The sequence below is a fragment of the Elephas maximus genome, chromosome 8 (assembly GCF_024166365.1).
Source record: "Elephas maximus indicus isolate mEleMax1 chromosome 8, mEleMax1 primary haplotype, whole genome shotgun sequence".
Classification (NCBI taxonomy): Eukaryota; Metazoa; Chordata; class Mammalia; order Proboscidea; family Elephantidae; genus Elephas; species Elephas maximus.
The window spans coordinates 26,129,149-26,190,096 of NC_064826.1; the positions used below are offsets into that span (position 1 = coordinate 26,129,149).

Consider the following 60,948-nt stretch of genomic DNA (forward strand, 5'->3'; position numbering starts at 1 on the left):
ACAAGAAATTAGTATGTAAGCACTAGCCTGGACCCCACCCCCAGATACCCTGATGTAATTCCTGGGCATCAGGATTCTAAAAACTCTGCAGGAGCTTCTAATGTGTAGCCAAGCTTGGGAACCATTGTCATAGTGATCTAAAATAACATACACTCTGTCATGCAAAAAAAAAAAAACAAAAAAACTTTCTTTCCTACTTGTTAGGTTTGTTCTTTCATTTATCTAACTCCTGGTTTTAGAGAAAAATCTTGTTCTTACCTGTCCCCATTCTTACTTGGCCTCAAAAGCTTATTCATTCATTCAACAGATATTTGTTTAACAGTGTTCTAAGTACTCAGGGTATAGCAGTGAATAAAATATCACCACCGAATATGCATGGCCTTTTACCTGTTTGAAGGCAAAACTGACAGTATATGTCTCGGATTGAAAGTTAGGTTTGTGAGAGGCAGGTCTGGGTTTTTGGTTTGCCTCCACTCCTACACTTAACAATGCCAAAGGTGGTCAGATGGTAAAGTGGTGCTGTTATTTGGTAAGTCAGTTGTTGATGATGCTCTGGCTTTGAGTTCAAAGTGTAAGGAATTTCATGGCTCTCCATAGAGGCTGTCAGACCCCCTGTCATCTTCCACTGTCTGACCCCAAACCAAACCCACTGCCGTTGAGTCGATTCCGACTGATCCAATAGGACAGAGTAGAACTGCCCCATAGAGTTTCCAAGGAGCGCCTGGTGGATTCGAACTGCCGACCTCTTGGTTAGCAGCTGTAGTACTTAACAACTATACCACCAGGGTGTCCGCTGTCTAGTGAGGATCATTTCCTCTAAGCAGTGTTTTAAGTGCACTTGAAACACTCGTGCTGTGAGACATGTAACACCTCTTCCCTGCGAAGAGCCAAAGGAAGCCAGTGGGAGTCAAATACCGCCTGGCTATTTATTGAGTTATTTGTCAGTGAAAGTTAATTCTAAACTGATATATGTTCCATCACAAGCTGAAGCTGCCCATGCGTGAAAGCCACCACCATCTAGTGGGAGGAGCATCACAAAGAAATGGACGTCCACTGGTTTGCTTTCCAATCCAGTATTTTGAACTCTTTTCTAAGATTTCAGAATGCTTTGTGAATGCATTGGTCTCTTTTCATAACAGACTTAACCAGTTGGTCCCTTACTGAGTCCCAACAGTGAGTTTTGGAGAGGTTTGCTGCCTATAATCACCAGAATTATAATGATGGCTAATATTTGTTGAGTTCTTGGTATCTGGAGGTGCCTCAGAAGAAAGGCCTGGATATCTACTTCCAAAAGATCATAGCCATTGAAAACCCTATGGAGCGTAGTTCTAATCTGACACACGTGGGGTGGCCATGAGTCAGAATTGACTCAATGGCAACTGTTTGGGGGCAGAGGTTGTTATAACTAAGAACTATGCAAGCCCAAGAGTCCCTGGGTGGTGCAAAGAAGTTAAGTGCTTGACTACCAACTGAAGGTTTGGTGGTTTAAACCCACCCACAGATGCCTTGGAAGAAAGGCCTGGTGATGGGCTTCTAGAAGGTCACAACCCTATGAAGTGCAGCTCTACTCTGCACCATATGGGGTCGCCATAGTTGGAATTGAATGGAGGGCAACTTTTTTTTTTTTTTCTGGCCGTAGAAGTTCTTTTCTTCCTTTAAGACCCAACCTCCCTTCTCCATCTCTATGAAGTTTTTCTAATTCTGCCAGAGCCTCTCTTTTTCCTCCTTTATTTCCCTCTGGTATTTTGTTTGTTTGCCTTGTATTGTAATTATTTATGTACATGTCTTACACTGGGCTTTTATTGTAACCTCTCTGAGGAGAGGGAGTGTAAGACGTGGGCTTTGTACAATGTGGGTGTCAATAAAAGTGAATTGAATTGAAGGCCTGGGGACCTAAACAATGGCAAGAGAAACCTGCAGCTTCATCATTCATTCTGTGTTCTCACTTAAACTGAACGGCTAAATAGGGTTCTTACAAAAGACAAACTGGGACTCTTAAGCCAAATCCTCGATGCGTTCTATAGCACAATAGATTTGTTCTTAATAAAGACCTAGTGAATAATTTAATTTGTGTGATTCACCATAATTAACTCAGCTCCCAGGAGTTGAAGGAATTACAGATTTGCGATCCCTTCGTACCAGGCAGGTTGCAAACTAGCTCTGAGTTAATTTTTAACTTTCATTTGGCTACAATTATCTATCAAGCCCTGAAGCAAGACTCAAGTGAAGATTAAGCAGAAGAAAAAAAGTAGAAAACCTATTCAGGGTCTTTCTGAGACTATTTATAGAGAGTTTATTTTGCATAGAAGTGAATTGGTAATAAAGAATTCATAGAATAAACATATAACTATTGTAATCTCAATAGTGATTCAAGCAATAGAGAAATTTAACAATAGTTATACGCCTTAAAAATAAATTCACAATCCTTATTCTTAAATGATAATGAAGATATTTTTGTCCAAGTTGTTTCCAGTTAAACTTTGAAATTACCAAGGGAAAACATGCTGTTAGTATGGAATCAATGTGTTCAAATATAATTAGTAAAATAAACATGACTCACATTTTTATATATTGGATATCATTAACTGTTAATATTGTTACTTGACTCTGCATACAAAATAACTTAGTTATAAACTGTGTCATCAGAGATTTATATTAATGAAGAAGCACAAACCTGAGTGTTTCAGAAAAGTTGCTTAAAATAACAAATAGGACTTCATAAAGTTTAAAGGAAAGATAGCAACAATTCAGTAGACTGAACCTTTACGAGAAGGGTAGATTTTAGCACACAAGGTCTCACTGAGAAAGAAAGTGCGAAGCATTGAAGGACATCATGATGGTACACAGCAATCTCTCTTATGAGTTCCGATATTACAAGGGATATACAAAAGATGACGGAGGGCTTCATAATAAGGATAAGTATAAAGACACACAGTAATAGTGTTAGGAAAACTAAAGCCTCAGATTAATCGAGTGCAAAAATGAATGAATAGTTGTGATGGTTGCAACACAATGGATGCAATTAATGCCACTGAATTATACATGTTAAAATTGGTGAAATGTTTTATATATATATATTTGTTGTTGTGGTTGTTAGGTGCTGTCGAGTCGGTTCTGACTTATAGCAACCCTACGCACAACAGAATGTCACACTGCCCGGTCCTGAGCCATCCTCACAATCGTTGTCATGCTTGAGCTCATTGTTGCAGCCATTGTGTCAATCTACCTCGTTGAGGGTCTTTCCCTTTTCTGCTGACCCTGTACTCTGGCAAGCATGATGTCCTTCTCTAGGGACTGATCCCTCCTGACAACATGTCCAAAGCATATTAGATGCAGTCTCACCAACCTTACTTCCAAGGAGCACTCTGGCTGTACTTCTTCCAAGACAGATTTGTTTGTTCTTTTGGCAGTCCATGGTATATTCAATATTCTTTGCCAACACCACAATTCAAATATATATATACACCGTGGTGGCACAGTGGTTAACAGCTCGGCTGCTAACCAAATGGTTGGCAGTTCGAATCCACCAGCCACTCATTGGAAACCCTAAAGAGTAATTCTACTCTGTCCTATAGAGTCGCTATGAGTCAGAATTGACTGGGTGGCACCAGGTTTGGTTTTTATATACATATATATTACCACAATTGAAAAATGAATGAATGAATCAGCAAGTAACATTTATTTGTAAGGAGAACTTAAAGGCCGAGAAAGAGGAGAAGGATGAAACAGGCATTTGTAGTGGGCTCAACAGTGTCCTCCCCAAATTCATGTTCGTCGGGAACATCAGAATGTGACCTTATTTGGAAACAGGGTCTTTCCAGATGTAATTAGTCAAGGATTTTTAAAAATAATTTATTTTATTTCTGTTGTTGTTGAGAATATACACAAGACATATGCCCATTCAACAGCTTCTACATGTACAATTCAGTGACATTGATTACACCCTTTGAGTCCTGCAACCATTCTCACTCTCCTTTTCTGAGTTGTTCCTCCCCTGTTCACATAAATTCACTGCCCCCTAAGGGTCCTATCTAACCTTTTGAGTTGCTGTTGTCAATTGGATCCCATTTACCAAGAAACCAAACCCAGTGTCTTTGAGTAGATTCCTACTCATAGTGACCCTATAGGACAGAGTAGAACTGCCCATAGGGTTTCAAAGGCTTCAATCCTCATGGAAGCAGACTGCCACATTCTTTCTCCTGCCTAACAGCTGGTGGGTTCAAACCTCAGACCTTTCAGCTAGCAGCCTAGTGCTTTATTTACTGCACCACCAGGGCTCCTTTATAGATAGTTCTTAAAATAACATAACGCTTAAGGCAGACAGTCTTTACTAGTTAACCTATTGTTTGATTTTAAGAAGACTTCAGGGGATGTTTTTGATTTAAGGTCTGTGAGGAACTTTTAAATTTTGAGGTGCCGGTAGGTCTAATTGGGGAGATTTCAGAACTAAAATTAAGCACTCCATTCAGAAATAAAACTGAGGGTTTTACTTCTATACTCCTGATAACCATTCGACTTCTTTTACAGCTGCCGGTTTGAAAAACAAAGCTTGGTCCTGCTTGTTATGTTAAGAGTGTTCCCACAGCTGGCCTTAGAAAAAGTTTCATTGAGCTGTTAAAGTAAATTAGAGCCTATAGATAAAAACATATAGATTAAAAAAATATAGATAAAAAGTTTTAAAAAACTACCTTAGAAATTCCCCAGCTAGGGCCTAGGCATTATCTCTTTTCTCTCAGCGAAACCCTTCTCAGTCAAGTCAATTCTGACTCACAGCGACCCTGTAGGACAGAGTAGAACTGCCCTATAGGGTTTCCAAGGAGTGGCTGGTGGATTCTGACCGCCAACCTTTTGGTTAGCAGCCGTAACTCTTAACCACTGTGCCACCAGGGCTTCCTCAGCTAAATAAGCATAGTTTATTTACACTTTCCTGTCAGTTCTATGTCCAAGGATTCCAATTAAGTTGGCCCAGCTGCAAATATATCACTATCTTCATATCGCTAAACTTTCCTGTTAAAATCGTTTATACTTGACATTTTAGAAGTATCACCTTAGTTAAATTGTATCAAAATTTGAAAGATTTGTGTTAGACTAGAAATTGATGTAAAGAAAGTTTCACAGTTAATTGTAAATCTCACCTCCTTTCCTACTTTGGTGTGAAATTGTTATCTGAACTCACTCTACTTGTTAAATAGCTCTTGGTTTTTCCTGTAAAGCAGAGCACACCGTTACAGTTAAACTGAACACATGCTTTCCTGCGATTTATTCCTTCAATAAATTTTGTTTGTTCGAATATCCAATTAGAATATTGGTCCAGTGACTTCATGAGGACAAGGTTTAAAAATTGTCTCGGGCAATAGTTTCAGGGGTTCATCTAGTCTCCATGCTCCAGAAATCAGTTACGCACCTTGAGATGAAATCATTCTGGACCCTAAATCCAATGGTTAGTATCTTTATAAGAGAATGGAGAGGGACCTTTACACACAGAGAAGTAGGGAAGACGACCATGTGATGATGGAGGCAGAGATTGGAGTTACGTGGCCACAGAACAAGAAACTCCAGGAGCCACCAGAAGCTGGGAGAGGCAAAGTAGAATTCTGTTCTTCCCTGGAGCCATTAAAAGGAGTGTGGCCCGAACAACACCTGGATGTTGAACTTCTGGCCACCAGAACTGTGAGAAAACAAATTTCTGTTGTTTTAAGCTACCCAGCTTGTGGTGATTTGTTATGGCGGCCCTAGGACATGCGTGCTGATACATTCATAGCTTGGGAGAATGGCAAATGTCAGAATGACAGCTGTCTAAACCAAGGCAAGCGCTTCTTAGAGACTGAAAAACATGCAGCTCTGACCACAGAAACACTGTGCTAAGTTCTGAGCAACACAGAATGGAAGAGGCATCAGGAAGCTTGGGCTGAATAAATGTTGTTATGATTTTTCCAACTGATAGAGAACATAAGCATGTACTTTGTGAGCAATTAGGACAGGAATAGCTTACCCGGTATGAGTTATGAATAGCTTTTATCATTTCAGCAATATTCTACTGTTAAGTGATCTTTTTATTCATTCAACGTTTTTTAAGTATTTTCTATGTGCACAGTGTTATGCTTAGTATTTTCTTCCAAAAGGGATATCAGTAAACAAACAAGCAAAAATACTGATACACAAAGATCATGATCTCTACAATTCCTTCGACAAAAACTTCTAACAGCCCTTGGGAAAAGATACAAAAATATGAGATGGAGAACTGTCAGTGGGTAGCGGGCTTAAGACTGAGTAACGATACCCATGAGATCTTAAAAATCAGCTGATGTCCGTTTGACTTTCTATTGTTCTATTGTTCAGTGACTTTGAGCAGTGAATTCTGGGGTCTTCAAAAACTGGGGAGAGAATTTTCATATAAAGAATTATAGTTGACTTACAATGATACAATGACAAAATGTCATGCATTGAAATGAATCTGAATAAACAAGTGGAGCTAAAATAAAAGTGCATATCATCATGATGTGTTCATCTATCTTAAGTGAACCAAAAGTAAGACCCTAACTTTTCTAACAGCTGATGCTAGTTACAGAAGTATTTAATGCAAAAAATCGTCCTTGGCCCTCAAGAGTGACAGTTCTTAGTAACAAAATAAGAATAAACAACATCTTCCACAAATAATATGTAACATTATTGCTAGTATTTTTATTAACACTCAAAATCATCTCAATATATGGGAATAATGGGGAAAGTCCAACAATAGAATTTATCAATGATATATTAAGGCCTTCCATTTAAGTTCAAGATATCAGTCACATAAGTACATGAAGTGAAGACCTGATTTAATAGCCAATAATATGCCCAAAGAAAGTAAACTTTGTGTTTCCAGGTTAAAAAAAATCACTTCTAAGGGAAAAACACAATCTTATATTGTATTTCTCCAAAGCAAAATACTCAAGGAAAGAAAATATGAGCCAATAATTTTATATCTAGCCATGCTGTCATTCAAGTGTAAAGGCTACAAGCAAACACAAAAGTTTTGAAAGTATAAGACTCAGGTTATGTTTGTCCCATAAGACCTTCTTAAGGAAACTGCTAGAGGATTATTAGCAAACGAGAAACACTGGGGTAACTATGACAAATGGATTAGCAGTGAACATTGAAAATATTTACTGTAAAACTAATAATAAAAAATATAGAGATTAGGGTTACTGGACATAATGTTAATATTATATGCCCTGCCAATATAGAAATGATACAACTAACATAAATTTGGGAGACAAAAGAACAAGAATGTAAGAACGATATTATCCGGAGTGGAGGAGTAGCTGGGAGTAAAATACATGAATTAAATCTGACATATTAATTAAGGGAAGTATCAGAAAAGGTGTATGTCAGGGTGTGTCCTTTCATCATACTTATTCAATCTACATGCTGAGCAAATAACTCAAGAAGCTGGACTATATGAAGAACAGGGCATTAGGATTGGAGGAAGGCTCATTAACAACCTGCGTGCGATACGCAAATGACTCAACCTTGCTTGGTGAAAGCAAAAGAGGACTTGAAGCACTTACTGATGTAGATCCAGGATGACACCCTTCAGTATGTATTACACCTCAGCATAAAGAAAACAAAAATCCTCACAACTGGACCAATAAGCAACCTCATGATAAATGGAGAAAAGATTGAAGTTGTCAAGGACTTCATTTTACTTGGATCCACAACCAACACCCATTGAAACAGCAGTGAAGAAATCAAATGACATATTGCCTTGGGCAAATCTGCTGCAAAAGACCTCTTTAAAGCTTTAAAAAGCAAAGGTGTCACCTTGAGAACTGTGGTGCGCCTGATCCAAGCCATGATATTTTTTAATTGCCTCATATGCATTTGCAAGCTGGAAAATGAATAAGGAACACTGGAAAAAAATTGATGCATTTGAATTATGGTGTTGCCAAAGAATATTGAATACATCACAGACTGCCAGAAGTGTGAACAGATCTGTCTTGGAAGAAGTACAGCCAGAATGTTCCTTAGAAGCAGGGATGGCAAGATTTCATCTTAAGTACTTAGGACACGTTATCAGGAGGGACCAGTCCCTGGAGAAGGACATCATGTTTGGTAAAGCAGAGGGTCAACGAAAAAGAGGAAGACCTTCAACAGGATGGACTGACACAGTGACTGCAACGATGGGCTCAAACATAGCCATGAGTGTAAGAATAGCGCAGGACCAGGCAGCGTTTTGTTCTGTTGTACATAGGGTCGTTTTGGGTTGGAATCGACTCGTTGGCATCTAACAACAACAGCATAAGTGTACTTAACATACAAAGGTAAACCTAAGAAAGATAATTTCTTTTTTCCTTTTTTTTTTTTTCACTAAAATCAAGTTTGAGGAAGAGATGAAGGAGAGGGAGGAGGCAGAAGGAACATTATAACTTTATCAATTTTTTTCCAAGAAACAGTGTCTAGAAAAATTGAAAACCAAAGAATTACATAATATGAATATAAAGTTAATCACTTAATCAAAAATGCAAACCTTTCTAAATATCTGAAGAACTATATAAAATATAAAAACACTGTACAGAGAAAAAGTATTTTGTAAGCACTACAAAAAACAGTAAACTTACCTGTCATATCATTAAATGTGAATGCACTTAACTCACTGATGAAGGAAAAGACCAGTTCAACATATTCATGGTAGATTCTTACCTCTCTCTCTCCATACTCTTCTCCCTCGTGTGTCTTAAATAGAACCCATGGGAGCTGGGAGTTGACACAGTAGGATATAAACCCAATACAGTCTTCAAAACTGAAATAAGCAAAAAAAAAAAAAATTAATTCACTTTAAAAAGTACTGTGGAGGAAAGTAAGACTGGCACTACTTAAACATGTTATGAACGGCCTATTGTTGTTAGGTGAAGTTGGGTCAATTTCAACTCACAGCGACTCTGTGTGACAGAGTAGAGCTGCTCTGTAGGGTTCTCTGGGCTGTAATCTTTAGGGTACCACAGTAGCTGCAACAATGGGCTCAAGCATAGCAACCATCATGAGGATGGCGCAGGACCAGGCAGTGTTTCGTTCCATTGTACACAGGGTCGCTTGAGGGCACCTACCAACAATAAATCTTTAGGGTAGCAGATTGCCAGGTCTTTCTCCCATGGAGCCACTGGGTGGGTTCCAACCACCGGGTTTTTGATTATCAGCTGAGCACTTTACCCTTTGCATCACCAGCGCTCTTTGAACTGCCTATTTATTACTGTATAAGAAATGAATCCACCATTCTTCAGGAAAAAAAAAAAATAGTACTTTGTACAATTTGTTTTGAATAAAGTACCCTGAGTTAAGGAATTAACTGGCATACTTGCATGACTGAATTGCTAGAGTTACTAAAAAAGAAAAATCTTTAAATAGCACAGTACCAGGCCATTTAGGGCCTAAGGAGAAAAAATGCATTTGAAAAATAGAGAATAGCTTATGCGCAATCTCCTGAACACTCCCTCAGATCTGTCTTAAATCTTTTTCTCAAGTGGTCTTTAAGTCTGAAATACTGAAGGTAAAACTGAACATAGATTGTGAAAAAAAAAAAATTATACTACTCAAAATTCAAACTTCTTTCATCATGTGTAGTTTCTGATGGCTCCATCAACGCTTTGAAAATGCGTGAATTGATTTACATGTATCTTTAGATACATCTCCTGTATATCCAGTTCTCTAGAAAGTGCTGTTGGGAAGGACGAGAAGTAAAAAATTTGGTTTTATGCCCTGGGAATTAGCAAAGAGGAAACAGGAATCGAACTGTTTCTAAGCTGTGTGCTATTGATTTAGAGTGCAAAGAAAATCAGAGAAATCAAAATGGGTGAGGTCAAGTCAGGCCTGTGCTGGAAAATGTTTAAAAACCAGCACCATGGAAATCAGCGAATGTTACACATCAGGGCTCTTAAAAGTTTATAATTTTAATGCCCTGCTTTGATCCAAACACAAAGCAATGCTAGTTTTTTCTTTCTTTTTTAGGATTAATAAGACATAAAATTGCCATCTTAAAAAATAATATAAACATTTCTGTAGATCAAAAACAAAACTGAAACAAAGTGATGATTGAAGCTACATCTGTTGGGCTTTAGACTTAGATCAAAAACAGACTAGGAATTTGAGTCTTTCTGGGTAATGGGAACCAAAAGTGCTCCACAGGTGGAAGGAATATATGAGCCAGGCTTACCACATGGAATTGGAGGCTGAGGCAGGACTCTCTGCCCAAGAAAGGAGACTGAGAGAAACTATGACCATCTCTAGGGCCACAGCTCTTATAAACCTGAGTGTCTGGATGGCAGGAGGAAGTGGAGACAGCCCTCCACACTAGGACATGGGCCAAGCGGCCTCTTGGCTCGATGACTAGAACTGTGGTATCTCCAGCATCACAAAGGGATAAAAAACCTTAGCCAAAAACATAAGATTTAATGGACTGGGAACACCAGGCAAAAACACTAGCCAGGGAATAGAGGGGAACAGAGAATCAGAGAGAGAGAAAGAGAATCACACACTTAAGATGAGCCTTCAAACTAAAATTCCAAACATTAAGACCACACACACACACACACACACACACAGACACACAGACACACACACACACACACACACACACACACACCAGCAAATTCAGAGGGGAAGGAGAGGTACGGGGGGCGGGGGGCGGAGGGGGGGAAGCAATGAATTAAGTAAATATAATTAACCCTTGCCTATAAAAAAGAAGAACAACTAATTTCATATAAAACAGTGGAAATAAATTAGAGACAACAGAAAAGGACATGAGAGGAGTGATTTCAGTGGGAACTTAAAGCACACTAAATCTTTGCAGTTTTCAGTAAGAGGCTAAAAACTACTGAGTATGTTTTGTTGTTGCAGTGACCCCATGCACAACAGAATGAAACACTGCTCACTCCTCTGCCATCCTCAGAGTCGTTGCTATGTTTGAGCCATTGTTGCAGCCACTGTGTCAGTCCATCTTGTTGAGGGTCTTCCTTTTTTTCACTGATCCTCTATTTTACCCAGCGTGATGTCCTTCTTTAGCGACTGGTCCTTGCTGATAACATATCCAAAGTGAGCAACATGAAGTCTCGCCATCCTCGCTTCTGAGGAGCATTGTGGCTGTACTTCTTCTAAGACTGACCTATTCGTTCTTCTGGCAGCCCGTGGTATATTCAATATTCTTCACCAACACCATAATTCAAATGCATCAATTTTTCTTTGGTTTTCCTTATCCATGTATATAAGGCAATTGAAAATACCACGGCTTGGGTCAGGCACACCTTAGTCCTCCAGGTGACATCTTTGCTTTTTAACACTTTAAAGAGGTCTTTTGTAGCAGATGTGCCCAATGCAATATATCATTTGATTTCTTGACTGCCGCTTCCATGGGCATTGATTGTTGATCCAAGTAAAAGTAAATCCTTGACAACCTCAACCTTTTCTCTGTTTATCATGATGTTGCTATTACTCCAGTTGTGAGGATTTTTGTTTTCTTTATGTTAAGGTGTAATCCATACTGAGGGCTGTGGTCTTTGATCTTCATTAGTAAGTGTTTCAAATCCTGTTTCAGCAAGCAAGGTTGTATCATCGGCATAACGCAGGTTGTTAATAAGTCTTCCTTCAGTCCTGATGCTGCGTTCTTCTTTATAGAGTCCAGCTTCTCAGACTATTTGCTCATCGTAACAGTATAATGAAAGGATACAACCCTGATGTACACCTTTCCTAATTTTAAACCATGTAGTATCCCTTTGTTCTGTTTGAAGGACTGCCTCTTGGTCTGTGTACAGGTTCTGCATGAACACAATTAAATGTGCTGGAATTCCCATTCTTTGCGATATTCTCCATAATTTGTTATGATCCACACAGTCGAATGCCTTTGCATAGTCAATAAAACACAGGTAAACATCTTTCTGGTATTCTCTGCTTTCAGCCAAGATCCATCTGACATCAGCAATGGTATCCCTGGTTCCACAACCTCTTTTGAATCCAGCTTGACTATCCGGCAGTTCCCTGTTGAAGCAGTTTATCATACTGTACATAGAGAGCCTCCACAATTTTACTGTTATTCAGTACTAATGTGTTTTTAATTTTAGTCACATTGCCTTTGATTTTTAATTGTATTGGATCATTGTTTAAGACAAAATATAAGAAGAATACAAATGATAACTATGTAAAACTTACTAATATTTTCATAATTCATTACTGAGGTATTTATATTTTATCCTGTTTTGCTTTTTATTTACTGTGCTTCTCTTTGCTTTTATCTTTTTGTTTGTGTTCTTTATTGTTGTCTTAGTCATCTAGTGCTGCTCTAACAGAAATAGCACAAGTGGATGGCTTTAACAAAAAGAATTTTACTTTCTCAGTCTAGTAGGCAAGAAGTCCAAATTCAGGGCATCAGCTCCAGAGGAAGGCTTCCTCTCTCTATCCGCTCTGGAGGAAGATCCTTCTCATCAGTCTTCCCCTGGACTAGGAGCTTCTCCACACAGGAACCCCAGGTCCAAAGGACATGCACCGCCCCTGGCACTGCTTTCTTGGTGGTATGAGGTCCTCCATTCTCTGCTTGCTTCCCTTTCCTTCTATCTCTTGTAAGATAAAAGGTGGTGCAGGTCACACCCCAGGGAACCTCCCTTTATATTGGATCAGGGATGTGACCTGAGCAAGGGTGTTACATCCCACCCTAATCCTCTTTAACCACAGGCAGAAATTATGATTTATAACACGTAGGAAAATCACAAAATGGAGGACAACTACGCAATACTGGGAATCATGACCTAACCAAGCTGACACATATTTTGGGGGGACACAATTCAATCCATGACAATTGGATTGACAGAATTTTTCTCTTTTCTGACTATTTTGGTCCCTGCTGGTTTGAAAATGATTTACTCTTTTTCCTCTCTTAATGGTGACCCCTACAAATTTTTTTTTTATTAACTTTTATTAAGCTTCAAGTGAACGTTTACAAATCCAATCAGTCTGTCACATATAAGTTTACATACATCTCACTCCCTACTCCCACTTGCTCTCCCCTTCTTGAGTCAGCCCTTTCAGTCTCTCCTTTCGTGACAATTTTGCCGGCTTCCCTCTCGCTCTATCCTCCCATCCCCCCTCCAGACAGGAGATGCCAGCACAATCTCAAGTGTCCACCTGATATAATTAGCTCACTCTTCATCAGCATCTTTCTCCCACCCACTGACCAGTCCCTTTCATTTTTGATGAGTTGTCTTCGGGGATGGTTCCTGTCCTGTGCCAACAGAAGGTCTGGGGACCATGGCCACCGGGATTCCTCTAGTCTCAGTCAGACCATTAAGTATGGTCTTTTTATGAGAATTTGGGGTCTGCATCCCACTGATCTCCTGCTCCCTCAGGAGTTCTCTGTTGTGCTCCCTGTCAGGGCAGTCATCGATTGTGGCCGGGCACCAACTAGTTCTTCTGGTCTCAGGATGATGCAGGTCTCTGGTTCATGTGGCACTTTCTGTCTCTTGGGCTCTTAGTTGTCGTGTGACCTTGGTGTTCTTCATTTTCCTTTGCGCCAGGTGGGTTGACACCAATTGATGCATCTTAGATGGCCACTTGTTAGCATTTAAGACCCCAGACACGACATTTCAAAGTGGGATGCAGAATGTTTTCATAATAGAATTATTTTGCCAATTGACTTAGAAGTCCCCTCAAACCATGGTCCCCAGACCCCCACCCTTGCTCCGCTGACCTTTGAAGCATTCATTTTATCCCGGAAACTTCTTTGCTTTTGGTCCAGTCCAATTGAGCTGACCTTCCATGTATTGAGTGTTGTCTTTCCCTTCACCTAAAGCAGTTCTCATCTACTGATTAATCAATAAAAAACCCTCTCCCTCCCTCCCTCCCCCCTTCGTAACCACAAAAGTATGTGTTCTTCTCAGTTTTTACTATTTCTCAAGATCTTATAATAGTGGTCTTATACAATATTTGTCCTTTTGCCTCTGACTCATTTCGCTCAGCATAATGCCTTCCAGGTTCCTCCATGTTATGAAATGTTTCACAGATTCGTCACTGTTCTTTATCGATGCGTAGTATTCCATTGTGTGAATATACCACAATTTATTTACCTATTCATCCGTTGATGGACACCTTGGTTGCTTCCAGCTTTTTGCCAGAGCTGCAATAAACATGGGTGTGCATATATCTGTTTGTGTGAAGGCTCTTGTATCTCTAGGGTATATTCCGAGGAGTGGGATTTCTGGGTTGTATGGTAGTTCTATTTCTAACTGTTTAAGATAACGCCAGATAGATTTCCAAAGTGGTTGTACCATTTTACATTCCCACCAGCAGTGTATAAGAGTTCCAACCTCTCCGCAGCCTCTCCAACATTTATTATTTTGTGTTTTTTCGATTAATGCCAGCCTTGTTGGTGTGAGATGTAGTTTTAATTTGCATTTCTCTAATGGCTAATGATCGAGAGCATTTTCTCATGTATCTGTTGGCTGCCTGAATATCTTCTTTAGTGAAGTGCGTGTTCCTATCCTTTGCCCACTTCTTGATTGGGTTGTTTGTCTTTTTGTGGTTGAGTTTTGACAGAATCATGTAGATTTTAGAGATCAGGCGCTGGTCTGAGATGTCATAGCTGAATATTCTTTCCCAGTCTGTAGGTGGTCTTTTTACTCTCTTGGTGAAGTCTTTAGATGAGCATAGGTGTTTGATTTTTAGGAGCTCCCAGTTATCGGGTTTCTCTTCATCATTTTTGGTAATGTTTTGTATTCTGTTTATGCCTTGTATTAGGGCTCCTAGGGTTGTCCCAATTTTTTCTTCCATGATCTTTATCGTTTTAGTCTTTATGTTTAGGTCTTTGATCCACTTGTAGTTTTTGTGCATGGTGTGAGGTATGGGTCCTGTTTCATTTTTTTGCAAATGGATATCCAGTTATGCCAGCACCATTTGTTAAAAAGACTATCTTTTCCCCAATTAACTGACACTGGGCCTTTGTCAAATATCAGCTGCTCATACGTGGATGGATTTATATCTGGGTTCTCAATTCTGTTCCATTGGTCTATGTGCCTGTTATTGTACTAGTACCAGGCTGTTTTGACTACTGTGGCTGTATAATAGCTTCTGAAATCAGGTAGAGTGAGGCCTCCCACTTTCTTCTTCTTTTTCAGTAATGCTTTGCTTATCCGGGGCTTCTTTCCCTTCCATATGAAATTGGTGATTTGTTTCTCTATCCCCTTAAAATATGACATTGGAATTTGGATCGGAAGTGTGTTAAATGTATAGATGGCTTTTGGTAGAATAGACGGTTTTACTATGTTAAGTCTTCCTATCCATGAGCAAGGTATGTTTTTCCACTTAAGTATGTCCTTTTGAATTTCTTGTAGTAGAGCTTTGTAGTTTTCTTTGTATAGGTCTTTTACATCCTTGGTAAGATTTATTCCTAAGTATTTTATCTTCTTGGGGGCTACTGTGAATGGTATTGATTTGGTTATTTCCTCTTCGGTGTTCTTTTTGTTGATGTAGAGGAATCCAAGTGATTTTTGTATGTTTATTTTATAACCTGAGACTCTGCCAAACTCTTCTATTAGTTTCAGTAGTTTTCTGGAGGATTCCTTAGGGTTTTCTGTGTATATAATCATGTCATCTGCAAATAGTGATAACTTTACTTCTTCCTTGCCAATCCGGATACCTTTTATTTCTTTGTCTAGCCTAATTGCCCTGGCTAGGACTTCCAGCACGATGTTGAATAAGAGTGGTGATAAAGGGCATCCTTGTCTGCTTCCCATTCTCAAGGGAAATGCTTTCAGGTTCTCTCCATTTAGAGTGATATTGGCTGTTGGCTTTGCATAGATGCCCTTTATTATGTTGAGGAATTTTCCTTCAATTCCTATTTTGGTAAGAGTTTTTATCATAAATGGGTGTTGGACTTTGTCAAATGCCTTTCCTCCATCAATTGATAAGATCATGTGGGTTTTGTCTTTTGTTTTATTTATGTGATGGATTACATTAATGGTTTTTCTGATATTAAACCAGCCTTGCATACCTGGTATAAATCCCACTTGATCATGGTGAATTATTTTTTTGATGTGTTGTTGGATTCTATTGGCTAGAATTTTGTTGAGGATTTTTGCATCTATGTTCATGAGGGATATAGGTCTATAATTTTCTTTTTTTGTAATGTCTTTACCTGGTTTTGGTATCAGGGAGATGGTGGCTTCATAGAATGAGTTGGGTAGTATTCCGTCATTTTCTATGCTTTGAAATACCTTCAGTAGTAGTGGTGTTAAGTCTTCTCTGAAAGTTTGGTAGAACTCTGCAGTGAAGCCGTCTGGGCCAGGGCTTTTTTTTTTGGGAGTTTTTTGATTACCGTTTCAATCTCTTTTTTTGTTATGGGTCTATTTAGTTGTTCTACTTCTGAATGTCTTAGTTTAGGTAGGTAGTGTTTTTCCAGGAATTCATCCATTTCTTCTAGGTTTGCAAATTTGTTAGAGTACAATTTTTCGTAATAATCTGAAATGATTCTTTTAATTTCATTTGATTCTGTTGTGATGTGGTCCTTCTCGTTTCTTACTCGGGTTATTTGTTTCCTTTCCTGTATTTCTTTAGTCAGTCTAGCCAATGGTTTATCAATTTTGTTAATTTTTTCAAAGAACCAGCTTTTGGCTTTGTTAATTCTTTCAATTGTTTTTCTGTTCTCTAATTCATTTAGTTCAGCTCTAATTTTTATTATTTGTTTTCTTCTGGTGCCTGATGGATTCTTTTGTTGCTCACTTTCTATTTGTTCAAGTTGTAGGGACAGTTCTCTGATTTTGGCTCTTTCTTCTTTTTGTATGTGTGCATTTATCGATATAAATTGGCCTCTGAGCACTGCTTTTGCTGTGTCCCAGAGGTTTTGATAGGAAGTATTTTCATTCTCGTTGCATTCTATGAATTTCCTTATTCCCTCCTTGATGTCTTCTATAACCCAGTCTTTTTTCAGGAGGGTATTGTTCATTTTCCAAGTATTTGATTTCTTTTCCCTAGTTTTCCTGTTATTGATCTCTAGTTTTATTGCCTTGTGGTCTGAGAAGATGCTCTGTAATATTTCGATGTTTTGGACTCTGCAAAGGTTTGTTTTATGACCTAATATGTGGTCTATTCTAGAGAATGTTCCATGTGCGCTAGAAAAAAAAGTGTATTTTGCAGCAGTTGGGTGGAGAGTTCTGTATAAGTCAATGAGGTCAAGTTGGTTGATTGCTGTAAGTAGATCTTCCGTGTCTCTATTGAGCTTCTTACTGGATGTCCTGTCCTTCTCCGAAGGTGGTGTGTTGAAGTCTCCTACTATAATTGTGGAGGTGTCTATCTCACTTTTCAATTCTGTTAAAGTTTGTTTTATGTATCTTGCAGCCCTGTCATTGGGTGCATAAATATTTAATATGGTTATGTCTTCCTGATCAATTGTCCCTTTTATCATTATATAGTGTCCTTTTTTACCCTTTGTGGTGGATTTAAGTCTAAAGTCTATTTTGTCAGAAATTAATATTGCTACTCCTCTTCTTTTTTGCTTATTGTTTGCTTGATATATTTTTTTCCATCCTTTGAGTTTTAGTTTGTTTGTGTCTCTAAGTCTAAGGTGTGTCTCTTGTAGGCAGCATATAGATGGATCGTGTTTCTTTATCCAGTCCGTGACTCTCTGTCTCTTTATTGGTGCATTTAGTCCGTTTACATTCAGCGTAATTATAGATAAATAAGTTTTTAGTGCTGTCATTTTGATGCCTTTTTATGTGTGTTGTTGACAATTTCATTTTTCCACATACTTTTTTGTGCTGAGACGTTTTTCTTAGTAATTTGTGAGATCCTCATTTTCATAGTGTTTGACTTTATGTTAGTTGAGTCGTTACGTTTTTCTTGGCTTTTATCTTGAGTTATGGAGTTGTTATACCTTTTTGTGGTTACCTTATTATTTTTCCCTATTTTTCTAAGTAAAAACCTAACTTGTATCGTTCTATATCGCTTTGTATCACTCTCCATATGGCAGTTTAATGCCTCCTGTATTTAGTCCCTCTTTTTGATTATTGTGATCTTTTACCTATTGACTTCCATGATTCCCTGTTATGTGTATTTTTTTTTTTAATTAATCTTAATTTGTTTTTGTGATTTCCCTATTTGAGTTGATATCAGGACGTTCTGTTTTGTGACCTTGTGTTGTGCTGATATCTGATATTATTGGTTTTCTGACCAAAGAATATCCTTTAGTATTTCTTGTAGCTTTGGTTTGGTTTTTGCAAATTCTCTAAACTTGTGTTTATCTGTACATATCTTAATTTCGCCTTCATATTTCAGAGAGAGTTTTGCTGGATATATGATCCTTGGTTGGCAGTTTTTCTCCTTCAGTGCTCTGTATATGTCGTCCCATTCCCTTCTTGCCTGCATGGTTTCTGCTGAGTAGTCTGAACTTATTCTTATTGATTCTCCCTCAAAGGAAACCTTTCTTTTCTCCCTGGCTGCTTTTAAAATTTTCTCTTTATCTTTCGTTTTGGTGAGTTTGATGATAATATGTCTTGGTGTTTTTCTTTTTGGATCAATCTTAAATGGGGTTTGATGAGCATCTTGGATAGATATCCTTTTATCTTTCATGATGTCAGGGAAGTTTTGTGTCAGGAGTTCTTCAACTATTTTCTCTGTGTTTTCTGTCCCCCCTCCCTGTTCTGGAACTCCAATAACCTGCAAGTTATCCTTCTTGATAGAGTCCCACATGATTCTTAGGGTTTCTTCATTTTTTTTAATTCTTTTATCTGATTTTTTTCCAGCTATGTTGGTGTTGATTCCCTGGTCCTCCAGGTGTCCCAGTCTGCATTCTAATTGCTCGAGTCTGCTCCTCTGACTTCCTATTGCGTTGTCTAATTCTGTAATTTTATTGTTAATCTTTTGGATTTCTACATGCTGTCTCTCTATGGATTCTCACAACTTATTAATTTTTCCACTATGTTCTTGAATAATCTTTTTGAGTTCTTCAACAGTTTTATCAGGGTGTTCCTTGGCTTTTTCTGCAGTTTGCCTTATTTCGTTTGTGATGTCTTGAAGCATTCTGTAAATTAGTTTTTTATATTCTGTATCTGATAATTCCAGGATTGTATCTTCATTTGGGAAAGATTTTGATTCTTTTGTTTGGGGGGTTGGAAAAGCTGTCATGGTCTGCCCTCTTTATGTGGTTTGATATGGACTGCTGTCTCCGAGCCATCACTGGGAAACTAGTTTTTCCAGAAAATCCGCTAAAAAAAAATGCAGTCAGATCCCTATCAGAGTTCTCCCTCTGGCTCAGGCAATTCGGATGTTAATGAAGCCGCCTGGGGAGGGTGGGGGAGGGATCAGAGAGATAGGAGAGTAGCACCACAGAATATAGCCAGAGTTGCTTGTCTTGCTTGGAATGACTATTATATCTGAGATTCCCGTGGGGCACATCGCCTATGTCTGCTGGCTGTGTGGAGATTGCCCCCGGGGGGTCTGGCCCGCTGAAGTCACGGTCAGATCCTCCGCTGCCAGCCCCACGCCCAACGTCAAGGTTCCCCTGCTGGGACGGTGCGCTCTCAACTCCAAAATCAGTCGCTGCCTCCCGGGGACTTCTCGTCCCTCCAGCCGCGTCGCCGTGCCGCCCCCACGAACCGGCTCGACCCCCTCCGGGGTAAGTTCAGGTGAGTGGAGCAGCTCCCCATGCTTGTGCCATGACTGAGCGTCCCGGCTGGGACGCTGCTCTCCCCGCTCCAGGACCAGTCGCTGCCTCCCGGGGACTTCTCCCACCGGCTGCATCGCCACGCCGCCCGCGCGACCCGGCTGGGCCCCCTCCCGGGGTTAGTTCAGGGGAGTGGAGCAGCTCTCTGTGCTTATGCTGTGCCTGCGCCCAGTCAAAATCCCGGCGGGATGGTTCCCCGGCTGGGACGCTGCTCTCCCCGCTCCAAGATCAGTCACTGCCTCCCGGGGACTTCTCCCACCGGCTGCGTCGCCACCGCCCACACGAACCGGCTGGGCCCCCTCCCGGAATGAGTTCGGGGGCTAGGGCTGGGCCCCTTGTTTGTACCGTCTGCTCCCCTGGGCTCTGCCCTAAATCGGGTGCCAAAGGTTACCTGACTGGTACGCTGGCTCCAGGCTCTGAAAACAATCGCTGCTTCCCCGTATTTGTTCGTTCTCCGTCTCTAAATCTGTGTTTGTTGTTCAGGGTTCGTAGATTGTTATGTATGTGATCGATTCACTTGTTTTTCCGAGTCTTTGTTGCAAGAGGGATCCGAGGTAGCGTCTACCTAGTCCGCCATCTTGGCCCTGCCTCCGACCCCTACAAATTTAATAAAGATTTCAACTATGTGTTTTTTGTTAACAACACACATAAAGTTGTGGTGTATCTTTAGATGTTGTTAAAAATACATAGTTGAAAACAATGATCCAAAACACAAAAATCAAACACAAGGTGACTATAATTAAAAACCCCTTAGTATCGAATAACGGTAAAGCTGCTGAAGCTCTTCATGTACAGGTATGATAAATTGCATGCATACTCATTTGGACTCTACTGACCACAGCAAAGACTTATCTGCTCTGCAGTTGGAAGCTCTAAAATGGTTTTGTTTTAACGTGAATTTTATTTATTGCTTAAAATATTAATTGAAACAAAGATCATAACAACTTTTATTGACATGAATGCCCTGGAACACAATCTTGAAAACCCAAGGGGAACCATCAATTGGATGATGACCTAGCCCAACTACCACGTACTCTTACAGATGGAGATATTGACAGAGATCCAGAGATGCTGAAGGACTATCCCAAGCCATAAAGCTGGTAAGTGATGAAGCTATATTTCTGCTCAGAGTTCATTTTAGTTCATAATGATTTTGAGGGAAGGCCATATGAGCAGGTACGCTTGTTAGAAAAAAGAATATCTAAATTTCAGTGGGAATGGGAAATGGGTGGGACTGAAGACCTAAAGATATATGTAAGGCTACTTGACTCTTAAAGAGCCCTGATGGTACAATGGTTAAGTGCTCAGCTGCTAACTGAAAGGTGGTCAATCTGAACCCCTGCCTCAGTCGCTCTGCAGAAGAAAAATCTGGCAGTCTGCTTCCTTAAAGATTACAGCCTTGGAAACCCTACGGGCAGTTCTACTCTGCCTTATAGGGTTGCTATGAGTCGAAATCAACTCTATGGCAATGGGTTACTTGACTCTTCCAAATAAAGAATAGGAAATCAAGCAATTTCTCTCTGGCAGCATATTCCTTGCATACCTAATAACTGACTGATTCACCTACTTACCGAAGGGCCATTCTGCTCAGGTTTATTATCTGTCAAGGTGGGCTGGTTCCAGCCTGCAGGTAGGGGTGAGTAGAAATACCAGCAGATATACTTCCTGGAATAAGGGAGGATGTTGGAAGCCAAGCAGTTTCTTACTATGTCTGATTTTCATCCCAGAAATAAGAAGGCATATATTTGAGTGCTGGAACCCTGGCGGCACAGTGGTTAAGAGTTATGGCTGCTAACCAAAAGGTTGGCTGTTCAAATTCACCAGCTGCTCCCTGGAAACCCTATGGGGCAGTTCTGCTCTGTCCTATATGGTTACTATGAGTCGGAATCAACTCGAGGTCAAGAGGTTTGGGCTTTTTTGGGTATGTGAATGCTACATGAGTCTTGTACTAGCAGCAGTCCCTGCAGCCTTCTGTGGAAGGGGCAGTGAGGGTGGCAACTGTGAGGGCAGGTCAAGTGGTCTGAGAGAAAGCACTACCTTCCGCCACTTAAGAGCTATGGCATAGTTGTAAGCTTTCAATAGCTGACAAAGGTTTCATCACGTGCCATCATAATGAAGTTTTTCTTAGACAAAAACATAACAAGAGCAATCACTATTTACTTCAAATTTCTAATTGTCTAAGTTACCCATACTAGGGCATTTCCATTAGCATCCTCTTTTTCGCAATAGACCAATTAAATCAATTATATTTAGTATGCTTGCCTCTCAATTTCCTAAGCAATCTCCCCACCATGTCCCCTATAACCATTTTAAAATATTGTGTGAATTCCAATTAGCTTCCCTTTCCCACTCTGTCACTGGCCTTGAGCTATTGTGCTGGTTCCATTTCCTGCTCAGCCTGGTATTCTAATAACCGTACCCACTTCGGCCTGTTCCTTTTCCCTGCTGAGTCTCCTTCTTCCAGGTGCTGAGACAGTACTGTCTCCCCCTTTTCCTTCTTTTACTGCCCCTTTAGTCAGCCTTATACATCCTCCAATTACAAAAAATGCATGCAATAGCATTTTAATGTTATACAGGGCCACATAACCAACACTGCCTTATCCCATTATTTACTACTATTAGGTGCCATCAAGTCAATTCCTACTCAGAGTGACCTCATGTGACAGAGTAGAACTGCCCCATAGGGTTCTTTTGGCTGTAATCTTTACAGAGTAGCTGAGCGGGTTCCAGTCACCAACCTTTGGGTTAGTAGCCAAACAATGAATTGTCCTCCCACCAGGGACCCTGATTGCTGGATTAGCTTTTGTTGTGTGCGTGTGTCTAGATGCACCTGTGATCTTGTAGCACAGACTCCCATATGTTGTACTGTTTATTATCTTTCTCATCAAATGAATTTGCCAGAATATCTAAAAGAAAAAAGATTCTTCTATATCCCCTCAATGGTTTAAAGTTGCCAAGATTGCCATTAACATCTGTCTCTTTATCACCACCTCCTGGTGAAATGATTTCATGACTGAAGAAGCAGTTTTGGATATTTTATATTTTCTCCAAGAGTACATTATAAAGTAGAAACAGCCAGTTGCCTGAATGTATAATAATGAGACTTTTCTTTTACTACATTATATATTGCATATTGTATAGGTTTCAAATAAAGAAATTCTTGGGAATTAAAGCTATGCTGACTGTGAAATTTAGGAAAAATTTTCTGTTTTAAATATTTACCTATTACATTTAGCTATTCAGAGTATGTGGGTTTATATGCAGCATGGTAACAGAATATTCAAGGAAGGATTAAATTTATAAACTGAAAGACATTTTTTAAAATTCCACTGTGATACCTTTAAACTAGTAGGTGCCCAGGTGGCAGAGAATACGTGCTTGACTGCTGCTCAAGAGGTCTGCAGGCTCATAGGTCGGCGGTTCGAAGCCACAGCCCACTCAGTGGGCGAAAGATGTTGCAGTCTGCTTCCGTAAAGATTTACAGCCTTGGAAACCCTATAGAGCAGTTCTACTCTGTCCTATAGGATCAATATGAGTTGGAATTGACTTGATGGCAGTAAGTTTTTTTTTTTTTTTTTTTCTCCAGTAGTTTTGGTCAGAATTTTGAAGGTCCCCTGCTGATTTTCCTTTCTTTTCAGTCGTTACTTTAATTGTTCACGTTCATTTCCTCTTTGTCAGTCCCCAGTGCAGGCATCTCTTTAAATGTATTCCTTCATTATTCTCATTCCTTTATTGTCCTCTGAGAGTCTTGCCCAGTGCACACAGGAGAACATGCCTTTTTCGAGTTTGCTTTCATCTGGAGGAATCTTCCGGATAAGCAGATTTCGCTGAATTTGAGGGTGCGTCAAATGGAGCCATCTAAAAATTTTTGCTTTATAATTATAAAAAATGATTCCCCTAGTCAAATGTTTTTGGTCCTGAAGTTACCCAAAGACCTTAACTCCTTACATCTTAATATAATGAACCTCATCCTAGGGAGGATAACAAAATGGGATCCTATTGGGTAGTTTTGAATATGCCCTATATGGACAGGTGTGCAACAGGTAGATTAACATCCAAACTATTGGAATTTTAATATATTGGTCTGTTTCAGGAATTAACTTGAGCAAAATGATTTTTTTTTTCTTGTCAAGGCTGAGACAGAATACTCCCTGAGTGGGCATTATTTTTACCTCTGCTCCTTGACCATGGAAACTGAGGGGAAACATAGATGTTCAGGAATGAGCCCCTGTACCCTGAGAATTGCAATGCTTTCTCCCTTTTAAACAGTTTGGTCTCATGCCTTCCTTGGGTAATTGGCTGTGGAACAGAACTCCAGAGCCCTGGATTCCAGGGAAACATTTTGACTGCCTAACTTTGGTAAATCTAGCCCTTTACAGAATAACCTTGCATCACTGAGAAGCAATGTAGGCAGTTCTTACTCTTTCAAACCCTTAATTTTGGAGAAACAAGACCTCTGCCAGTGGATAGGCTAGAGGCAGCTCCAGGTTACCTGGCCTGCTAACTTTATTTACAGAAGAGCTTCTCAACATCCATCCCCTGAGGATCTGAACATTTGCCCCATCAGGAACTTTCTGGCAACTAAGCATGTAATGCATTTGCTGCTGCTGCTATTCCTATGAAGACACTCCCAAATACCCTGATATCACAGATGCCAAGGACCCCACTGTTTCTGGAGTACCTGGATGGTGATTTGCAATTTTAAATCTTTTGGTTTAGGCTAAAACTCTAAAAAACCAAACCAACCCAGTTTCCCTCAAGTTCGACTCATGGTGACCTCATGTATTGCAAGGTAGAACTGCACTTCACAGGGTTTTCAAGGCTGTGACCTTTTGGAAGCAGTGGTCAGGGCTTTCTTTCAAGATGCCTCTGGGTGGCTTTGAGTTGCCAATCTTTCGGTTAATATTTGAGCCCTTTAATGTGTGCACCACCCAGGGACTCATACCAATCTCCAGCCACCTCCATACATGGCCCCGCCCCTGTGCAAAAGGATTGGCTCAGAAAACCTATATGTTCCCCCACCACATGGAACTGGTCAGCTATGCATTACCTCAGCCAGGATCAGCTAGGTCTGTCTAACCTTGTCTTTAGCAAGTATAGTTAGGTAGAAGCCTGAATGCGAAGTTGCCAAAAATGAAAATACATGCATCTTTTATCCTTCCAAGATTCTACATTCTTAAACACATCCCACAATGACCAAAATTCTAGAATCTGCTGGACAGAAAACAAAGACTGTGACCTCATAAACTCCCACTCATCTCAGGTCCAGCAACTGTCTTGTTATCTGGCTTGAAAAATAAGGACATTTCCTCCCAATCCTAATGTATTTTTCTGAAAAGAGTGATCTATTGTGTTGAAATTTGCATGTTCTAGTAATCGTATGCCTCAGATGGTTAGTCTCAATTAATAGCTTCTTTATATTTAAGTTTGTATATACAATAGAGTCCCAGAGTGGTCCAAATAATTAAGCGCTGGACTTCTAGTGAAAAGGTTGGCACCCATCTTCAGAAACATAACCATGGTGATTCCTGCTTAAAACCCTTACAGGACTGTCTGGGGCTATATGTTGTTGTTGTTAGGTACCCTCGAGTTGGTTCTGACTCATAGCTACCCTAAGTACAACAGAAAAAAAGATTGCCTGGTTCTGTGCCATCCTTATAATCATTGCTATGTTTGAGCCCATTGTTGCTGCCACTGTGTTAATCCATCTTGTCGAGGGTCTTCCTCTTTTTTGCTGACCCTCTACTTTACCAAGCATGATGCCCTTCTCCAGGGACTGGTCCTTCCTGATAACATGTCCAAAGTACATGAGATGTAGTCTCACCATCCTTGCTTCTAAGGAACTTTCTGGCAGTCTGTGGAATATTCAATATTCTTTGCCAACACCATAATTCAAAGGTGTCAATTCTTCTTCGGTCTTCCTTATTCACTGTCCAACTTTTGCATGCATATGAGGCGACTGAAAACACCATGGCTTGGGTCAGGTGTACCTTAGTCTTCAAAGTGATATCTTTCCTTTTTAACACTTTAAAGAGGTCTTTTGCAGCTGATTTGCCCAATGCAACATGTCATTTGATTTCTTGACTGCTGCTTCCATGGGCGTTGATTATGGTTCCAAGGAAAATGAAGTCCTTGACAACTTCAATCTTTTCTCCCTTTATCATGATGTTGCTTATTGGTCCAGTTGTGAGGATTTTTGTTTTCTTTGTGTTGAGGTGTAATCCATACTGAAGGTTGTGGTCTTTGATCTTCATCAGTAAGTCCTTCAAATTCTTTTCACTTTCAGTAAGCAAGGTTATGTCATCTGCATATTGCAGGTGTTTAATGAGTCTTCCTCCAATCCTGATGCCCCATTCTTCTTCATATAGTCCAACTTCTCAGATTATGTGCTCAGCATACAGATTGAATAAGTATGGTGAAAGCATATAACCCTGACACACACCTTTCCTAACTTTAAATCATGCAGTATCTCCTTGTTTTGTTCAAACGACTGCCTCTTGATCTATGTACAGGTTCTGCATAAGGATAATTAAGTGCTCTAGAATTCCCACTCTTTGCAGTGTTATCTATAATTTGTTATGATCCACACAGTCAAATGCCTTTGCGTAGTCAATAAAACACAGGTAAACATCTTTCTGGTATTCTCTGCTTTCAGCCAAGATCCATCTGACATCTGACAACATTCCACATCCTCTTCTGAATCCGGCTTGAACTTCTGGCAGTTTCCTGTCAACTTACTGCTGTAAACATTTTTGAATGGTCTTCAGTAAAATTTTACTTTTTTATGATATTAATGATATTGTTTGAGGGCTATAAGATACTGTATTACCTAGTCTTGGGGCTTCTCGTTTCCTTTAGGTCCACTAGGTCCACTCTATGGAACCTAAATGTAGTAAAAGCCATATATAAATATATGTGTATATATACATAGATAAAATGTGCATACAATTTCTATTGTGGCTTATCTAAAGCCTGGAGGCCCCAGGGCTAAGAACTTCAGGTTAATCATCCTGACCCACCTCCAGACTACTCTAGGCTCCTCTTCTGGTACTTCTCCCACTCCTAATGCATAAAATCCCAGGAATATTGAACTACTATTCCAACACATACCACTGTTGGTACCACAGGGCCTTAATCCATGCTGTTCCCTTTGCTTGAAATCCCATTTCTTCCTGGCTTCTTCAACCTTTAAAACTCCGCTGAGGAATGTTGTTGTTGTTGGGTGCTATTGAGTTGATATCAACTCATAGCAACCAATGTGACACAGTAAAACTGATACATAGGGTTTTGTAGGCTGTAATCTTTAAAGAAACAGATCATCAGGTCTTTTTTTCTACAATGCCACTAGGTGAGTTTAAACCACCAACCTTTCAGCTAGCAGTCAAGTGCTTAACCACTGAGCCATCAGGGCTCCTTCAGCTAAGGGATACAAACAAACCAAACCAAATCTCTTGCCATCGAGTGGATTCTGACTCATAGTGATCCTACAGGACAGAGTAGAATTGCCCCACAGGGTTTCCAAGGCTGTAAATCTGTACAGAAGGGGACCGCCACATCTTTTTCTTGGGAGTGGCTGTTGGGTTTGAACCACTGATCTTTCAGTTAGCAGCTGATCACATAACTACTGTACCACCAGTGCTCCTTCAGCTAAGGAATACCTTCTCTAAAAAGCATCCTTGTTACCCCCTCCCTAAGCCTAGAAGTAATTGCTGACAGCATGTTATGCATACTTCTACCATAGCATTGATCCATATTACTAATAATGTCTATTTACTTTTCAGACTTTCCCCAGAAGTTTGTACACTTAAAAGTGGGGGGTGGGGGGGGGACCATGCTTTCTTCATCTCTGCATTCCCCCGTCTGCCACTTTGCTTTGAAATTAACTATCTGTCTGCTCTGCAGGCTCCTTCTCCCTTCTCTTGCTTTTCTTTTCCACCATGATCTCTTTCTTCTCCAGATTCAGAATTATTGGAAGAGGGTGGATACAAGCCACAAGAGTTCCATGATTGAGTTTCAAGGCCCTAAGTTCCTCCAGAATGTGTGGGGACAGCATAAGAGAAATACCAACTTACAGTGCTTATTAGTATCATTTTACCCCCTTCTTTTATGGCATGGGACGAGAGCAGAAAATTCAGTGACCCTTAACATCACCACTTAATTATATTCTTTATTTCACTTATTTCTGCTTTAATGTTTATGATTTCCTTCCTTCTGCTTGTTTTTGGTTTCATTTTCTCCTCTTTTTCTAGCTTCATGCCTTTAATCTTGCCCCAGCTTTTCTAACTCATCCACCTCAACTGTTGTCAAAATTATTGGTGTATCTGAAACGCAAATTTGATAGTGTCATTCAGATGCTTAAAATTTTCTAATTACACCCATCCCATTCCATAGACAATAATATTCAAATTCTGTAGAACGGCATACAAAACCATTTATGATCTTAACTAGTTTACCTGACCAGTAAGATTTCCTTTCCAAAAATCCTGGTTTCCCATTCATTTCAAAACACCTGCTAGTTAGCCATGATTTTTATTACCTTTGTTCCTCGGCATATGTGTTCTTAATTTGCTGTGCTTTTCTTACACTGGTTTTTCAGCAAATGCCTTCTTTAACTCCAGTCGCTCACAATTATTTTGTTAGTAATTTCCTCTTCCCCCTCTACCACCACACTTGGCACAATCATCTTTTAGAAAACTTACCAAATTATTAACGCATACCTTCATCATTGTTCTATGCATTCTGGCACGTGAGATCCTTGCTTACAAAGATTTATGTCTGTATAATGGCATAGTGGGTGCTCAATAAATGTTCGTGGAAGTAAATGGAAGAACATGGTGTGGCCTGGTATCCTTCAATCTGGAAAATGAGAAAATGGAACGATGTGCTTCAGCGAGTGAAGTGGGAGGGATAAGGGTTCTGACAGGACATGGCCTTACAAAGCATACTGCTTCAGTTTATCCAAACAAACAAACAAACTTGTTGCCATCAAGTTGGACTCACAGCAACACTAGGACAGAGTGCCTGGTAGGTTCAAACTGCCAACCTCCTGGTTAGCAGCCATAGCGCTTAACCCCTACACCACCAAGGTTTCCCTTTGGTTCATAAGACCCAGAATGCTGATAGCCTTGTGATACAAATAACCTTTGGCAGAAAGCACTGTGCGTAAGAGATTGCTTAGATGATGCTCAAGCTTCACAAGCACCCTGGTAGCATAGTGATTAGGAGACTGGCTGCTAACGAAAAGGTCAACAGTTCAAATCTACCAGGCACTCCTTGGGAAACCCTATGGAAGAATTCTACTCTGTCCCATAGAGTCACTATGAGCCAGAATTGACTCGACGGCAACAGGTTTGGTTTGGTTTTCTTTTTAAGCTGAGGGCCCCTGGTGGTGCAGTTGTTAAGAGCTGGCTGGAAAGGCTGGAGGGTCGAACCCACTAAGCCATCAGCCGCTCCAGAGGAGAGCGACGTGGCAGTTGGCTTTACGGAGGCAGTTCTACTCTGTCCTATAGGGTCGCTAAGAGTGATAATCTACTCGAAGGCAACAGGTTTTCGGTTTGGTTTAAACTGAGGAAGGGAAGCTCTGAGAGAGTCTCCGATAGATAAGCAAAGTGCAGGTTACTACAGCGACTATTTCGAAGATTTTTAGTAGCCTGGAGTGATTCCTTCAACGTTCCGGCAAGCAGTCAACGGTGACACCGACAAATACCAGCGTGTAAATCAGGTAACAAACAACCCTTTGCCCAATTTCCGCCCCTAATCCCGGCTAAAACGCTTGCGTACTCAATGCGCATGCGTTAACTTTCCCTTTCGGGATGGGCGGGGTAAAGTCCGCTCGGACAGAGGCCCTGAGGGGCGGGGCCAGGATGTTTCCAAGGTGACGGAGCCGCAGTCTCTGTGGTGGATTGAGCGGGTCTGAGTGAAGTTCCCAGAGGGCTGCGCGCCGTCGGCTCGTCGGCGCTGTCATGGCGGGGCTGCTTAAGAAGGTAAGGCGAATGGAGGTCACTTTTGAATTTTGGGGTCTGGGGATAGAGTCAGCCCGATAGCCCCTCTATCCGCGGGTGGTGGACGGAACTATCGCGGCTCGGCGGTGCTGTTTGAGGCCTCATGCTGCCCTGCCCTCGGGGTGACCAGTTTAGTGGCTCCGCTCCTAGAGGCAGATGAAAGCTCCCAACGAGCGAAATTGAGAGACCGTAACTGGCTTTAGGCCAGTTTTAACTTTTCCTTAGCGTGGGGGAATGCGTGGAAACCATAGTAATAGCACGGATCGTGTTTTGTTTTTGAACAGACCACTGGCCTTGTGGGATTGGCTGTAAGTGAGAATCCACACGAGGTATGTACGTCTTTTCTTTCTTTCTTCATTCCTGAGTTTCCAAGGAAAACTACAACCCAGCGACCTTGTTTGCTGTAAGGTTAATGCAGATATTATCACCGGATACCAATGTTTTAGGCACAGAATTGCATCTCAGAGTCAGGTCTTGAGACAAAAGTGGTATCCACGTCATCTTATCCCACTTTTCTTGGAATGATCTCTTTTATAAGCCGCTTTTCTTGCTGACTTTTTCCGTGGCATTCTCGTGGCTTCACTTGTACTTTTGTGAGCTACCTCCCAAATCGGTGTTTCTGTTTTGCACCGTTTACTCCACCTCACCGTTTTTGCCCTATGTGCCCCAGATTCCATACACTTTGGCCTACCAAAAGTATAGCTGTAGCACTTGCCCCCTTTTCTTGAATCACCAGTTTTCTCTTTTAGTAGATTTTCCCTATCTAGATCCGGAAACGCTTTCCATAAAAATAAAAAGGTAAATAACCCTCCCTTGATGTTTCTCCCTCCAGTAACCACAGTTTCTCTTTTTCCCTTTATAAAAAAAATAAAAAATAAAAAAACCCAAACCCGTTACCTTCGAGTCGATTCTGACTCATAGCAACCCTGTAGGACAGAGTAGAACTGCCCCATAGAGTTTTCAAGGAGTGCCTGGGGGATTCAAACTGCCGACCCTTTGGTTAGCATCCATAGCATTAACCACTATGCCACCAGGGTTTCCCCTTCCCTTTATAGATAACTCAAAAGAGTTGTCTGTACTTACTGCCTCCAGTCTCTCCTTCATTTTCCTTGAACACACTCCACTTATGCTTGGCCAGAACTGCTTTTATCAAGGTCACCAGTGACTTCCATGTTGCTAAATACAATGGTCAGTTCTCATTTTTCATTTTAAATGACCCAGGAACAGCATGTGACACTCTCTCCGTCAAGTATTTTTTATTTTTTAACTGGGCTTCAGGACACCGCAGTCTACTGTCTTTTGTTTTGTTTTTCTTACACTTATTTAGCTTCTCTTTTCTGGTTACTCTTCATATCCTCATTTCTGAATTTTGAAGTGCCCAACACTTAGTTGTTGGATCTTTTCTCTGTGTAGATTTGCTGTCCCTTGGTGACACAATTTAATGATTCTAAATACCATCTATACACTGCTGACTCTTAGATTTCCATGTCAAACACTGACTCCTCCTTTTATGAAATATGTTTAATTGCTTAGTGGATGTCTAAGCTGTATGTATATATAATACCAAACCAAGCACATTGATGTTGAGTTGATTCTAACTCATAGCAACCCTATAGGACAGAGTGTAACTGCCCCGTAGTGTTTCCAAGGAGTGCCTGGTGGATTCGAACTTCCACCCTTTTGGGTAGCAGCCATAGCACTTAACCACTATACCACCAGGGTTTGTGTGTGTGTGTGTCTGTCTGTCTGCTAACCAAAGGGTCAGCAGTTCAAATCCACCAGGCGCTCCTTGGAAACTCTGTGGGGCTGTTCTACTCTGTCCTATAGGGTTGCTATGAGTCGGGATCGACTCGACAGCACTGGGTTCTGGGTTTATATGTATGTATGAATGTATGTGTGTATAAATATATATACATATATATATGAAATAGGAAATTAGGTATTAGCTCCTATAGGTTTTCTACAGTTAAACTAAGACAAATTTCCAATTAATAAAAAGCAAAAATATGAAAGGACTTCCTTCCAAAAGCCAAATCCAAACTTGTTGTGATCAAGTAGATTCTGACTCATTGCATATATGTACATTTATGATTATACTTATTATTTTTGAACCGTCGTGAGTTGAGATCTGCCACAACAGTTTCTTATTATTTGTTTACTACTGACTGATTTACTGAACTTTGAGTTCAGTGTATATTAAAACATGCTGTACAGTTACTCCACTACTCATCTGTCAGTTTGTCGTACTATGGTGGCTTATGTGTTGCTGTGATTCTGGACGCTATGCCACTGGTATTTCAAATGGCAACAGGGTCACCTGTGGTAGACAGGTTTCAGCAGAGCTTTCAGACTAAGACAAACTGGGAAGAAGGACCTGATGATCTACTTCTAAAAAAACTGGTCAGTGAAAACCTTATGAATAGTAGCAGAACATTGTCTGATATAGTGCCTGAAGATGAGCTCCTCAGGTTGGTAGACACTCAAAATGCAACCAGGGAAAAGCTACCTCCTCAAAGTAGAGTCTACTGTAATGACATGGATGGAATCAAGCTTTTGGGACCTCCGTTTGCTGATGTGGCATGACTCAAAATGAGAAGAAACAGCTGCAAACATCCATTAAGAATCGGGATGTGGAAGGTATGAAGTACGAATCTAGAAGAATTGAAAGTCGACAAAAGTGAAGTGGAATGCTTGAAGATCAATATCCTAGGCATTAGTGAGCTGAAATGGGCTGGTATTGACCATTTTGAATCAGACAGTCACATGATCTACTATGCCGGGAATAAAGAAGAGAAATGGTGTTACGTTCATCGTTAAAAAGAACATTTCAAGATTTAACCTTAACTACAGTGCTGTCAGTAATAGGATAATATCCATACACCTACAAGAAAGACAGTTAATATGACTGTTATTCAAATTTATGCACTAACCACTAATGCCAAAGATGAAGAAATTGAAGATTTTTTCCAAGTTCTGCAGTCTGAAATTGATCAAACATGCAGTCAAAGTGCATCGATAATTAGTGGTGATCAGTATGCAAAAGTTAGGAACTAAGGATCAGTAGATGGAAAATATGTGCTTGGTAATAGAAGCAACACTAAAAATCACATGACAGAATTTTGCAAGACCGACAGCCTATTCTTTGGAATGCCTTTTTCAATAACATAAATGGCAAATATACATGTGAACCTCACTGGATGGAATACACAGGAATCAAATCAACTATATCGGTGCAAAGAGATGATGGAGAAGCTGAATAACAGTTAGAATTGCAGAACAAAATATCGATTGCTCACATGCAAGTTCAAGTTGAAGCTGAGGAAAATTAGAACAATTCACCAAAGTATGACCTTGAGTATATCGGACCTGAATTTACAGGTCATCTCAAGAATAGATTTGATGCATTGAACATTAATGACTGAAGACCAGACAGGTTATGGAATGACATCAAAGACATCATACAGGAAGAAAGCAAAAGGTCGTTAAAAAGACAGGGAAGAAAGAAGAGACCAAAATGGATGTCAAAAGAGACTGAAACTTGTACTTGAAGGTAGAGTTGCTAAAGTGAATGGAAAAAATGATGATGTTAAAGAGCTGAATAGAAGATTTCAAAGGGTGGCTCGAGAAGACAAAGTAAAGTATTATAATGACATTTGCAAAGACCTGGAGTTAAAAAACCAAAAGGGAAGAGAATGCTTGACATTTCTGAAGCTGAAAAAACTGAAGAAAAAATTCAAGCCTGAAGTTGCAATATTGAAGGATTCGATGGGGAAAATATTGAACGACCCAGGAACATCAAAAGAAGATGGAAGGAATACAGAGTCATTGCACCAAAAAGAATTGGTCGACATTCAGCTGTTTCAGGAGGTAGTATATGATCAAAAACAGATGGTACTGAAGGAAGAAGTCTAAGCTGCAATGAAGGCATTGATGAAAACAAGGCTCTAGGAATTGACGGAATACCAATTGAGAAGTTTCAATAAAGGGGTGCAATGCTGGAAGTGCTCACTGATCTGTGCCAAGAAATTTAGAAGATAGCTAGGTACCTGGCCAACTAAATGGAAGAGATTCATATTTGTGCCCATTCCAAAGAAAGGTGATCGAACAGAATGTGGAAATGATTGAACAATATCATTAATATCACTCCAAGTAAAATTTTGATAAAGATAATTCAAAAAATGATTGCAGCAGTACATTGACATGAAACTGCCAAAAATACAGGCCAGATTCAGAAGGGGACATGTAGTGAGGAATATCATTGCTGATGTCAGATGGATCATGGCTGAAAGCGGAAAATACCAGAGAGATGTTACCTGTGTTTTATTTATGCAGAGGCATCCTATTGTGTGGATCATAACAAATTATGGATAACATTTCGAAGAATGGGAATTCCAGGACACTTAATTTTGCTCACGCAGAACATGTACATAGAGCAAAAGGCAGCTGTTAGAACAGAACAAGGGAATACTGAATGGTTTAAAATCAGGAAGGGTGTGCATCAGGGTTGTATTCTTTCATCATACTTATTAAATGTGTATGCTAAGCAAATAATATGAGACGCTGGACTATATGAAGAAGAATTCCACATAAGGATTGGAGGAAGACTCATTGACAACCTGCGATGTGCGGATGACACAACTCTGCTTGCTGAAAAATAAGAAGATTTGAAGCACTTATTGATGAAGATCAAAGACTACAACCTCAGTATTGATTATACCTCAACATAAAACAAAAATCAGAACTGGACGAATAAGCAACATCATGATAAATGGAGAAAATATTGAAGTTGTCAAGGATTTTGTTTTACTTGGGTCCAAAATCAATGACCATGGAAGCAGCAGAGAAGAAATCAAATGAGGTATTGCATTGGGTATCTGCTGCAAAAGACCTCTTTAAAGTGGTGAAAGCAAGATGTCACCTTGAGAACTAAGGTGCACCTCATCCAAGCCATGGTATTTTTAATCGCCTCCTATGCGTGCAAAAGCTGGACGATGAATAAGGAAGACTGAAGAAGAATTGATTCCTTTGAATTATGAGTTGGCATAGAATATCAAATATGCCATGGAATACTAGAACAAACAAATCTGTCTTGAAAGAAGTGCAGCCAGAATACTCCTTAGAAGTGAGGATGGCAAGACTTCTTACATACTTGGGGCATGTTATCAGGAGGAACTAGTCTTTGTAGAAGGATATCAGGCTTCATAAAGTAGAGGGTCAGCAAAAAAGGGGAAAACCCTCAACAAAGTGAATTGACAGTGGCTGCTGCCAACAATGGGGTCAAACATAGTAACAATCGTGAGGATGGCGCAGGACCAGGCAGTGTTTTGTTCTGTTGTACATAGGGTCTCTATGAGTTAGAACCGACTCGGTGACACCTAACAACAGTAAAAACATGCAGTTACTTAGTTCTTTAGGTAGTTTTGTCTTTTGAGCCTTCCTTTCATTCCTGTGGTCCCAGCGCCATCGTAATCACAACCGTTAACACTGAGGCATTACAGCTGCATTCAGGTAAAATTTGATTATTAAGTAATTTAGGATATGTTTTTATATCTATTTCCACAGAAATTCAAATAACAAAAACTAGAAAAAAAAAAAAATCAGAATTTACAGTGCCCAGGACCTCAATTTTAGAAATACTGGTTTAGTAAAATGTTTTGATTTCAGAAAAAGATCATTGGCAACAACTTGGAATGAAGTTCTGTGTCTGCTTCTTTTCAAACTTTTGACTTACGTAGAACTTTTGTGAAGTTTTTGTAAAGTGTTTCCACATTTATATTCTCATTTTTACTAAGTTGTTTAGGGTGGGGAAGGGTTAGAGAAATAAAAAAAATTGCAGCAAGGAGGAGTTAAAGGAAGAACCAGTCTTTTTTAAAACAGATGTGAGTCATGTTTTTTGTCTTTGATACTTTTTTAAGCGTTCCATTAAATATTTGGTGATTAGCCTGTGGAAACTTTTCTGTTTTGTCTTTTCAGAGACTGAAAACAGTATACGCAAAGATACTTGAGATTCTTCAGCAAATGCCTAAAAGTGCAGCATATAGAAAGTATACAGAAGAAATTACAAATGAGAGGCTGAGTAAAGTTAATGCAGTAAGTAGCTAACTTGTTTTTGTTTCCTTGAGCTTATGGTACCCAATGCAGTGTTTAACAAAAAAGATTCAGTTGTTTCATTTTTACATATTCTATACACTTTCCTTCTTATTTCTATTCTCTTCCCTTCCATTCTCCCTTTCATCCAGCCAGTTCCTGTTTATTGAGTGCCTTCTCTATGCAAACCAAAAACTATTGCCATTAAGTCAGTTATGACTCATAGCAACTCTATAGGGCAGAGTAAAACTGCCCTATAGGGTTTCCAAAGAGTGGCTGCTGGATTGGAACTGCTGACCTTTTGGTTCTTTTTAACTCTCTTCCACATCTAGTCCTTTATTACTCTTTTGCTTCTTAACTATAGATATATCAATCTTAATATCTTTTTTCTAGTCTCAGAGTAGAGAACAATAAAGCAAAACAAAAGCTTTGTGTTGTATTTAAGGAAAACAGAAATAACTATTTTAGAAAGCATCATTGCAAAAAAAGAAGAGGATCAAGTTAGTTTGTCTTAACTACCAATAATTATGTAGAGCATTTCACAGAGCTCTTAAATCAAAGGCCTTAGACAGGAACACAGTAGAATACTGTTGATTGCCAAAATATACTGGACTGTCTTTAAAATTTCACACTAGGCATTATTTCAGAGACTTTATGTAATTACCCAGACTAGTGTTCATAAACTGGAAATAATTTACATACGTGCATAAAGGGTCTTTATGTTTATTTCTTGTATTAACAAATGCTATAGCCGAAAGAGAATTATTCTTCTTAGGTATGTAACAAAACAGTGGAATCTGATTTGGAACTTTATTCTTAGCGTGGCAGTTCCGCAAGTAATTTACAGAGTGAAGTCTCTAAAAGGGGCAGTTCGTATTTCCTTTGATTTCGTGTTTTCCTTGAGAAAAATGGGTTTATGTGTTTTTTCCTATTACAGAGTAAGAAATTTCTCTTTTCCTTTGTGGGAGGTGAATCTCTTCAGTGTTATTCTTTTTTTTTTTTAACTTTATTCATTTTGATGTTGAGAATATACACTCCAAAACATTTGTTAGTTCAGCGGCTTCTACATGTACAATTCAGTGACATTGATTACCTTCTTTGAGTTGTGCAGCCATTCTCACCCTCCTTTTCTGAGTTGTTCTTCCCCCATTAATATAAACTCACTGCTCCCTAAGGTTCCTGCATAATCTTTCAAGTTGCTATTGTCAAATTGATCCCATATAGATGGATTTTAGAAGAATATAATGCTCAAGGCAGGCATTCTTTACTAGTTAAGATAAACTCCTATTTGGTTTTAAGAAGACTTTAGGGGATATTTTTGGTTTAAGTTTTAAAGATGATCTCAGGGCAATAGTTGCAGAGGTTCGTCAGTGCTGTTCTTCTTTATCTGCCTTCATTCTCAGTGACCTTGCTCCCTGTTAATCATTCATCTGCATTGCTCTCTTTTTATCCTCTCCCATCTTACTTGCATCTTCGTTAGAGCCTCAAAATATATCTAGCTTGCTCTTATCTGTAAAAAAGAGAAAAAACAAAAAAATGTATCCCTACATTCTCCTTTGCTTATTACTCTGTTTCTCCCTTTGCTTTCACAGCCAGTATCAGCCACTGTCATTACTTCTTTACCTATTAGTTCTAAAATCCGTGTCTGTGACCTGGTCTGTTTTAATACCTTTATAATTAGTTGGAAGGAGCCCTGGTGGCACAGTGGTTAAGATGAAGTATGCTGGGACTACAAACAGACCAACTAATTGTAAAAACCAAACCCATTGCTGTCGGGTTGGTTCTGACTCATAGTGACCCTATAGGACAGGGTACAACTGCCCCGTAGGATTTCCAAGGCTGTGATCTTTACAGAAACAGAGTAGCACATCCTTCCCCTGTGGAGCGGCTGCTGGGTTTGAACCGCTGACCTTTCTGTTAACAGCACAGTACATAACTTCTGTCATACTAAGGCTCCATGTGCCTCACCAAGTAGGTGATATTTGAGCAAATACTGAAAGGAAGTAAAAGAATGAGCCAGGTAGATATCCTGGGCCAGGAAGGAGATGGCCTGTATCAGGAACATGCCAATTCATGTTAGAAAATATTCTTGTTCTACCTTTTCATTCAGTTTATACACCCCCAACCCGCCTAAAAAAAAACAAAACAAAACAAAACAAAAACAACACGGCATGATAATGACAGTGCCTTATTTATATGCATGCATGTATAGGTATGTAAAAAAGCTCAGTCTTCTAGAAAATAAATTAATGTCATTAAATGTGCTAGATACTATATTATACTTATTAGCATTGATTTTTTCAAAACTTTTTGTTGAAGCATAACATCTAAAGAAATATGAAGAAATCATAAATCAAACTTTATGAACTTTCACAATAGGACATTTCCAGAGCCCCCAAACCCCCTCACATTGTTCTCCAAGTCACTATCCCTCTAAGGGTAACTACTCTTGTGACCTCTAACACCTGGATTTATTTTACCAGTTTTTAAACTTTATGTACTCTTTTGTGGCTGTTTTTTTCCCCCTGCTTAATACCACGTTTGAGAATCTTCCATGTTGTTGCGTATAGTTGTAGTCTCATTATTGTATAGTATTCTGTTGAATTCATAAAACATAATTTATTGTTCTATTATTGGTAGTCATTTGGGTTGTTTCTAGTTTGGGTTTTTAATGATTTGTGCTGCTGTGAACATTCCTGAATATGTCATTCGGTATCACCTGTTATGCATTTCTGGTATATACATAGGGCTGCAATTTCCGGGTCATAGGATAGCATTTATTTTTAGAGCTCATACTCTCAGGAAATGTAGAAAATATTAGGAAAAACAAAGTAGTGTGAGGTATATATACAGATTATTTTCAAAACCTGTGTTTTAGAAAGGCTGAATTAGGCATCATATTTCTTACCCTTGATAAGCATGTCAGTAAACATTTAACACTTTAATATTAAAAGTTGTCTTAATATTAAGACAAAATTAAGCAATAGAATAATGGAGAAATTAAATGGAATTCCACTATATATTTGGTATTGATGTAAGAAAAGTTGTTTAAATGCAGTTTTTTAATATGAATTTTTAAAATACATTTGAAACGTTAAGATATTGTGCTCCTTTAAAATTTTTTTTTTCCTTTTATTTCCTGAAATTATAGGAACCAGATGTTAAAAAATTAGAAGACCAGCTTCAGAGTGGACAAATCGAAGAAGTGATTTTTCAGGTAAAAGGGTTTAATATACTAATGTTTGGTTTCAAATATTCATTGTATGTACAGGCACAAAAATGACATTCCAGAAAGAAAGAAAAACGAAATTTCTTTATTTATAGCAACTCATCAAATCTAAGACTAATCACATAAAGAATATTCGACACTTTGAACATACTTACTATGTCAGTTAAATATTTATCATTGATTATGTGACATGAATTTATGAGGCTTCTCTTGGAAGTTTGGAATTTGATATTCTCTTTGAATTTAATCACCATGTTCTTGTTAGCCTTACCTTGGTATAAATTAGTAATACAGTATTACTTTTATTTTAATAATTTTGTCTTTATATATACACAAATGCTTTTCATTTTTAAAAGCTTTGTATATTTCTAATATGGAAAAATACAGATGCCTTGAGTCATAAACTTAAAATGTACATTTATTTTTGGTTGTTGGAGCTTTTGAAAGGAGCCCTGGTGGCACAGTGGCTAAAGCACTTGGAAAGGTTGAAAGTTCAAACTCACCAGCTGCTACGTGGGAGAAAGATGTGGCAGTCTGTTTCCTTAAAATTTTATAGCCTTGGATACCATGTGGGGCAATTAAGTTCTTTCCTATATGTTTGTTATGAGTTGGAATTGACACTACAGCAGTGGGTTTTGGTGAGAACTTTTGACTGGTTAATATTTATTAGGGAAAAAAACAACTTTTAATTGCAAAGTAAATTTGAAAGCTTAATTTTATATTGTTTCCCAAGTACTAACATGGGAAAATAATATTAAATGATGAAGTTTAAGCACGATTATGAAAAGAATACTGGGATTGGGAAAATTATGAATTATGAAATCTTCAAGTACTCTATTTGAAAACCTTTTTCTTCTCCTTTTGCTCTTAAAAAAACAAAAACAAACAAAAAAAAACAAACCCACTGCTGTTGAATTGATTATGATTCATAGCAACCTATAGGACAGAGTAGAACTGCCCCACAGGGTTTCTAAGGAGCACCTGGTAGAGTCACAGTGCTGACGTTTTGGTTAGCAGCCATGCTCTTAACCACTGTGCCACTAGGGCTCCCCTTTTTCTGTATCCACTACATATACAAGGAAGAGAAAAACAAAACATAAACTCAGATTTTAATTTTGTTTAACCTGGATTTTTATTCTTTCCTTTTGGTCCTAGATAGGCTACAGAAATTAATAGGCTAGAAAAATACTTTTTGAATATTTAACAAGTGCTCCTTGTAATCATCTGCAGTATTTTTGTTGTTTTATATATATATGTAATATATATATGCACTGGTTAACATAATTTATGTTTTTATTAGTGATGTGAAGTAGTCATGATAAAAATTTTTCTTTGCCTTAGACTTAGATGGGCTATAAGATTTGGCTGGATTTGTACTGACCCAAAGTACATGCTAAAATTAGCTATCTTGAATAAATTTTTGACATCAGAATAATTTATTTCCCCTTGTCTGTTTTATATAATCAGCAAAATAACCTTTGTTCAGTGAATCTTGCCTGACAGCCTAGAAAATAATACACCTACTCCTAACATACCGACGTGGTTATGTTCCAAACACCAGGTTGTTATGCAAAAATCAGCAATATGCAAAAATGGAGGATGACCACATCAGATCACAAAATGGAGGATGACTACATCATTACACAAGTGCATCATTATATAACTGCCAAACTGAGAATCATGGCCCAGCTAAGCTGACACATAATCTTAGCTATCAAAACCAGCACTACTCTTGCCTCGCGCCTTGACGCTTGCTACTGTCAAACCTACATTGTTAATGTATAAATTGTTGGATGGTGGACTTTAACTGTTGTCCCAAATGCAGACTGTCAGATAATGAGATAATTGATAAGTGAGGAGTAGGTGTAATTGAATCAAATAGTTCACAGCTTTTTTTATTAAAAATTTATGTTATAAAATTAACATTACAGAAAATTTTAAAATAGAGAAAAGCCTTTTGCTATAAGAATAATGCTGTGATTAATATGTTTGTACAAATAGCTTTTTCCAATTTTTGTGTTATTTCATTAGGATCAATACTTTGAAGTAAAATTATTAATCAAAACATCTCTTACATGAAATGAGTCAAATTCTTGATCCGTATAACCAAATTAGTTTCTAAAAAGATTAATTTATAGTGAGTGTCACAGCAGTGTTATAAAATACCAATTTTAACATATCTGTACTTGTAAGAATGCTGTTTTTAATTTAAATGGGGGAAGTTTTTATTTTATCTATTTATTTATTCTTAGTTTGCCTTTTTTCCCCCCAATTGCTAGAAAGGTTAAACTTTAAAAAAAAATTAGTTTTTTAATTTCTTGTTTTATAAATTAGATCATTAATATTTTTCTTCTATGCTTCCGTCTTAGTGTTTTTCTTATGTATTTGTTAATTTTAAGCTTTTGCCATATTTGCTGCAAATGTTTTTTCAGTTTGTCCTTTGCCTTAATTTCGTTTGTTTTTCCCCTACATGTAGAGGCTTTTAAATTTTTAAGTCAAGTTTTGTCTTATTTTCCCCCTCTAATATGATATGATAGGTTTAGAAAGCCTTCCCCTGTAAGGATCTGATAAGTAACCAGTTTTGTTTTTGTTTAGTTTTTTTTTTTTTTAAATAATTTTTATTGTGCTTTAAGTGAAAGTTTACAAATCAAGTCAGTCTGTCACATATAAGCTTATATACACGTTACTACATACTCCAATTTACTCTCCCCCTAATGAGTCAGCCCGCTCCCTTCTTCCAGTCTCTCCTTTTGTGACCGTTTTGCCAGTTTCTAACCCTTTCTACCGTCCCATCTCCCCTCCAGACAGGAGATGCCAACACAGTCTCAAGTGTCCACCTGATACAAGTAGCTCACTCTTCATCAGCATCTCTCTCAAGGCCATTGTCCAGTCCCTTCATGTCTGATGAATAGTCTTTGGGAATGGTTCCTGTCCTGGGCCAACAGAAGGTTTGGGGACCATGACTGCCAGGATTCTTCTAGTCTCAGTCAGACCATTAAGTCTGGTCTTTTTATGAGAATTTGGGGTCTGCATCCCACTGATCTCCTGCTCCCTCAGGGATTCTCTGTTGTGCTCCCTGTCAGGGCAGTCATCAGTTGTGGCCAGGCACTGTCTAGTTCTTCTGGTCTCAGGATGATGTAAGTATCCAGTTCATGTGGCCCTTTCTGTCTCGGGCTCATAGTTATCGTGTGACCTTGGTGTTCTTCATTCTCCTTTGATCCAGATGGGTTGAGACCAATTGATGCATCTTAGATGGCCGCTTGTTAGCATTTAAGACCCCAGATGCCACACTTCAAAGTGGGATGCAGAATGTTTTCATAATAGAGTTTATTAGGCCAATTGACTTAGAAGTCCCCTTAAGCCGTAGTCCCCAAACCCCCGCCCTTGCTCCGCTAACCTTCGAAGCATTCATTTTATCCCGGAAACTTCTTTGCTTTTGGTCCAGTCCAGTTGAGCTGACCTTCCCTGTATTGAGTATTGTCCTCCCTTTCACCTAAAGTAGTTCTTATCTACTAACTAATCAGTAGATAACCCTCTCCCACCCTCCCTCCCTCCCTCCCCCCTCTCGTAGAACACAAAAGAATGTGTTCTTCTCAGTTTATACTATTTCTCAAGAACGTATAATAGTGGTCTTATACAGTATTTGTCCTTTTGCATCTGACTAATTTCACTCAGCATAATGCCTTCCAGGTTCCTCCATGTTATGAAACGTTTCACAGATTCGTCACTGTTCTTTATCGATGCATAGTATTCCATTGTGTGAATGTACCATAATTTATTTAACCATTCGTCTATTGATGGACACCTTGGTTGCTTTCAGCTTTTTGCTATTGTAAACAGAGCTGCAATAAACATGGGTGTGCATATATCTGTTCGTGTGAAGGCTCTTATTTCTCTAGGGTATATTCCGAGGAGTAGGATTTCTGGGTTGTATGGTAGTTCTATTTCTAACTTTTTAAGAAAACTCCAGATAGATTTCCAAAGTGGTTGTACCATTTTACATTCCCACCAGCAGTGTATAAGAGTTCCAGTCTCTCTGCAGCCCCTCCAACATATATAACTTTGTGTTTTTTGGATTAATGCCAGCCTTGTTGGAGTGAGATGGAATCTCATCGTAGTTTTAATTTGCATTTCTCTAATGGCTAATGATCGAAAGCATTTTCTCATGTGTCTGTTAGCTGCCTGAATATCTTCTTTAGTGAAGTGCGTGTTCCTATCCTTTGCCTACTTCTTGATTGGGTTGTTTGTCTTTTTGTGGTTGAGTTTTAACAGAATCATATAGATTTTAGAGATCAGGCGCTGGTCAGAGATGTCATAGCTGAAAATTTTTTCCCAATCTGTAAGTGGTCTTTTTCCTCTTTTGGTAAAGTCTTTAGATGAGCATAGGTGTTTGATTTTTAGGAGCTCCCAGTTATCTGGTTTCTCTTTGTCATTTTTAGTAATGTTTTGTATTCTGTTTATGCCTTGTATTAGGGCTCCTAAAGTTGTCCCTATTTTTTCTTCCATGATCTTTATCGTTTTAGTCTTTATGTTTAGGTCTTTGATCCACTTGGAGTTAGTTTTTGTGCATGGTGTGAGGTATGGGTCCTGTTTCATTTTTTTGCAAATGGATATCCAGTTATGCCAGCACCATTTGTTAAAAAGGCTATCTTTTCCCCAATTAACTGACACTGGGCCTTTGTCAAGTATCAGCTGCTCATACGTGGATGGACTTATATCTGGGTTCTCAATTCTGTTCCACTGGTCTATGTGCCTGTTGTACCAATACCAGGCTGTTTTGACTACTGTGGCTGTATAATATGTTCTAAAATCAGGTAGAGTGAGGCCTCCCACTTTCTTCTTCTTTTTCAGCAATGCTTTACTTATCCGGGGCTTCTTTCCCTCCCATATGAAGTTGGTGATTTGCTTCTCCATCACTTTAAAAAATGTCATTGGAATTTGGATCGGAAGTGCATTGTATGTATAGATGGCTTTTGGTAGAACAGACATTTTTACTATGTTAAATCTTCCTATCCATGAGCAAGGTATGTTTTTCCACTTATGTAGGTCCCTTTTAGTTTCTTGTGCTAGTACTTTGTAGTTTTCTTTGTACAGGTCTTTTACGTCTTTGGTAAGATTTATTCTTAAGTATTTTATCTTCTTGGGGGCTACTGTGAATGGTATTGATTTGGTGATTTCCTCTTCGATATTCTTTTTGTTGATGTAGAGGAATCCAAGTGATTTTTGTATTTTTATCTTGTAACCTGAGACTGCCGAACTCTTCTGTTAGTTTCAGTTGTTTTCTGAAGGATTCCTTAGGGTTTTCTGTGTATAAGATCATGTCACCTGCAAATAGAGAATTTTTCTTCTTCCTTGCCAATCCGGATGCCCTTTATTTCTTTGTCTAGCCTAATTGCTCTGGCTAGGACCTCTAGCACAATGTTGAATAAGAGCAGTGATAAAGGGCATCCTTGTCTGGTTCCCATTCTCAAGGGAAATGCTTTCAGGCTCTCTCCATTTAGACTGATGTTGGCTGTTGGCCTTGTATAGATGCCCTTTATTATGTTGAGGAATTTGGTGAGAGTTTTTATCATGAATGGGTGTTGGACTTTGTCAAATGCCTTTTCTGCATCAATTGATAAGATCATGTGGTTTTTGTCTTTTGTTTTATTTATATGGTGGATTACATTAATGGTTTTTCTAATATTAAACCAACCTTGCATACCTGGTATAAATCCCACTTGGTTGTGGTGGATTATTTTTTTGATATGTTGTTGAATTCTATTGGCTAGAATTTTGTTGAGGAGTTTTGCATCTATGTTCATGAGCGATATAGGTCTCTAATTTTCTTTTTTTGTGGTGTCTTTACCTGGTTTTGGTATCAGGGAGATGGTGGCTTCATAGAATGAGTTAGGTGGTATTCCGTCATTTTCTATGCTTTGAAATAGCTTTAGTAGTAGTGATGTTAACTCTTCTCTGAAAGTTTGGTAGAACTCTGCAGTGAAGCCGTCCGGGGCAGGTCTTTTTTTTGTTGGGAGTTTTTTGATTACCATATCAATCTCTTTTTTTGTTATGGGTCTATTTAGTTGTTCTACTCCTGATTGTGTTAGTTTAGGTAGGTAGTGTTTTTCTAGGAATTCATCCATTTCTTCTAGGTTTGCAAGTTTGTTAGAGTACAATTTTTCGTAATAATCTGTTATGATTCTTTTAATTTCAGTTGGGTCTGTTGTGATATGGCCCATCTCGTCTCTTATTCGGGTTATTTGTTTCCTTTCCTGTATTTCTTTAGTCAGTCTAGCCAATGTTTTATCAATTTTGTTAATTTTTTCAAAGAACCAGCTTTTGACTTCGTTAATTCTTTCAATTGTTTTTCTGTTCTCTAATTTCATTTAGTTCAGCTCTAACTTTTATCATTTGTTTTCTTCTGGTGTCTGATGGATTCTTTTGTTGCTCACTTTCTATTTGTTCAAGTTGTAGGGACGGTTCTCTGTTTTGGCTCTTTCTTTTTTTTGTATGTGTGCATTTATTGATATAAATTGACCTCTGAGCACTACTTTTGCTGTCCCAGAGGTTTTGATAGAAAGTGTTTTCATTCTCGTTGCATTCTGTGAATTTCTTTATTCCTTCCTTAATGTCTTCTATAACCCAGTCTTTTTTGAGCAGGGTATTGCTCAGTTTCCAAGTATTTCATTTCTTTTCCCTGATTTTTCTGTTATTGATTTCCACTTTTATGGCCTTGTGGTCTGAGAAGATGCTTTGTAATATTTCAATGTTTTGGATTCTGCAAAGGTTTATTTTATGACCTAATATGTGGTCTATTCTAGAGAATGTTCCATGTGCACTAGAAAAAAAAGTATATTTTGCAGCTGTTGGTTGGAGTGTTCTGTATAGGTCTATGAGGTCAAGTTGGTTGATTGTTGTAATTAGGTATTCCATGTCTCTATTGAGCTTCTTACTGGAAGTCCTGTCCTTCTCTGAAAGTGGTGTGTTGAAGTCTCCTACTATAATTTTGTGGAGGTGTCTATCTCACTTTTCAGTTCTGTTAAAGTTTGTTTTATGTATCTTGCAGCCCTGTCATTGGGTGCATAAATATTTAATATGGTTATATCTTCCTGGTGAATTGTCCCTTTAATCATTATGTAGTGTCCTTCTGTATCCTTTGTGGTGGATTTAACTTTGAAGTCTAATTTCTCAGAAATTAATATTGCTACTCCTGCTCTTTTTTGATTGTTGTTTGCTTGATATATTTTTTCCATCCTTTGAGTTTTAGTTTGTTTGTGTCTCTAAGTCTAAGGTGTGTCTCTTGTAGGCAGCATATAGATGGATCGTGTTTCTTTATCCAGTCTGAGACTCTCTGTCTCTTTATTGGTGCATTTAGTCCATTTACATTCAGTGTAACTGTAGATAAGTATGTGTTTAGTGCTGTCATTTTGATGCGTTTTTGTGTGTGTTGTTGACAATTTCATTTTTCCACTTTTTTGTGCTGAGACGTTTTTCTCTGTAAAGTGTGTGTTTCTCATTTTCATAGTAGTCGAATTTATGTTTGCCAAGTTATTATGTTTTTCTTGGTTTTTATTTTAAGTTATGGAATTGTTAGACCTCTTTGTGGTTACCTTAATATTTGCCCCGATTTTTCTAAGTAAAAACCTAACTTTTATTGTCCTATATTGCATTGTTTTCCTCTCCATGTGGCAGTTCTATGCCTCCTGTATGTAGTCCCTCTTTTTGATTATTGTGATCTTTTACATAATGACTTCAATGATTCCCTGTTTTGAGCATTTTTTCCTTTTTAAAATTAATCTTAATTTGTTTTTGTGATTTCCTTATTTGAGTTGATATCAGGATGTTCTGTTCTGTGTCTTTGTGTTGTGTTGTTATCTGATGTTATTGATATTCTGACCAAACAATTTCCCTTAGTATTTCTTATAGCTTTGGTTTGGTTTTTGCAAATTCTCTAAGCTTGTGTTTATCTGTAAATGTTTTAATTTCGCCTTCATATTTGAGAGAGAGTTTTGCTGGATATATGATCCTTGGCTGGCAGTTTTTCTCTGTCAGCGCTCTCTATATGTCATCCCATTGCCTTCTTGACTGCGTGGTTTCTGCTGAGTCGTCTGAACTTATTCTTATTGATTCTTCTTTGTAGGAGACCTTTCTTTTATCCCTGGCTGGTTTTAAAGTTTTCTCTTCATCTTTGGTTTTGGCAAGTTTGATGATAATAAGTCTTGGTGATTTTCTTTTTGGATCAGTCTTACATGGCGTTCGATGAACATCTTGGATAGATATCCTTTCGTCTTTCATGATGTCAGGGAAGTTTTCTGCCAACAGATCTTCAACTATTCTCTCTGTATTTTCTGTTATCTCTCCTTGTTCTGGAACTCCAATCATATGCAAGTTATTCGTTTTGATAGAGTCCCACATGATTCTTAGGGTTTCTCATTTTTTTTAATTCTTTTATCTGATTTTTCTTCAGCTATATTGGTGTCAATTGCTTTATCCCCCACCTCCCCCACTCTGCATTCCAGTTTCTCGATTCTGCTCCTCTGACTTCCTATTGAGTTGTCTAATTCTGTAATTTTATTGTTAATCTTTTGGATTTCTGAATGCTGTCTCACTATGGATTCTTGTAGCTTATTAATTTTTCCACTATGTTCTTGAGTAATCTTTTTGATTTCTTCAACTGCTTTATCAGTGTGTTCCTTGGCTGTTTCTGTAGATTGCCTTATTTCATTTCTGAGGTCATCCCTGATGTCCTGAAGCATTCTGTAAATTAGTTTTTTATATTCTGCATCTGGCAATTCCAGGATTGTATCTTCATTTGGGAAAGATTTTGATTTATTAATTTGGGGAGTTGTAGAAGCAATCATGGTCTGCTTCTTTATGTGGTTTGATATCGACTGTTGTCTCCGAGCCATCTATAAGATACTGTAATGATTTATTTTATGTTTGCTGACTGAGTCTTATCTTGTTTTGTTTTCTTTCAATATACATAGATGGGCTGCTAGATTGTACTATCTTGATTGTTGTAGGCTTTGAATCACTTATGTCCTCTTACCAGCTGGTTTGGGCCCTTACCAGAAATATAAGCCTAAGAGTCCATTCACTATTCTTGAGTAGAATCTGATTTTGGGTCACCAAGTGAGTGGGGTAGACTGTCACCTATTCGCTTAGAGGAGTAGTGGTGATAGTTGTGTGCACCAGATTCTAGTAGCAGCAGGAGGTCACGTTCCAGGGAGGGCAGAATTCTGACAGGCTTCCCCCAAGTGCCAGTGAGGTAGGTATGTCTCTATTCCTAAAGCACTTTGGTGCGTGGGCTCTGCTTAGGCACCTAATGCATGTACCTCTACAGATTGGTGGATGTCACTATCCTCAGACTCCTATGGCAGGAGGTTAGGTGATTTGGGTGGAGCTTCAGCCCTCAGTTCCCTGTTGTGGGTCAGTGAGGACTCTGTTGAATACGCTGAGATGTCAGACCTGGGAAACTTGTCTTTCCAGTAATCCGCTAAAACAATTACAGTCAGATCACTATCAGAATTGCCTTTGTATTATAATAGCCACCTTGTTCCCTGTAGGGATGAAAGCCCAAGACTGTGGATCACAAATGCTTGGCTGGAGCTGGTTCTGTATTTTAAGTCCAATTTCCGGAAGTCAGGGAAGGATTCTTGGTCCCTGGTTTTTTCTGTAGCTGTTTCTCTCAGGCCAGGAGAATGGGTTAGGAAAAGACATAACAAACAAACAAAGAGAAGAAAAAATCCTGCAGAGCACTTCAGTCTCTGGCCCAGGAAATTCCAATGTTAATGAAGCCACCTGGGAAGGGGAGGGGAGGGATCAGATAGGAGAGAGTACGCCCAGGAATTCAGATAAAGTTACTGATGTTGCTTGGGATGACTGTTTTATCTGAGATTCCCGAGGGGCCTGTGGACTGTGTCTGCTGGCTGGGTAGACATTGCCCCCGAAGGTCAGGCCCGTGTCCTGTGCTTGTGCTGTCCCAGAAGCCGTGGTTAGTTCCTCAGCTCCCAGTCCAAAGCCCAGCGCCAAGGTTCCCCGGCTGGGACGCCTCACCCCAGGCTCCAAAATCAGTCGGTGCCTCCCGGTGACTTCTCCTGTCAGCCGAGTCGCTGCGCTGCCTGCGTGCACTTGCTGGGCTTCCCCCGGGGTCACTTCAGGGGGCTAGGGCTGCACCTCATGTTTGCGCCGTCTCAGGTGCTGTGCTCAGCTCCCCTGCGCCCAGTCCAAAGCCCGGCGCCAAGGTTTTCTGACTGGGACACTGGCTCCAGGCTCCGAAAACAGTCGCTGCTTTCCTTTGGTCGTTCGTTCTCTCGTTAGCCCCTCAGTGTGCAGCCTGCTTGCGCTGGCTGAGTCTCTACGGAGGTTACCCCAGGGGACTAGGGGTTAGGGCTGTGTCCCGTGCCTGCCCCGCCTCAGCAGGCAGCAATCAGCCCCGCCACTCGGCACCAGGGAACCGCCGGGGCTCAAGGCTGTGGGGTGGGTCGCGGGTTCCAGAAGCGGTTGCTGGTTCAGGACGCAGCCTTTCGCTCACCTGTCACTCAAGTCAACTCTTTAGATGTGTGTTTGATTGTCAGGGTTCATAGATTGTCATGTATGTGATCGATTCACTTGTTTTTCCAAGTTTTTGTTGCAAGAGGGATCCGAGGTAGCATCTGCCTAGTCAGCCATCTCGGCCCCACCTCTTTGTTTAGTTTTGTATTTCTTTTCTTTTAAACTTTATTTATTTTCTTGTTGAGAATATACACAGCAAAACATATACCAATTAACAGTATTTATATGTACAGTTCAGTGACATTGATTATATCCTTTGAGTTTTGCAGTCATTCTCACCCTGCTTTTTTGAGTAGTTGTGTCCCTCATTAACATAAGCTCACTGCCCCCTAAGTTTTCATTTAATTTTTACTTCTTTTTTGTATGTTTTGAAAATGCAGTAATTTCTTAACTTTTCTTGACTTTTATCAAAGGACAAATAAAACTATTGAGTGATATTGGAAATTAGGGAGGTATGTTCAGTGGGTTTTTTAGTGGGTGGATCATCATTGGACATGGTATACTGATTCAAAAGAATTAATTAGATGTCTGTGGAAAAAGGAATATGACATTCAGACAGCCTTCTATCAATGTAGACTGTGTTTCAGTCATTCAAAGGCCTATTTTCCTGGCCTCTGTTCATTTGTCAGGTTGGCTATGGATATAGATGTAGTGCTAGGGGAACTTGCTGCAAACCCCTTAACAATTTTCCTCTTCTTAAATGATGCGCTTTTTTTTTTTTGTGCCACATGATTTCCCTTTGATTGTAGCTTTAGTTGACTCACTAGCTTGTAATGCAATTATAGTCTTAAGGCCCACTAAGTATTTTTAAGTCAGCTGTGGAGTTCTCCACATTTTCATGGGCTGAAAATCAGCCATTTAGTTATGGATTCATACTCTCAGACTTCTTTATATTTAAAATAGGTTTGTTTGGAAATATTGAATTTAAATTTAGTAATTAATCTTCTAAGTTTGCCAGAGCTTTTATAGGCCTTTCTGTTAAAGAAAAAATGTGAAATAGCAAGTGTCTAAACTATATTTGTTATATATGATCAAAGGAGCCCTGGTGATGTATTAGTTAAGTGCTCAGCTGCTAACCAAAAGGTTGGTGGTTTGAATCCACCAGTTGGTGTGCTTCCATAAAGATTACAGCCTTGGAAAGCATATGGGGGCAGTTCTACTCTGGCCTATAGGGTCATCCTGAGTCAGAATAGACTCAGTGTTAATGGTTTATATATTGTCGGAATTTTTCAGACTATGGGTCTTGGCCAGTTAGTGGCTCATGAAATCAGTTTGGTGGGTTGTGACTAGAAAATGCAGTAGAAAAAAGAGGTAGTAAACATAAGAATTTTAAAATTTTGTTTTAGTACGTTAAAAAAAACCCATTGCTGTCAAGTCAAGTCGGTACTGACTACAGTACAGGGTAGAACTGCCCCTAGGGTTTCCAAGGAGTGGCTGATGGATGCAAACTGTTAACCTTTTGGTTAGCAGCTGAGCTCTTAACCACTGTGCCGCCAGGACTCCTGTTTTAGTATGTTGGTGTGGTTAGGTACTGTCGAGTTGGTGCCGACTCATAGCAACCCTGTGTACAGCAGAAGGAAACAGTGCCTGGTTCTGCACCATCCTCATAATCATTGCTATGCTTGAGCCCATTGTCGCAGCCACTGTGTCAATCTATCTCATCGAGGGTCTTTTCTTTTTTGCTGACCCTCTGCTTTACCAAGCATGATGTTCTTCTCTAGGAACTGGAGATAACATGTCCTTCTGACAACATGTCCAAAGTAAGTGATACGAAGTCCCGCCATCCTTGCTTCTAAGGAGCATTCTGGCTGTACTTCTTCCAAGGCAGATTTGTTCATTCTGTTGGCAGTCCATAGTATACTCAATATTCTTTGTCAGTTCTTCAGTCTTCCTTATTCATTGTCCAGCTTTTGCATGGATATGAGGTGATTGAAAACACCGTGGCTTGGGTCAGGCACACCTTAGTCTTCAAGGAGACATCTTTGCTTTCTAATACTTTAAAGAGGTCTTTTGCAGCAGATTTGCTCAATGCACTGTATCGTTTGATTTCTTGACTGCTGCTCCCATGGGTGTTGATTGTAGATTCAAGTAAAATGAAATCCTTGACAACTTCAGTCTTTTCTCCTTTTATCCTGATGTTGCTTATTGGTCCCAGCGTGAGGTTTTTTGTTGTCTTTATGTTGAGGTGTAATCCATACTGAAGGGTGTTGTCTTTGATCTTCATCGGTAAGTGCTTTAAGTCCTCTTCACTTTCAGCAGGCAATGTTGTGTCATCTGCATAATGCAGGTTGTCAGTGAGTCTTCCTCTGATCCTGATGTCTCATTCTTCTTCATATAGTCCAGCTTCTTGTATTATTTGCTCAGCATACAGATTGAATAAGTATGATGAAAGGATACAACCCTGATGCACACCTTTTCTGACTTTAAACCACACAGTATCCCCTTGTTCTGTTTGAGCAACTGCCTCTTGATCTATGTACAGGTTCCTCATGAACACAATTAAGTGTTCTAGAATGCCCACTCTTTGCAGTGTTATCCATATTATGATCCACACAGTTGAATGCCTTTGCATAGTTAATAAAACACAGGTAAACATCTTTCTGGTATTTCCTGCTTTCAGCCAGGATCCATCTGACATCAACAATTATATCCCTTGTTCTATGTCCTCTTCTGAGTCCAGCTTGAATTTCTGGCAGTTCTCTGTCGATACACTCCTACAGCTGCTTTTGAATGATCTTCAGCAAAATTTTACTTGTGTGTGATATTAATAATATTGTTTGATAATTTCTGCATTTGGTTGGACCACCTTTGTCTGGAATGGGCATAAATATGGATCTCTCTTCCAGTCGGTTGACCAGGTAGCTATCTTCCAAATTCCTTGGCATAGATGGGTAAGCACTTCCAGCACTGCATCCATTTGTTGAAATATCTCAGTTGGTATTCAATCAATTCCTGTAGCCTTGTTTTGCCCCAATGCCTTCAGTACAGATTAGACCTCTTCCTTTGGTACCATTGGTTCCTGATCATAAGCTACCTCCTGAAATGGTTGAATATCGACCAAATCTTTTTGGTGTAGTGACTCTGTGTATTCCTTCCATCTTCTTTTGATGCTTCCTGTGTCATTTAATATTTTCCCCAGAGTCCTTCGATATTGCAACTCGAGGCTTGAAATTTCTCTTTAGTTCTTTTAGCTTGAGAAATGCTGAGCGTGTACTTCCCTTTTGGTTTTCTAACTCCAAGTCTTTGCATGTGTCATTATAATATTTTACTTTGTCTTCTTGAGCTGCCTTTTGAAATCTTCTGTTCAGCTCTTTTAGTTCATCATTTCTTCTGTTTGCTTTAGCTACTCGACGTTCAAGAGCAAGTTTCAGAGTCTCTTCTGACCTCCATTTTGGTCTTTTCTTTCTTTCTTTTCTTTTTAATCACCTCTGTCTTCATGTGTGATGTCCTGGATGTCATTCTACAACTCGTCTGGTTTTCAGTCATTCGAGTTCAACACATCAAATCTATTCTTAAGATGGTCTATAAATTCAGGTGGGATATACACAAGATTGTACTTAGGCTCTCTTGGACTTGTTCTGATTTTCTTTAGTTTCAACCCGAACTTGCATACAAGCAATTGATGGTTTGTTCCGCAGTGGGCCCCTGGCCTTGTTCTGACTGATGATATTGAGCTTTTCCGTTGTCTCTTTCCACAGGTGTAGTCTATTTGGTTCCTGTGTATTCCATCTGGCGAGATGCACGTGTATGGTCACTGTTTATGTTGTTGAAAAAAGGTATTTGCAGTGAAGTTTTTGATCTTGCAAAATTCTATCATGTGGTCTCTAGCATTATTTCTGTTACCACGGCCATATTTTCCAACTACCAATTCTTTTTTTCCAACTTTCACATTCAAATACCAGAAATTATCAATGCATCCTGATTGCATGTTCGTTCAATTTCAGGGTGCAGAAGTTGGTAAAAATCTTCAATTTCTTTATCTTTGGCGTTAGTGGTTTGTGGGTCAATTTGAATAATAGTCATATTAACTGGTGTTCCTTGTAGGTGTATGGATATTATCCTGTCACTGCAGCATTGTAGTTCAGGATAGATCTTGAAATGTTCTTTTTGATGATGAATGCAATGCCATTCCTCTTCAATTTTTCATTCCCAGCATAGTGGACCATATAATTTTCCAGTTCAAAATGGCCAATATCAGCCCATTTCAACTCAGTAATGCCTAGGATATTGATGCTTATGTGTTCCATCTCATTTTTGACAATTTCTCAGATTCATGCTTTGTACATTCTTTGTTCCAATTATTAATGGATGTTTGCAGCTGTTTCTTCTCATTTTGAGTTGTGCCACATCAGCAAATGAAGTTCCTGAAAGCTTGACTCCAACCCCATTATTAAGGTCGATTTTACTTTGAGCAGGTGGCTCTTCCGCAGTCACCTTTGGAGTGCCTTCCAATCTGAGGGGTCATTTCTGGCACGGTATTAGACGGTGTTCTGCTGCTATTCATAAGATTCTCACTGACCAGTTTTTTTCAGATGTAGACCACGAGATCCCTCTTGCTAGTCTGTCTTAGTCTGAAAGCTCAGCTGTAACCTGTCCACTGGTGTTCAAATACCAGCAGGGTCACCCACGTTTTAGTATAGCACGTGTATTTTGGGTAGGGGATGGTAAAGTACGAAAGTCACTGCCGTAGATGAAGAGACTTCACATCCTTAAGGAGCTTATAGTCTAACGATTAAACAGGAAATTAAGATTGGAGAACTCATCAACTAAACTTTTGAGCACTCTAATTATAGCAGATTTCAATCAAATAGAAGAAAATAAAAGTGACCTTATTCCTTCTTAATCGTAGCGGTTGTGTGGCTGTCAGAATTAAAGTGATTTTATTTAAGTAATCTTCAATACTTGATGGCAGAATAGCTCATTAAGTACTGATTAATATGAAACTATAGCTCTAGTAGTTAAATTTGCAAATATTAGCCATGATAAATATCTATTGAACACTATAATAAAACGATGTTTTAAAATTTTTTTATTAACAGGCTGAAAATGAACTAAGTCTGGCGAGAAAAATGGTACAGTGGAAACCATGGGAGCCTTTAGTGGAAGAACCCCCTGCCAACCAGTGGAAATGGCCAATATAATCATCATTAAATGACTTTGGTGTGTTGATAGGAAAATGATTATAATTAAATGTTCTGTTGTCTTATAAAAATGTTTCCATATTATTGACATCTTAAAATCGAGGAGAGTGAAAATAGAACATATTTAGAGGACTTACTATAGTTAGTGATTACTTCACAGTTATGATAATAGGCATTTGTGAATCAATTATTAGATTGTAAAGCATTCACTCAAATTGCTCAGAGGTGGTAATATTTAAACAGAGAGATTGTGGGAAAAATGAATATTATTTGGAAAAAATACTACACATCTTCACTCCAGAGACTGTAAACCAGAGGTGGAATACTTTTAGTAGTACCTTCGACACATCATTTAATTTTATTATCCTGGAAAAAAGGAAAAGGATACTTAATTACTGTTACTGTCTCAACAAGTTTATAAGTCACTGCTTAAAGTGAATTGGCAAGAGCGAAGAGTAAAGATGTTGAAATGTGATGAAATAGTGGAAATAGCTGGTGATAAAATTTTAAATTGTGGTTAACCTCCTTGGCTTTGATTTATATATATATAAATTGATTTATATATATATATTTATATATATATATAAAATAAAATTTAAATATATAATTTTACACTGATTACCAAATCTATTATATAGATGCCACTTTCTTTTAGTCTGTCTTTGAGTCATTTATTCCATTTACTTGGTTTTCATATTGTCTTCGTTTTGTCATATTATCTTTGAAAACCTTCATCAATTAGAATTCATTGTACAGTAGAAGAAGTTGATTTGGTACTTGAAAGAAAGATTTCTTATTGTACATACATAATTGGAAAAGCTTTCCTTTTGTCTCATTTAAGGAAGTTACCTTTCTGGCCCTTAGCCTTTAATTTTTTTCATCAACCCAGCTACATCAGGGTAGAGGTAGAATTTCTGTAAAAAAGAGACATTAAGAATCTCGAAGTTACCTGGCATATGGATAAGTTTATATTCAAAACATCTTAATCATGTGGTTATAACTTTAAAGTGAACAAGGAATTTTCAGTATCAGTACAGGTGGGTAGCAAACAGAAGACAAATGCTGTCCAAGGAAAGAAGCTGTTGGCACGCTTCAGGTTAAACAAAATTAAAATTACTTGGCACGTGTCCTCGCTTTTCTCTCCTAGCCCTCCATTTCTAAATACCCAGTTAAATTTAATTTGGTATTTCTTTCCTTCAAGAATAGTACTTTTCTTTCTCTGTGTGTGTGCATGTGTGCGCACGCATGTGTGTGTGCTTTACTCTCCCCTGTGCTGTATTTTGGAATAAAAGAAAATCTCTGTTTTCCTTTTTTTTCAGTATCTCCCTCCTCCTTATAGAGCTGTTAAGTGAATTGTCAGGTTACTCCTTAGTCAGTGGTGGGATTGCAAAATAGCCCCTTCTGCAGGGGAAGTGGAGCAAGTATTAGAGGGCGAGTCAGAAGGCCAGGTTTCTCTTCCCTGTGGTTCTAGCATTATCACCAACTCAGTGACTAACCTGAAGCAGAACGTTAACCTCTCTCAGGCCCTTAGGTTTCCTTTTCTGTGAAAGAAGTGTAGTTAATGATTTATTACTCCCTTTTTAGTTCTAAATGTTAACTTTGATATATAATACATTGTATTTACTAAAGGCCCAGATAGGTGATCCTAAAGTGTGTTTGGAGTCCCTGGCTGGTGCAAATAGTTAATGCGCTCAGTGGCTAACTGAAAGGTTGGAGGTTTGAGTCCACCCAGAAGTGCCTCAGAAGAAAGGCCTAGCTATCCACTTCCAAAAGATCAGACATTGAAAAACCCTATGGAGCACAGTTCTACTCCAGCACATGGGTTTGGCATGAGTTGAAGTCAACTTGAAAGCAGCTGGCTTAAAGCATGTTTGCATGGATGTTTTCAAGATGGTTTTGTAGCCATCCACCTTTTTCACGTCCTTTGAGCACATAAAAACAGAAACCTGGCCTGACTGCCCTTGTCATACTTTCAGCCACATTTCCTTAAATTGCTATTTGCATTGAAAATGAGGCTAGTAGAGGAGGAGGAGTAATAATAATAGCAATTAATGTTTATTGTGAATTTAATACGGCAGACGCTGTTGTAAGCATTTGACTCCTTTCACTCATTCAGTCTGCACTACAGCCTGAAGAATGAGATACTGCAGTTAAGGAATCCAGAACCCAAGGTGCTTAATGCTCTCCTGGAATTGTGCAGCGTGGGGTTCTGGAGGAACTGAGGCACAGAGAGGTGTAATACTATATCCAGGGTGCCACAGCTAGTAAGACGTGGAGCTAGATGTTGAACCTAGACAGTTTGACTCCTGAACTCATGCTTTTAACGATTACGTTACTCTTCACGAAGATGCTTGGGAAGGCTGTCACTTCTACCTGTACTGTATGGGCTGCACCAAAAGAATCTAGAGTCTGCTTTTTTGGCTTTTTCTGTCAAAGTACCCGCTTGGGACAAATATGAACAGATGTAGTAAACTGGATTTCATTTTGTGCAAAAATGTTTATCAGTCATAGGCAGATAATGCCAATGCGGTAGGTATCTAAAGGGCGTTGCAGTTCAGTCCCTCATTCCTTTGCATTTACTAACTGCCATTCCAGCTGCGTACACAGCCTTCCACCTGATTGTCTTTGCTCCTTCAAATCGCTTTTCCTGTTGTTTTCTATAAACTTGGAGAATAAATGTCCTACGAAATCACTTTGCAGGTGATTCTTTTATTCAGAGACCTTGAGTGTTGTTGAGTGGTTCTGGGCTAATTTAAGTAATTTCCTGTTTACCCTAAGCAGCCCGTATGTTTCATGCAAGTTAAATACCATATTCCAGATACTCCTAAAGAGATACTAATTTGAGCATTGCAAACAAGGAAATTGCAGCAAAGATGATGCCTCCTTTCTTCCACCCCTGGACTCAGTGCAGAATATTCCAATTTGGGAGCTCTTTTTTATTTGGGATGAAAATAGCTTATATTTAGGATAATCATATAATTTATCATTGACTTGGAATGGTTTTAGAAGTGAAAGGTACTAATAATTTTACCAGGTTAATAGGTATAAACAACTGTCCTGTAGCCTACAACAGATTTGGTGTTAATGATTTCTCCTGGACCAAGACTCAGTTCTGAGGGTTGCCATCCTTTCTCCATCAGGAGAAGCTGGAGAAGTAGTCTGCTCTCAGAATAGAATGGCTGCAATGTCATCATCTGCCTTCAGGCCTCAGGTTTCATTGTGTCCCTCTACTTTGCATCACAGCCCACCACCCTGGCCTTTCCCTCGGAATTGTTGTGATGGGAGAAAGGAGAGTATCTTTTTTTGGCTTATTTCCTTTTCTAGTCCTAAGGTGTAGAGCAGTGAAGGTAATTAAACCAATAACTATCTATGAATATTTCAGAAGGAGAAAATCAACAATGTTCTGTTTAGGAAAATTCCCACATACCAGCTAACATCAGCTTTTCCATTTTCCTCCCAGCCCCCATGGTTAGTTATATAGCCAAACAGAAGTTAAAGAAACCCCATGCAAGTGTGTTCCAGGGTCTAGGGTAAAGTACCAAATCACTGAACACATGGTAATTTTGCATGTGCCAAGTGCTGTCTTTCGGTTGCAACTCAGTACTCAACGAAGTTGTAGCCTGTGTAGGTTAATGGTAACGTTTTGATGAAAAAAAAAAAAAAAAGAAACAGAACAGTATGGTTTAGGGGAGGACGAAGAGGTTTATATTAAGCAATTTTATAGAGAATCAAACTTGGAGTGTGATAAGTAATTTGAATTCTTGATAGAAACTAGAGAAATTTGAAAGTCTATGTAGAGGTAATAAGCCAAAACTCTAGTGAGAAAAGTAAATTACCAAAACCTACCCCTAAATCTCAGTGTCTTAACAAACAAAAGTTTCTTATTTATACTAAATGTCCAAGGTGTGTTGGCTGGAAGTATACTCATGAGTCATACAAGGGACCCAGGCTGATAATGGCTCCGTATCAACAAGTGTGTCCATGGACATAGTGGCCAAGAGAAGGGAACATAGCAAATCACACACTGGTGTTTAAAGCTTTTGCCCAAAAGTGATGCATCATTTCCACTGACATGTCATTTTCCAAAGCAAGTCAAAGAGGGCAGGAAAGTGTATTCCTACTATGTGTCAGAAGGAGACCTGGAATTTTTGTAAACCCTAATGACATAATACATACACCATTTATTCTAGTAACAAAAAAGAAACAAAACCAAAGTTAAAAGATTTTTAAAATGTGCTATTGTTCTGTGCTGTCGAGTCTGTTCCAAGTCATAGTGATCCTATTGGACAGAGCAGAACTACCCCATAGGGTTCCCTAGGCTGTAATCTTTATGGGAGCAAATTGGCAGATCTTTTCCCTCGTGGAGCCACCTGTGGGTTCGAACTGTCAACCTTTTGGTTGGCAGTTGAGTGCTTAACCACTGCATCACCAGGGTTACAGGTAACCTCTGTTGTTGTATGCTGTCAATTCCTACTCATAGTGACTCTACAGAACAGGAGTAGAACTGTCCCATAGGGTTTTCTAGGCTGTAATCTTTACAGGGGAGCCCTGAGGGTGCAGTAGTCGGAATCTGATTGACAACGGCAACAGGTTTGGTTTGGTGTTTTGGTTTAATCTTTACAGAAGCAGACTGTCACATCTTTCTCTCCCTTGGAGAGACTGTTGGGTTCCAAACACTGACCTTGCAGTTAGCAGCCTGACCACTGAGCCACCCACCAGGGCTCCTAAATGTGCTATAAGAATTTTAGCTTACTGTGCATTGTTAATGAATTTTCAAAGTAATCCTTATGTTTACAATAGCAATTAATTTTTTGTGAAGTGCTTAATTGTAGTTTATGAAAGATTAGCTTCTACATATGATCCCATAAATGAAAAGAATTATACATATCTGAGATTTCTCATGATCATCAAATGTTATCTTTTTTTTGGTGAACCTTTTAACATTTCTAAGGATAAAGATTACTACTTTATTACAGAATCTTGCACTTCACTCTCTTTATAACTTGGGGGAGGAGGGGGGTTGGTGGTGATTGCATTTCTTCAGTGTAACCCATACCCATTAAGTCGATTCTGACTCATAGCCACCCTATAGGACAGAGTAGAACTGCCCCGTAGAGTTCCATGGAGCGCCTGGTGGATTCGAACTGCCAACGTTTTGGCTAGCAGCCATAGCGCTTATCCACTACGCCACCAGGGTTTCCAAAAACCACACCCATTGCCGTTGAGTCGATTCTAACTCAGTGACCCTATAGGACAGAGTAGAACTGCCCCATAGGGTTTCCAAGGAGCGGCTGGTGGATTTGAACTGCCAACCTTTTGGTTAGCAGCCATATTTCTTAACCACTTAACCACCAGGGTTTCCATGTGGTTCCACTGGGGCTCAAACCCAGGATCTTCTGTGTGTAAAGCAGACATGATAACCGCTACTCTGTGGAACCACCCACAATTCCAAATTCCAAAAATCTCAAAAAGAGAAAGCTTTTTAAGAAATTATTTGGAAGCAAAACCTGACCCAAATTGAACTAAGGCAGTTTGTGTTCTTTTATCCCACTTTAAGGTGCATATGCATACATTTTGCCACCCAAAACCCAGTGCCATCGTTTTGCCACAGACATATTAATATATTTGATTCTGGCCTGCTTCCCAGCCCCACCGAAGGTGTTACATAATACGAAGGCTATGCCCATACTACCTTTCTAACACCTGAAAAATCCTGAATTTCAAACAGGTGTTTCAGGAAAGGGATCGTAGATCTGTATTTCTAGTCCCTTCACAAGCTCACAAAGAGGTGTCCTGACCCAAATTTACTCCATACAGGTAATACCCAAAGCATACTTTTTAGGCCATTAGTTTTATAGAGTATTCAAATATATTTTGTTTCTCCAGTGCATTATTCACCTATATCAAAATACATTTTAGTCTGAAGTAATGGGAAATTTTCTGAAATACTTGATTTCATAAAGCCGCTAGGTGGCAGTCTTTGTAAAAGTGAAAAAAACATGAAAAAATGCCTATTGTATAATAAATACTGAGATAAATAAGGGTAAATGTTTCATGAGAAATAATAAGTCATTTTAGGCAGTAAATCTGAGAAGATGCATATATTAAGAAAAATGAAAATAATTTTGTAAAATTACTTTTCCACTTCTGTAATTGCGTCTTTTTAGTATTGGCTGTCTTTAGCTTGCATTTACATTTATGCAACGGAACGACCTATGTATACGTGTGGGCGCGCCTGTGTGTGTGTGAAAATAACCGTTTCAGGTTGCGTAGACTACCCAG

At 39.1% G+C, this 60,948-nt stretch overlaps 1 protein-coding gene across 1 annotated transcript; it reads left to right on the forward strand.

Annotated features, from left to right (window-relative positions):
• Window positions 1-29,140: 29,140 nt before the first annotated feature.
• NDUFA5 (NADH:ubiquinone oxidoreductase subunit A5) lies at window positions 29,141-57,635 on the forward strand. The gene is made up of 6 exons (XM_049893141.1): window positions 29,141-29,393; window positions 29,500-29,655; window positions 29,958-30,002; window positions 35,647-35,763; window positions 38,912-38,977; window positions 54,565-57,635. Exons 2-6 carry the CDS (start codon window positions 29,635-29,637, stop codon window positions 54,664-54,666), a joined length of 351 nt encoding a protein of 116 aa, XP_049749098.1. The 5' UTR covers window positions 29,141-29,393; window positions 29,500-29,634; the 3' UTR covers window positions 54,667-57,635.
• The last annotated feature ends 3,313 nt before the right edge of the window (window positions 57,636-60,948 follow it).

Coding starts and splice junctions, on each gene's coding strand:
- NDUFA5 (XM_049893141.1), top strand. CDS start 29,635: ATGGCGGGGCTGCTTAAGAAG. Junction 29,656..29,957: donor TGGCGGGGCTGCTTAAGAAG/GTAAGGCGAATG, acceptor GTTTTTGAACAG/ACCACTGGCCTTGTGGGATT. Junction 35,764..38,911: donor GGCTGAGTAAAGTTAATGCA/GTAAGTAGCTAA, acceptor CTGAAATTATAG/GAACCAGATGTTAAAAAATT.